The sequence below is a fragment of the Silurus meridionalis genome, chromosome 4 (genome assembly GCF_014805685.1).
Source record: "Silurus meridionalis isolate SWU-2019-XX chromosome 4, ASM1480568v1, whole genome shotgun sequence".
NCBI lineage: Eukaryota > Metazoa > Chordata > Actinopteri > Siluriformes > Siluridae > Silurus > Silurus meridionalis.
Window position 1 is genome coordinate 9,139,069 of NC_060887.1, and position 72,089 is coordinate 9,211,157.

The 72,089-nt window shown below is 40.6% G+C and overlaps 3 protein-coding genes across 4 annotated transcripts; all 3 read right to left on the bottom strand.

The window, feature by feature from the left end:
* Positions 1-5,018: 5,018 nt before the first annotated feature.
* Positions 5,019-27,166, bottom strand: znf1035 (zinc finger protein 1035). 2 transcript variants are annotated; one of them, XM_046847133.1, is made up of 4 exons: positions 26,394-27,166; positions 25,480-25,562; positions 13,733-13,787; positions 5,019-13,646 (listed from the first exon to the last, which is right to left on the bottom strand). In XM_046847133.1, exon 4 carries the CDS (start codon positions 13,553-13,555, stop codon positions 5,798-5,800), a length of 7,758 nt encoding a protein of 2,585 aa, XP_046703089.1. In that variant the 5' UTR covers positions 13,556-13,646; positions 13,733-13,787; positions 25,480-25,562; positions 26,394-27,166; the 3' UTR covers positions 5,019-5,797. The 2 variants fall into 2 exon arrangements, with proteins under 2 accessions (XP_046703089.1, XP_046703090.1); XM_046847134.1 differs by lacking the exon at positions 26,394-27,166 and adding an exon at positions 26,226-26,374.
* Positions 27,167-28,231: 1,065 nt separating this feature from the next.
* Positions 28,232-43,433, bottom strand: si:dkeyp-84f3.5 (uncharacterized protein LOC334144 homolog). The gene is made up of 3 exons (XM_046847139.1): positions 43,197-43,433; positions 41,623-41,696; positions 28,232-31,383 (listed from the first exon to the last, which is right to left on the bottom strand). Exon 3 carries the CDS (start codon positions 30,996-30,998, stop codon positions 29,187-29,189), a length of 1,812 nt encoding a protein of 603 aa, XP_046703095.1. The 5' UTR covers positions 30,999-31,383; positions 41,623-41,696; positions 43,197-43,433; the 3' UTR covers positions 28,232-29,186.
* Positions 43,434-58,682: 15,249 nt separating this feature from the next.
* Positions 58,683-62,612, bottom strand: fpr1 (formyl peptide receptor 1). The gene is made up of 2 exons (XM_046847491.1): positions 62,446-62,612; positions 58,683-61,100 (listed from the first exon to the last, which is right to left on the bottom strand). Exon 2 carries the CDS (start codon positions 61,089-61,091, stop codon positions 59,940-59,942), a length of 1,152 nt encoding a protein of 383 aa, XP_046703447.1. The 5' UTR covers positions 61,092-61,100; positions 62,446-62,612; the 3' UTR covers positions 58,683-59,939.
* Positions 62,613-72,089: the final 9,477 nt, after the last annotated feature.

Below are 72,089 nucleotides of genomic sequence, written 5' to 3' on the forward strand. Positions count from 1 at the left end.
TACTGAATGAAACATGTATAGGGAGCCCACAACCGATGGCCACATCACCAACTTGGAAGAGTACACAACATCAGCGACCAGCTACATCAGCAAGTGCATTGATAATGTCACTTTGCGCAGACTTTCCTGGGCCATTAGAGAGATAAAAAACGTGCTAATGCCCAAAGTATCCACAAACACTTCATGGACAGGAGCAACACACAGCACATGTGGCAGGGCATCCAAGCCATCACCACCTACAGGACATCATCACCTTACCTATGATAGTGATGGCTCCCTTCCAGATGTGCTGATTAGCTTCTACACTTGATTTGATGGTGGGACCAGTTGAACAGTTCTAGAAGATCTGAAGGCGTGTAGTGCAGTGCAAAGAGTAATAAGAGCTTTGAAACATGAGTAACTATTCCATTTTTAGCTTTCTAGACAAGCATTAGTGTTTTGAATCTTTGAATGCGTTCAACTACTGGAAGCCAGTGAAGGAAGTGCAGCTGTGGGGTGGTGTGACAGAATTTAAGCAGGTTAAAAACTGTATTTTGGATCATTTGTACAGGACAAATTGCATTCAGAGGAAGACCTACCAGCAGAAAATTCCAGTAGTCCAGTCTCAAAAAGATAAGAGACTGAACAAACATCTGAGCAGCCTTTGTGGATAGCCAAATTATTCTGATGTTATACAGAAGAAAGCGACATAAGCATGTCACATTAGCAACATCCAGGTTAAGGACAGTTGATTGTCCATAGATATCCCAAGCTTGCAAGTTGTGACTTAAGGGGAGATCAGTGAGGTGTGTATATCGTATATCTGGATATCGTAAGATCCTGAGCAGGGGATGAATCACATGTGATGACCAGCAGTTCAACAATGTCTCTCACACACACAAACACACACACCAAACATTAACGATCAAATTCTGTTTGCACAAAATTACTGCTAGAACTTCAAGTTTACATATACTGTACTGTGTTTTCTGTCTGTGTATTATGTTGACTTTTTTTTCTTTTACACATGTACTTTATTTATTTAGTTTTGTATAGTTCCATGTTCTGTTTGTTAATTTATGTTGTTTTATGTAGCACCTGGTCCTGAGGGACCGTTGTTTAATTTCCCCCTTGTACTACACGCTATATGTTTGGAAGACATTAAAAGCATACTTGACTTCACTTGATCAGCAAGGCAGAGAGTGAGAGAGGACTCAGGAGGTTGTGTTAGGAAGGGCATCCAGTGTAAAACATGTGCTAAATCAAATATGCGGATCACGAATCAGAAATTCATACCAGATTGGTCGAGGCCCAGGTTACCAACCTACCAAGCAGCGATTTAGAGGATGAAGAGTGGAAAGTCGGTTGGACCAGATGACATACCGGTAGAAGCATGTTTAGGAGAGATGGCAGTTTTTAACAAGATTGTTTAACAAGATTTTGGAAGGTGAGAGGATGCCTTAGGAATCCTCTCTTGATGGAGAAGTATAGAAAAGGTCATAAGGAGTTGCATTGTGTTTGTGGATTTAAATCTAGTTTGTGGTTTTTATCTAAACCCTTTCCTGTTTGCAGTGGTGATGGACAGGTTAAAGGACGAGGTCAGACAGAAGTCTCCGTAGACTATGATGTTTGCGGGTGATATTGTGATTAGTGGTGAGAGTATGGAGCAGGTTGAGAAAAGCCTGGATAGGTGGAGGTACGTGCTGGAGAGAAGGGGAATGAAAGTTAGTAGGAGTAAGACAGAGTATGTGTGTGTGAATGAGAGGGAGAATGTAATGAAGAGAGAGTGTTAGAGAAGTGAAGAAAAGAGTGCAGGCAGGGTGGACTGGGTGGAGAAGGGTGGCAGGAGTGATTTGTGATAGAATATCTGCAAGAGTGAAAGGGAAAGTTTATAGGACTGGTGAGACCTGCTATGTTGTATGGTTTAGAGACAGTGGCACCAACTAAAAGACAGGAGGTGGAGCTGGATGTGGCAGAGCTGAAGATGTTGAGATTTTCATTGGGAGTGACGAGAATGGACAAGATTAGAAAATGAGTTTATTAGGAGGGACAGCGCATGTAGGACTTTTTGGGGACAAAGTAAGAGAGGCCTGAGTGAGATGGTTTGGACATGTGCAGAGGAGGAACATGGGGTATATCGGTAGGAGAATGCTGACGATGGAGCCACCAGGAAGGAGGAAAAGATGTAGGCCAAAAAGAAGGTTCATGGATGTGGTGAAGGAAGACATGCAGGTAGTTGTTTTGAAAGAGGCAGGTGTAGAGGACAGAATAGTATGGAGACGGATAATCTGCTGTGGCGACCCCTAATGTGAGAAGCCAAAAGAAGAAGAGGATTACCCTTTTGACCAGACTTAAGATTAAACTATCTTATCCCTAGTTAAAGTATTTGATGGCAATACATTTATCCCAATGTCCTCTTCAGTCCATATTCAAAATTAAGATAAGTAGCTCAAGCACCTGTTGTTTGCATTTTAAGAAATTCCTAAGTTTGCAACCTAGTGAACCATTGTTCATTTATTAATTGATAGACTTCTAAACACTTTTGTATGTCATTCTGGATATGGGTGTCTGTTAAATGTCGTAAATGTAAATTTATGCTTTTTTGATCTTATAGCAAAGCTCTACACATTTGAGCAATTAATACTAGGTAAAAATTTGCAACAAGCAAAAAGAAGGTCAAGCCCAGTATGTCAGGGTTAATTTAGCTCCAGGAATATGCACTGCGAGGTAAATTTGCTTTTCTACTCACACCAAGCTTCTAATTTCTTTCCAATTGGCAAGGCGCCCTTTGACAAGGTGCTATTTTACACGACAGGTCACACAACACTTGTATATAAGGTAAAGACAGTGGATAGTGACTGAGAGAAGCAGATTAACCACCTATGAAGTTGGAATTACACAGTCACCCCTATTGTTCCCACAAGTGCAAGAAACTCTGGCACAGTTTGGTAGTCTTGGTTTCTGGTTTTGTTCAGTTCTGTGTGGATTTTAGAAGTCAACGTGGTGTTTAAATTCTATGCATATCCAATTAATTAACCATTGACAAACTCCTTGATCGGTTAAGAGCAGCTATTATTCAAATATGGAATTGAAAATAAGATGCCCTCAACTGAATCTTCTGAGGGTTATTGCAACTTGCAATCTTTCCTGTTGTTTAGAGCTTGAACTGCATTTCGGTAACTCTTAGACAGAATCCTCCATTCACATGCTGCTTTTACCGCATATTTAGAGGCACTGTCCTGAGATTATTGAGAATATCCAAAGAAATATTCTCTCGGCAAGTGGTATCTAGGCTTCCATGGGCAGGTGTATCTGCAAACTTTTTGGAAAGCAGCAATTGTGGCCTGCCAATAACCCAATGCTAAAAGAGAAGGCGAGAGTTTTTGGAGGCCAATATTGGAGTGGAGAACAGAGTCCCTTTGGAGTTGTCCAAAGACTGCCCACTGTCCTCATTTCTCTCCAAGCCAAAGACAGTGTTGCTATGATAGAAGGTGTAAGAACATATAGTGCATTGCAGCCTGCTCATGCTGACCCCCTCTTGGTTCTGCCAAAAGTGCCTTTTTTCTTTAGATGAGCATCAGAATTGACCCATGTAGCAATAGCAAAATAGCCTAGTCAGATGAATCACATTCTTTTACATCATGTGGACAGCTATGTGTGTTACTATAAGAAAGGATTGTACCAGGATGCACCAAGAGAAAAAGGTAAGCAGAAGCAGTGTAATTCTCTGAACACAATATTGTTGGAAAACACAGTACACCCATTCATGACAGCAGTATCCCTTATTGGCAGTGGCATCTATCAGCAGGGAAAAGTGCTCTACCACACTGTAAATAATTGTTCATTGTCTTGCTCAAATATGTAAGGCCTTCCCTGAAAAACATTTTCTGGATGGAAGCATTTGTTGCTCTTAAACCTGTATATACCGTTCAGCTTTAATGGGGCCTTTCTAAATGTGCAAGCTACCCATTCCACAAGCACTAATGCACTTCCAGATGTGGCGTATTGAACTAAATGGGCAGAGGGCCCGAAGATCACGGGCATCCAGTATTGATTTTCGCTTTGATTAGTGAAGCTCTGCCCATCTTTACTTCTGAGAGACTCGGCCTCTTTAAGGTGCACAATAGCCAATCATCTTGCTGACCTGTTGTAAACTAACATTAGTTGCAAAAACTTTTTAATTTTAGTAACACTTTCCAGACTTTTGATGCCCTGTCCCAAGTTTGAGACTTGCTGCAACCATCAAATAAAAAATTACATATTTTTTTCTTAAAATGGTACATTAAGTTAAAATATTTGATGTTTTCCATTTTATTGTGAATACAAAATGGGTTTGCAAATCATTGCATTGTTTTATGTACATTTTACATTCTCCCCTTTTTATTTTATTTGGGGTTATAGACCAAAAGGACATTTATCTTTGTCATTAATTTTCCTAGTAAACCCTTTTTTTAAGGGTAGAAGACTTTTACCATGTTGTGTCAAATTGGCATAGATTTATAGCTTCTGCTGCTAAGATATTAAAAGCTAATATCATTACACATAACAGGCTACATTTAATAACCATTTGACAATGATTAGTGTGTTAAATTATATTTAACTACCTAGACGTGTATTTATATGGGTGATTATACTAGCTACATGCCAGAACCGAGTTATAGCTAGTAGAGCACTATGAAGTACACATTTTAGCTACTACTCTGTATTTCTAGAACTAACACAATGAACAGGTGCTATACGACCACAAAAGAAAGACAATAGATTCAAGCAGCTTATCACTATAATGAAAATGCAGGGGTATGTTATGACAGCTTTTATTGCCAAGCATTGTATCAGTTTGATTGATAGCACCTTATTCAAGTGGCTTTACCTCCCTAGTCAACATTTAGTCTGTTGCTTGGCTTGGCTGCCTATTTGATACTATAAAATAACTGTATCCTGATTTTTTTTTTTTTTTTTTTTTAGAAGCAATCCATGACTTTTAAATTCAAACATCCCCCCCTCAGTGAATGTGACAGATGTAGACCACCAAAGGCAGCTATATTCAAATGGCTTTATTGTTCATGTTGGAAAATTGAACACACCATAACGGTCTTTAAAAAATGTTTTAAAAAAAGTTACGTACGAATACACAGGTGTATATATAGATATATACAGTCACTTGCAAAGTTAGGTTATTACACCTAATCATTGAGTGCTTGGTAGGTGGTCAACCACCCCTTATGAAAGAAAATGAAACAAATTAGCAACAAAACAGAATAAAATATTCCAGAATATTTTAGAAGAAACCAGTAAATATCAAAAATCACATTTTAACAAAGATATACATAACTTGAACAACCCTAACAATCGTGTATTAGACATGTAAATCCAAGGACATGAGAAATTTGACATTTTAAAAAAGTAAATATTGAGTCTGCAAATGACAGTTAACTATTTAAGTGTCTACTTAATTAAAATAAAATAATTAAAGCCAATTATGTGTGTGGTGATATGTAAATTGTTCTGGGCATGCACATTTTTACCAAACAAGTTTTAGTTTTTCAATCATATCTTACATTTATCTGAAGTTTTCTATAAACACTAGAAATTCAGTACATAGTCCTCTGAAATGCAGTAGTAAAAACAATAATCTCTCTTATCTATGTACACATCAGAGAGCAATGAAATGAGAAACCTAGGAAAACAAGCATACAACTAAAAAAAATGGAAAAGTGTGAACCCACAACGTGAGTCAAGAAACTATACAATTTAACGTTTCCAGAAAATTGAATGACCAAGAACCACCTGCATTGCAGGAAATACTCTACAATATACTCTACTCCATAACTGGGCTTTGAAAGAGAATGTCCGATGGTGACTGGGATTGGTAGGAATCGGACGACGTCCCATGAGTTTGCTGATGTTCTTCTAAAAGATGTGGAAAGGCGAATGCCTTATCGCACTCTGTACACTCGTAGACAACTTGTCCTACGTGGGTTTCCTGGTGCTGTCTGAGCTGAGAAAGCAGGCTAAACGATTTATAGCACATATCACATCTGTGATCACCACTTACTTCACTAAAGGTTTGCAATTCAGGATGTTTCTGTTCATGCTTCGAGAGATCATATGGGGTTTTAAACGATTGGCTACAAACTGAGCAATGGTATTTAGGAAGGGCCATGTGGCTCTTACGGTGAGACAAAAGTAATTGTTCCGTTTTGAAAGAACTGGAGCACAGGTCACATTGATACACGTGATCGTTGTGTACTCGCTGATGCTGTGCAAGATATCGCTTTTGGGCAAAGCTCTTTCCACAAATCGAACACTTGAACGGACGACCAATTGCATGCAACTTTTGGTGCTCCTGTAAACTTAGGTTGGAGGGAAACCGCTTGTTACAGGTAGTGCAGTTATAGAAGTCTTCTCCAACATCAACCTCCTCCTCCTCCTCCGCGTTAATATTAGCGAGTACGTCAGAAGAATTCTCCAAACGTCTCCTCTTAGAACGATGCTCTTGGTGAACGCAGTAATGTTGGCGAAAGGCTTCGCTTCCAAGGAAGCTTTTTCCACATTCAGTACACTCGTAGTGTGTAGCTGCGGACAAATGGCACTGTTGATGTTTCTCAAGTTGTTGCTTGGTTGAGAATGTCTCGTTACAAGCAATGCACACATAAGCGTGAACAGAAAGGTGGTTTGCCAGCTCTAACACTTCAGAGAAACTCTCAGGGCAAATAGGGCATCTGTAAATTTTGTCCTGATTTGAATCATCAGTGTTCAATTTCTTTACTTTATCAGTCGGCGTTTTGGAGGAGTTTTCACCACCGTGTGTTTGCAAATGGGTCAAGAAATGATGGCGGTGTCTAAAGCTCATGTGACAACTATTACACTGAAAGGACCGTGATCCAGATAACTGATGAGTAAGCTGATGTTTTTTAAGGTGAGAACCATGCAGGAAATGCTGATTACAGTCTTTACAGGAGTACGGGCGCTCTTTCGCTGGATTGCAGCCATGCTCCGAGAGCTGCTCAGGATCTGGAAAGCGCACTTGACAAATTTCACAGCGATACCTGTATTGCTGAGCGGTACTTAAGGAAGGGCTGACCGAGACTGGTGGGGATGAGGCCTGCTTTGCCGGTGGAATTAAAGGAGGGAGCTCGTCCTCTCCCTCAGTGTGGATTTTCCGGTGCTCTGCTCGGCTTGACTTGCAGGAAAAGTTTTCGTGGCAGAGATCACATGGGAAATTTTCCTCCCGATGGGTGGTCATATGTTCTCTCAGTTTTGAAGACCGCGTGAAACTCAACTGACATTTTGTACAGCGATGGGGATGTTTTCCGACATGAGTGTGCTTATGCTTACGCAATGCAAAGAGAGAAACAAAACCTTTACCACACATTTGACACTGAAATTCAGACTTATGACTACGCTGATGCTGCTGCAGATTTACAAGCTGTATAAAGCATTTGCCACATTCTTCACATTCATAGGGCTTTTCACCAAGATGGCATCTTTGATGGTCCTCGAGATTTTCTGATGTCAGGAATGTTTTACCACAGACATGACAAGGAAAATAAGGGGCATCGCCATCATCCTCATCGTCATCATCCTCACCGTGATCGTCCTCACCGCGATCGTCCTCACCGACTGCTTTATCATCTGCATTACTTCTGCTGGATTCATTGTTGCTCAACTGATGTTCAGTAGGAGCACTCTTAAGGTCATCAAGACTTTTTGCACTCCCATTGTGCTTTGCCCTAATGTGCTTCATATACGACCTTCTTATAGTGTAAATCTTATTGCAGGGTTGGCAAGTATATACTTTAGGAGACACCTGATCAGTTTTCAGACAAGGCACAATTGTTTTGCGCGGTTCAACAGAGGAATGAGACAACCTTTGGTGAGCATTCAAGGATTTGGGAGTCCAAAACCTTAACTCGCATATTTTACAAACAAATGGCCGATTAGGGTCATGACATGATCTGTGTATGTCCAAATCAGAGAGACAGCGGAAGCTTTTAAAGCATTCAGGGCAGGTGTTCCTAACAGCTTCCTGGTGATGGGTTTTTAAATGCATTTTCAGCATGTATGATTGTTTAAAACTCCTACTACAAATGTAACAGCGGTGGCTTTTAAATGATATGCGCTCCTGGTCTTCACGTCCATGAGCCTCAAGGTGACTTATAAGCATGAGCCCATCTGTAAAACTTTCTTCACATTCAGAGCACTGATATTTGTGAACTACAGGTCCTTTATCCTGGTCTTTGCATGAAAACTTTGTCTGTAGTACACCAGTTCCTGTTGCGTTGGAGTCTTTATTACGAAAGACTAGGATGTCGTCATTTGTACTTTCTGATGGAATGGCTCCTTTCTGGTTAGGTTCCTTTGTAGTGACTTCCAAACCCTTACACCTTCTTGTGTGCTTTTGTTGACCAGCTTTGTTCCAGAATCCCTTGTTGCATTTTTTGCAATAAAGAGTATACGATGCTGTATGAGTGCGCAAATGCATTGCAAGCCCGCTGTTGGTTATAAATCTAGTGTTGCACTGCTCACACTTAAAAGGTTTCGGCCTTTCGACATTTTTGTGCTCATTGTTCGCATTTTTTTGATGACTGCTCTCATCATACTGGTCATCCACTGGTTCCTCCTTAATTTGCATATTATTCAACGATTCATACTTGGGGGTATTTGACTGCTGTTGCCGAACAGATCTGTGATTTGTTAAAACATGCTGCTGAAGCTGGGAGAACAACAAAAAGCGATTATCGCAGTGGACACAGGAAAATGCCTTGACCTTTGAAGAACTGGAAATACTGTCTGCAGGTCCAGGGCAGTCAGTGGATTTTAAGCTGATGATACAGTTGTTTTGATGAACTTCAAGAGCTTCCTGAGTGAACAACCCACCACATCTGTCACAAAGCACTTTGGGACCTCTTTTCCCACTGCATTTTGTTAAGTGCCGTTTTAAGTAGTCTTTTCTGATGAAACCCTCATCGCATTTGCCACACACAAATGGCCTTTCCCCTGTATGAAGACGAGTATGCAGTGTTAATTCCGATGGGTTTTTAAAGCGGCGGGGACAATACTCACAAGAGAACTTCCACTTATTAGAGTAGTTCCCCTCGTTATATTGCAATAGTTTGGAGGATTCTCCACAAGCCTGTACTGAAGTTTTAAACTCTGTTGGCATTTGCATTTCCTCCAGGCACACTGTAGAGGGCATCTTGCAGCTTCCCCTGAGATGGTGTCTCTTCAGACTGTCCCTAGTGGTATAGCTGTTCCCGCATGCTTTACAGGAAAATGGTTTAACAGTAGAGGGTGGCATGGAAATGGGACTTGACAAGTTGCTTGTGGCAGAAAACGTCTCAGAAAGAGTATTACGGTCAAGCGAATCACATTGTGGCTGTGGGTGGTCTTTGGAGCCAACTTGGTCAAGAGCAATCCGCTTAAGCTGCACCTCAAGTTGCTTTTTGCCTCTACATCGTGCCTGGTGACGTTTCAGATGATCGTGTCGAGAAAAACAACTTGGACATGTTTTGCAACTATACGGCTTAACGTCTGTGTGGGTAAGAATGTGTCGTCTGAGATTTCTAGGTTTTGTAAAGGTTTTTGTGCAAAAACTGCACTTTAACTGATCACCATTTTCTCCGATGATTACTGTGTGTTTCTTGTTACTAGCTGCACTGTTTGGTATTGTTTGGGCTCCTTCAGATTCATTTGGTTGATTTGTTTCATGTTGCCTCAGCACACCATGACATTCGGCTTCGTGCTGCTGACATGTGCTCCGATTAGCATATTTCTGACCGCAATTCTTACAAGCAAACTGTTTTTTCACCAAGTGAGTAGAAATGTGTCTTAATAAGTAAGATCTGTACTGGAAGCGCATGGAACAATGTGGGCATCGTTCCTTAAGACTGTCCTTGACATTTGACCCAGTTTCCTTTAATATTCGGCATGCTCTGTTAGCAACAACTACATTGGTACCTTTGCATTCATCCTTACATGCATTCCCAGATTCTTCACTTTTTGATGGCTCCCCATAGGACTCCTCCTTGGTATTGCAGACATTGCGATGTTCAGAGATTTTACTCCTTTTGTAACATTTTCCGCACTTTTTACACTTTTCAAGGCTGTTAGCCAAATGAGCCTTGACATGCAATTTCAAATAACTTGACTTGGAAAATGTGCGTGGGCAGTACGAGCACTCAATTTGGCGAACTCTTCTGGGATTTGATGCAGCTTTTACTTCACATTTCCCGCGTGTTTCAGCTAAGGTTGGTGTCTGAGCAAGTTCCACTTCCTCTAATCCTTTGCATTTCTCTTGGTGAAGCTTAAGGCGTTCCTTCCGGTGAAAAGTAATTCCACAGATATTGCAGGCAAACGGTCTTTCACCGGTATGTAGCCGAATATGTCGAATCAAACCAATTCGGGTCGTGAAACTATGCCTACAAACTGGACATTTTGAATCCGTCGGTTTCGGAATGTGAATTAAACAGTGCTGGCTCATTGTTTTGGAATCAACAAATGTCTTTCTGCATATGCCACAACAAAAAGACCCATTAAATGTCACTTTTTTATCAGCAGCCTCTTTGAGTGGAATATCAGCAGGCGGAGCAGGTGATATTGGCAAAGGTTCTTTCTTTGCATGAGTTGCAACATGTCGGAGAAAGTACACAGGAAACCTGAACTGCATTGGGCAATCAGGGCATTGAAGGATACCCTTCTTTGTGTGAGACTGTCTGTGTTTCAACAAATCTCCAATGGTGGGCACAATTTTTTTGCAGACAGAACACTGTACTCTTCGCCTGTGAATATTTCTGTGAGATATCAAGTGTCCACGCCTTGCAAAGATTTTTCCACATTCCAAACAAACAAAGGGTTTCGCCCCCCCATGTTGCTGCAGATGTTTGCTCAACAAGTCATCTGAACTGAAACATTTATCACAAAAATGGCAAAGGAATGAGTCACTAGTAACCATATCAGGTGACTTTTGGCTTAAAGGTTCTTGGCTTTGGGGTTTTTTATTATTAGAGACTGTTACTTCATCAGCAGCAGTTTTTTCAGACTTGACCCCTTGTACTGAAGAACGCTCAAAAAATGAATGTTTCCTCATGTGTCGATAGACTCCGGATTTATGCAAATACGAAGCTGGACATATTTTACACTTGTAACATGACTTCTCAGTTGGCAGCACTGGCTTTTCCTCTTTTTTTACTTTGATATTTTGCATGACCAGTGTGTCTTTGATTGTATTTCTCTGCAATTTATATTGCTCAAAGCAAGTGTTTTTAATGTGTCTGTTCAAAGTACAAGCCATTCCAAATGTTTCACTGCATAATGGGCATTTATGCCTGTTTCCCACTTTTCCTTTCTGCATTTGCAAGTATGCTTTTAAACACCGTTCCCGCATGTGACGTGTGCGGTTGTAGGAATATTTAAAAGTCTGCGGACAAGTGGGGCAAGGATACCTGCTGAAAAGTTTATATTCAAAAGATGGTTTGGAAAGGTGTTGCTTGGTGATATTTCCAGAACATAGCTCTTTATGTTTTTCAAGATTCCAGGAATATTTAAAAGCCTGATTGCATTGGTTACACTTAAAAGGCTTTGCATCCGTGTGCGATCTGAGGTGTAGTTTAAGTTGTGCTCGGAGTTTAAACCCTTTTCCACAAACAGGGCAGTTTACATTTTGGGGACACTGTGTTGTCTCTTTTATATCCACGAGTTTCACAAAACAATTGTGAAGCTTGTGAGAACCATCACCTCCAAGGGTAGTGGGTGGCTTTGCTGGATTTGGCTCTCTTTCTGAATACGTTTTGCTCTGTTCATCGGGTTCTAGTACCAAAGGATTGCATCTGACTCTTCCCCTGTGAGAAATAAGTTTTTTATAAGTAGGAAAGTATAAGCCACAACAATTACACCTATAGTCTGTTACGCTTGTATGCCTTTCCTCATGATTCTGAAGGAAGAAGATTTTAATGAATGGTTTTAGGCAGTACCTACATAGGTATTTTGTATTCTCTTCAGTCGTTTGCTTATTAGTTGACAAAATTACACCAGCCAGCAGCATGTCTTTTGGCCCAATTTGCTCACATGAATGTCCAGTTGCCAATGTTTCATTACAGAAATAGGCTTCACAGGTTAGGCAGTACTGAAAGCTATGCTTAGAATGTTTGCAATGGTGGTGCTCAATAAGATCATCTAAACTCTGTGTGCTCTTTAGGCATATAGAACAACCATATAGGTTTCCATCTTCAGCATAACTTTTAGTTGTGTTCAAAAGCACAACGGGCTGCAAATTTTTCATCAACTTCTTGGATGACAACAAGGAAGGACTGGTTTTAATTCCGTTGTCATATGTACCTTCAGTTGATGCTAATCCGTCAAAGACTTGCTCTTCTAGAGAGTCATTTTGCTGTCCCGGTTCCGGAGACACCAAAGTGCTCCTGTCAATACTTGTTCCGCAAGGTTCCTGCAGACAATTATCTGTTGCGGCTTTTAACTGATCTGTGGGTAGAGATTCAAGTGCAGGAGTAGCAAGAACAGCAGGTTGTGAATGATCAACATTACAGTTCTGGGAAGTCATACTGGCGGACGTTGAATTGTTTGCAGCATCTTGGTGTAATTTTGTGTGGTCCAGGCTGTTCAAACATGACTGCAAGAACTCAAAACTGCTGTGTTCGACCGATTGACTCGTCTCATCATTTTTTGGCTCATTATCAGGAGCAGCATTTTCAACGTCATGCTTAAATCCATATTCTGAAGATTTACTTTCGGTGTCACAAGCATCGTTTTTCGCTTCTACGTGAGGTTCATTTTGTACATCAACATTTCCAGTGCTATTGACATTCTTCTCATTGTCTTTTATACCCTGCTTTGGGCCCTTTAAATCCAAGTCCCAAACTGAATTTGGAGTTATTGCGTTGTCTTTGCCACTCTCGCTTTTTTCAGTAACTCTACAGTCTGTATTTTGGATAAGGATTCCTTCTTTCACTTGCTCCTCAGATTTCAAAGGGCATCCACCATCACCTTCCGCAGTAGTAAGAGTTAAAGACCTTTCCTTAACATTTTCACCATCTTTCACATTAAAACCACCACCATGCTCGTCACCCTCTGTATTAGATGCTCGACAGACATAATCTTCCTCCTGCGTGGCTTGATTGTATGATGTAGATGTATTAGGTTTTCCAGCATCTTCTTCCAATTTAGTTTCATCCCTAGAACTCGCGTTATCCTGGCACTCGGATGACTGCTCAGGGCCTTTCTCCAAGAGGTCAGAAGTTTGTCCAAAATCTGTTTCAGAACAGCTGCTAACATCCGAGTAATCCTCAAGTCTATTCACGGTCAACAAAGCAGGATCTTGCTCTGATCCATGTAAGGGTTTATCAAACATAGGTGGATCATTTTCTGAAAAGGTAATTTGCTCTGAACACACACCCATACACTGATCTGTTACAGCGCAAATAGCGACGTGCGGCGTTTCATGAACTGTGTCTTTTGTGTCTGGCACATTTGCCACAGAGTTCACACAGTTCAATTCTGATGTAGGTACTTCTACAGAATCCATCATACTTGAACAGTCATCTTCAGTTAACTGATCCATATGTCCAAATAGCTATTTCGGCTAGTTTAAACTGAGAATCTTTGATTTCTGTACACAAGTCATTGTGTTGCATCCTCGGTTAGGTGGTTCTCTGCAAGACAATTTACAACTATTATTAATTTACATTTTTACGGCCAAAAAAAAAAAAACAAACAAAAAAACGAGCACAATACTCACTGAACTTCATCCAGAGCACATCAGTGGAAGGGTTGTAAAACACCATTAGAATGAACTGCACAAAAAGGAAAAACAAACAAACAACTAAGTATAACGGATCCAAAGATATTTAAGATAGTCGGATAACTATAGTAGCCTGTTATTACTGTTTGTTTACTTTATACCTTTTTAAAAACAAGGTTTTTTTTAGAAGTGAAAAAAAAATGTTAGGAAGCTGTGGTCACAGCGCACAGTCAGCCATGATACAGAACAACTGAAGCACCGAGGTTTAAGGGCCTTGCTCATGGGCCCATGAGTGGCAGCTTGGCAATACTGGAGCTTCAACCCCTAAACCCTACAATCAGTAACCCAGAGCCTTAACCACTGATCTACTGCTTTCCCATCAGACTTATACAGTGAACTTAGAAAACAAAGAATATAAATAAAAAAGAAAAACACACAAATGCTGGGGAAATGTTTGGTGCCACATGGGTACTGAGACATGTAACCCCTTACGTAAGGTACATCAGCTTAATTTGAAATGGGGTTTTGAAGTATGATAACAGTCAAGGGTTTGGGGACGCCTCCTAGTGGATTGTCCATTTTTATTGTTTGCAACATTGCACATTATCACCAATACTAATAACATCTAAACCATGAAAGAACATGTAAGGAATTATGTAATACATAGTACATAATCAGTTTTTCTAGTGCTACAACAACTACTGTACAAATTCCTATTAAGGCAAGTACCACTCAGTCAAGTAAAGAGAATAGAGAATCCAACATTACTTCAAGAAATGAAGGTCAATCTAAAAAATCTCAAGAAATTTAAATGCATCTCCAAGTGCAGTTGCCAAAAACCAGGAAAGGAAGGCCAAGAGCTACCTCTTCTGCAGAGGATAAGTTTATTATAATTACTAGCCTCTGAAACCACCTATTAACATAAATGATTTTCAGAGTGGCAGACATTGATCTCAAGCAGAAGAGACTTGATTGGGCCAACACAAAAAAAATGGCCATTAGATCTGTGGAAACTGTCTTTTAGTCCGAGGAGTCTAAATTTGAGATTTCTGGTTCTAACCACTATGTCCTTGTTGGACTTAAAAACTGTCCGATCACCCCCTCTAAAAGTGTGGTTCCCCCTGTGAAGCATGGAGGAGGAAGTGAGATTGTGGGGAGGTGCTTTGCTGGTGGCACTGTTGGTGATTTAATCAAATTTGAGGGGACACTTGACCATCGTGGCTACCACAGTATTTGCGACATACCTTCCCCGAACACACCTAGGTTATTGCAAGTGCTCTTTGTTCAAGGATGAGATTGAGTGCTGTATCAAACAACCTGGCCTCCACAATAACCCATCCTAATCCAGTTAGTTTGGGATGAGCTGGGGCCTGAGCATGAAGGAAAAGCAGCCAACAGCAAGTGCCTCGCAGAGTTTTTTTTTTTTTTTTTGTGACCAGGGGCCGATTGGGGAATAGTAAAAACAGAGTCTGTAGGAAATCTTCAGCTTTTAACGGCAGTAACTAGTTGAACTAAACTGATTCAAGACACATTTTTGTCTATGCATGGTTTAGCTGTAGAGTGACATTACTGGTGCTTTTGATCTATGCCATTAGATGGGATTGTCTGCTCACATATCAGTGATTCTTGCAAACACTGGCTGCAACCATACCCTGCACAACTGGAAGTTTTTCCACCTGCTTAGAACCTGACTCATTGATTAAAGCTGTCCAAAGCATGTTTGCAGGTGCAGATACAAATCCACTATGGTGATACTACCTGGCACCATTGAACAGGAGAATGCCACTGCCTGCAGTTCCACAGAGGTGGAGATGTGCTTTGGCAAACAGGTACAACATTAGGTTTTTACTAAATTTGGGCATTGGTCAGGCAGACCTTGTTCCACCGAAGCCTATTTCAAAACAAGTTCAAAGTTTGGGAAGTTAAAGGTGATTCAACGGCTAATTGAACAAGCTTGTTGATTTCTCATTCAGGAGAATGTCCATATCTGTCCACAGAAGCCACTCTTGCGTGACCAATCCAGCTGGTGCCAGCTCTAAAAGGGTGGGTCAGCTCCAAATCGGTTGGACTTAATCTCCAAGTTGGCTGCACAAACCTCCTGGGGCTTTGATTGATTTATTTAATGTCTTGTACATGACACAGATTCAGATGGTGGTGGTAGGGCACACATTTTGCTGCGATTTGTTAGTGAAGAAGAAGAGATGACGAATGTTTTGCTAATTTTACTGAAAAGAAAATGAATTGCCCACCCTCAGATTTAATAAAAACTTTTAGGCTTTTCCCGTTAGGGGTCGCCACAGCGGATTCCTGACCGCATGTTCAATTCGGCACAGGTGTTGCGCTAGATGCCCTTCCTAACGCAACCCTCCCCTTATATCCGTGCTTGGGACCAGCACTGAGTGCACTGGCTTGTGCAACCCTAAAGGCTGGGTTAGGTTCCCTGACCGAGAATTGAACCTGGGCCGCGGCGGTGAGAGTGCCGCATCCTAACCACTAGGGAACCCCCACCCTCAGATTTAATAAATGTATTAATTGTGTAACAAAATAGGAAGAATGATATTGTTACTATTAACTTATTTCTGCATAAACCACACTCCCTTTGGGAAGGTCATACCACTTGGAGGTCTCTGGACTGAGATACATTCTTGGTTCAATCCAGTCATCTCAAGGGTAGACTACTGCTACCTGTCTATGACAAGTCTCTCTCAGAGACATCTGACCTTTAGAATGCAGCTGCAAACTTTTTTTCAACCTTCTACGGTTCTCCCACTAGTACTTGCATCAGATTTAAACCACGGCTGCTTACCTACAAATCCAAAAACAGACACTAGCTCACAGCACTGCTGTCCCATGTTTTGATCCACAAAAGCTGCTTGACTGGTCCCAGTCTCTTATGGTGCAATAAAGACATGCTTCTAGACACTGTTCTGGCACATGTTCTTAAACTGGTCTGTGTCACCTTGCACTTACAGGTGTTCCACACAACATTTACCTTTTGATTGGAGTAAAGGTTTAATGCGGTGCGCAACTGGGAGGCAGTCCTTTATATAGAATGAGCTGGTACATTTCAGCTGTAAAATCTGTGCCCCAATAGCGTGAAATGTCGAAAGCGCACAGGAACCGTCAAGTAAAGACCATCCCACTAAAGTGAGGGGTCAAATAAAAAACTGGTGGAAAAAAAAAAAAAGGCATAAAGAGGCCAAGAATCACTTTGAAGGAGCTACAGAGTTTGGTGGCTGGAAATAAAGAAATTATGCATTAGACACTGTTAAGAACACTTCATAACATTGGATTTGCCCATATCAGAAAGCTGTGATGTGGTAAAGGTTTAGCAGTCAGAAGAAGCATGAGTCTGGTACAGTAAAGGCTAGAGTTGGCAGATGTGGGGATAGTTCCCATCAGCAGGGGTGAAGACTGTTGTCAGGGTGAAAGAAGAAATACAGCAAGTAAACTTGATAATGCCTGCTTCACCTGTGATTCCAAGCACAAGGCCAAAAACACTGAAATGGCTTAAGAACAAAAAGGTATGGAATACACAAGACCTCCGAAAATGTATTGTAGTGTCTGTTGGCAAGACATAAGCAGCATATCCTTATAGTCCTGCAAGTTGCAGCCTCTATGGCCCTGCGGTCCAGCATATCTCAAAGATGCGAGATCAGAATTAGATCTGGGGAATTTGAAGGCCAGGTCAGCCAATGAAATGTTTGTCATGTTCAAACCATTTTAGAACAAATGCTGGTAGAGCAATGTAGCCCCAGCACTGAAAAAAGTTAAGACTAATGATGCTAACTGGTGCTATTCTGACCAAGTGTGTTAAAACAGCTGTGATTTCATCATGGATAGCAAGTTAGAACAAAGAGCAAACATGAAATTCTGCACGAAACTGGGCAAATCTGCCACAGGGATGGTTGACATGACGATGCTGCAATGAGTCAGTGTTTTTCAGTAGCACATGTGCAAGATTGGAAGAACATCACTGGAAGACAATGAGTGATAAGGAAATCCTTCAAAGAGCTTAACCCCCCCCCAAAATGTCAAAACCATTCAGCAATTTATGTATGACGCCCATTGGAGAAGAATCCACGATTTCACTTGTGCACCCAACCTACATGCCAGATTTGGCTCCTGTGGACTTAGCCCTCTTCCCAACGATGAATATCCAGCTCAAAGGTCACTCAACAGCACTGCAAACATCCAGCGCAGAATCGCTGAAGGTAATTGTCACAATACCAAAAAAAAAAAAAAAGTCTTCAAGGAAATATTCCAGAAATGGCAGGAATACTGAGCATTGTATTGCTGTACAAGGGGACTATTACAAGTAAACGTACTTTAAGTTTTCATACTTTCTTTTAAGCAGAGCTTGTCTTTTTTTATACCACCTTTACCAATGAATAGCTTAGACAAGAAAGTATGCTGTGGTATTTCTGTGGCAGTTGCAGCTTGGTGGGGGAAAAAAAAAAACCTAAAATCACGTGTAGTATTGAGGCCCTTTGCAAAAACAATTGCACATGATTTGAAAGGCACACACCTCCTATAGAAGGCCTCACAGCTGACAATGCATATTATAAAAAAAGAGGTCAAAGGAACTGCCTGCGATGCTCCAACACAGGATTGTGGCAATGCACAGATCTGGTGAAAGGATTAAGAAAAAAAAAAATTAGTTCTGCAGCACTGAGGATTCCCAAGTAGCCTCCATAATTCTCAAATGGAAGAAGTGTGGTACAACCAGGACCCTGTCAAGAACTGGTCACCTAGGCAAACTGAGCAAACATGGAGAGAGACCTCAGCAAGAGAGGTGACCAAGAAACCAATGCTCACAGAGTTCCACAGATTCTGTCTGGAGATGGGACAACCATCACTGCTGACCTCTAAAAGATATGGGCTTTAAAGCGAAGTGGCTAGACAAATACCTAGACAAAAGCCCAAACAAACACTCAGACTGTGTGGAAGAAGTTTCTCTGGTCTGATAAACCAAGCTTGAACTGTTTGGCCAGAATTCTAACATGTTATATCTGTAGGAAATCAGGCACTGTTATGACCTGCCCAAAACAATCCCATAGTTCTACAGTGCTCAGGACCTCAGTCTGGCCGAAATGTTTAATTTGCTGCTTCACAACGACCCTATTTAAACAGGCAAGACAACACATGAGTTGCTTAGGGACACCTTAGGGAAGCCCGAGTTGAACACATCTGAAAAGACCTGAAACTGGCCATCCCCATCCAACCTGACCTAGATTAAGAAGATTTGCCATGAAGAATGGCAAAAAAAAAAAAAAAATCCCCCAAACCAGAGGTGCATAGCTTGTTTCATAATACCCAAAATGACTTGTAATTGTTGCCAAAGGTGCTTCAACTAAGTACTGAGTAAAGGGTCTGAATACTAATGTACATGTTCATTAAGGATGGCTCTGTACATTGCTGCATTCATCTTTCCCACTAGCCTGACTAGTCTCCCAGTCCCGGCTGCAAAAAAACATCCCCACAGCATGATGCTGCCACCACCATGCTTTACTGTAGGGATGGTATTGGCCAAGTGATGAATGGTGCCTGGTTTCCTTCAGACATTACATTTGGCATTCAGCCTAAAGAGTTCAATCTGTTTTTCTTATGGTCCGAGTTTGTTAGGTGCCTTTTGGTAAACTACAGACAGGCCGTCATGTGCTTTTTACTGAGGACTGGCTTCCGTCTGAAAGGTTGCCCTCTCCCCAAAGAGAAATTTTGGAGCTCTTTCAGAGTGACCATCAGGTTCTTGGACACTTCCCTGAATAAGGGCCTTCTCTCCCGATCGCTCAGTTTGCTCTAGGAAGAGTCCTAGCGGTTCCAAACTGCTTCCATTTATGAATGATGGAGGCCACGGTGCTCATTGGAACCTTCAAGTACTACAGAAATTGTTTTGTTCCCTTCACCAGATTTGTGCCTTGATACAAACCTGTCTCAGGGGTCTACAGACAATTCCTTAAACTTCATCGCTTGGTTTGTGCTCTGACATGCACTGTTAACTGTGAGACCTTCTATAGACAGATGTGTGACTTTCCAAGGATGATCAGTGGAAACAGGATGCACCAGAGCTCAATTTTGAGTGTCATGGCAAATGCTGTGAATTCTTATGAACATGTAATTTCCTTTTGCTTTTATTCTTAATAAATTTGCAAAGACTTCAAACAGACTTCTCTCCCATTGTCATTGTGGGGTATTCTTTGTAGAATTTTAAGGAAAATAATTAATTGAATCCACTTTGGAATAAAGCTGTACCATATCAAAATGTGGAAAAATAAAGCACTGAAAACTTTGAAAAATGTTCAACCAAGGATTAAAAGACAGTGGAGAAAATGTACACTTCCATGTTTGTATTTTGCTAGCAAAATTTAGGGCTCTATCCTGTATAAGTGATATTTAATTAGAGAATAAAATAAAATATTTAATTTCTTAGTGCCTTACACGAGCATGCCAATATTAATTAATCTAAAGCTAATGACGGAACAAAAAAAAAAAAAAACAATCTTTATTTGGGATTAGACAGCCATACAAATAAAGCAGCATCCTGTGGTAAGATTGCAGAAATAGTTCTGGAGTACACAAAGAGTACTAGAGAGGCCAAAAGGCACAACTTAGGAAAAAAAATGGAATGCCTGTCCATAAAGTGAAGCCCTTAAAAGAACGTGTGTTGTGGGTCAATGTAAATAAAGAACATGCAGCGAAATACTGAGGAGAGTAGCGTTAGGAAGGGTATCCAGCGTAAATTGGCCAAATCAGATATGCGAATCACAAACCAGAATTTCATACCGGATCGGTCGAGGCCCGGGTTACCAATGACCGCCACAGGTATTGTTGGCCAACAGGGTACCGTTGGAAATTGGGCACCTGTTGGCCGAAGGAGAAAAAGGAGAGGGGGAACAGAAATATAGAGACAGCAGGGAAAGGAAAAATATAGGAGAGTGGAGGTTATGGTGGGCACTTTAAATGTTGGTACTATGACTGGTAAAGGGATAGAGGTAGCTGATAAGATGAAGCAGAGAAGGGTAGACCAAGTGGAAAGGGAGTAAGGCCAGGAACATTGGAGGGGGGTTTAAACTGCTCTATCGTGGTGTAGATGGAAAGAGAAATGGTTTAGGGGTGATCCTAAAGGAAGAGTACAGAGTAAAAGTGTAATAGAGATAAAGAGAGTTTCTGATAGGGTGATTAAATTTATCATCACCCCTTCATGTTCATTAGTGGGTTGTGAGATGGAGAAGGAAAAATTCTGGAGTGAGTTAGATAAAGTGGTAGAAGGTATACCTAGGAATGGACAATTGGTGATTAGGGCAGACTTTAATGGGCATGAGGTGAAGGGAACAGAGGTAAAGGGTAGGTATGGCCTTAAGGGGAGAAATGTGGAAGGGCAGATGGTGGTAGATTTTGCTAAAAGGATGGAAATGGCAGTGGTAAATACTTATATTAGGAAGAAGAAGAAGGAGGAGCATAGAGTGACGAGAGTGGAGGAAGGTGCACACAGGTGGACCATGTTCTATGTAGGGTGGTGGCAGGGAAGAAGAAGTGGAGAAGAATGAGGACTAAAAGAAAAATAAGATGGTGGACACTGAAGGAGGAAGACTGTAGTTTAAGGTTCAGGGAAGAGGTCAGACAGGGGCTCTGTGGTGGTAAATAGAGGTGCTGGATGATTGGGCAACTGCTGCAGAAGTGATAAGAGAGACAGCTAGAAAGGTACTTGGTGTGACATCTGGAAATAGAAAGGAAGACAAAGAGACGTGGTGGTGGAATTAGGAAGTGCAGGAAAGCATAAGGAGAAAGAGGTTGGTGAAACAGAATTGGGATCGACAGAGTAATGTAATAGTAGGCAGTAGGGCTGTGCGATAAATCGATTTTATCGATTAACTCGAATGTGTAGTTTACATCGATCTGTTTTAATAAAAATCGGTTTTCTCTTTAATGTCCGCCAACGCTCCCCTCTGGGCTTCCATAGTTTCGAACGAACTTAGCCCCTCATTTTACTGTGGCGTTTTGGAGAAAAGTAAAGGCAAAAATCACTCGAAACCTCAGGTGCATTCTCAATCATGTTCCACATTTAAACACTCATAAAACATTTTTCTTTGTAGGTTTGCTCATTTTATGTTATATTACGTTCAATTTTCACAATTTACAATGGCAGGGCCGCCATCTTGTATTTTTGGCTTGTTGTTTCTGATTGCACTTTAACCCAAAGTGGGTTATAATCCCAGAAGGGTAAATAAACTTTATTTAATAAAGTTAAAAAATTTTTGTCATATGCAGATTGATTTTAAGCAGGGAAAAAAAAAAGAGATATAAATTGCAAATTGGATTTTTTGTGAAAAAATCTGGGATTTTTTTTTTTGGCAATATCGCCCAGCCCTAGTAGGCAGGAGTACAAGGACATGCAGCAGCAGATAAAGAGGGATGTGGCAAAAGCCAAGAAAAAGGCATACAGATTTGGGATTGGCAAAGAGATGAGAAAAGTAGGCAGGAATACAAGAAGATGCGGCAGAAGGTGATGAGGGATGAGAGAGAGCGAGAGAGAGAGAAGGTTGATGATGTGAAGATTGAGAAGCAGGAAGTGGTAAGGATTAGTAAAGAGGAAGTGAGAGCAGCAATTAAGAGGATGAAGAGTGGAAAGTCGGTTAAACAAAATGACATACCGGTAGAAGCAAGGCGATGTTTAGGAGAGATGGCAGTGGAGTTTTTTTAACCAGGTTGTTTACTAAAATTTTGAAAAGTGAGGGTGCCTGAGGAATGGAGGAGTGTGCTGGTACCGGTATCTAAGAACAAGGGAGATGTGAATAAAGTTGATCAGCCACACCATGGTTATGGGTTAGAGTAGTGGAAGCTAGGCTGAGAGAAGAGGTGACCATCTGTGAGCAACAGTATGGTTTCATGCTGAGGAAAAGCACTACAGACGCAATATTTGTTTAGAGACTGTTGATGGAGAAGGTCAGAAGAGTTGCACTGTGTGTTTTTAGATTTGGAGAATGTGTACAACAGGGTGCTGAGAGAGGACTTGTGGTATTGTATGAGGAAGTCAGGTGTGTCAGAAGTATGTAAAGGGAGGTGCAGGACATGTATGAGGGCAGTGTGACAGCAGTGAGGTGTGCAGTAGGAACGACAGGTTGGTTCAACGTGGAGGTGGGATTGCATCAAGGATCGGCTCTGAGCCCTTTCCTGTTTGCAGTGGTGATGGACAGCTTGACAGCGAGGTCAAACATGAGTCTTCGTGGACTATGATGTTTGAAGTGACATTGTTATTTGTTTTAAGAGATGGGAGCAGGTGGAGCAGAGCCTGGAGAGGTGGAAGTACATGCTGGAGAGAAGGGGAATGAAAGTCAGTAGGAGTAAGAAAGTACATGTGTGTAAATGAGAGGGAGAGCAGTGGAGTGCTGCGGTTGCAGGCAGGGTGTATTTGGTGGAAAAGAGTGGCAGGAGTGATTTGTGATAGAAGGGTATTTGCGGGAGTAAAAGGGAAAATGTATAAGACTATGGTAAAACCTGCTATGTTGTATGGTTTAGAGACAATGGCAATGAGTAGAGTTTTTATATTAAAAAAAAAAAATTAAAAAAAAAAAAAAAAAAAAAAAAACCAGGCGGTGGAGCTGGAGGTAGCAGAGCTGAAGATGTTGAGGTTTTCATTGGGAGTGACGATGTTGGACAGGATTGGAAACGAGTTTATTATAGGGACAGCGCATGTAGGAGATGAGATGGTTTGGACATGTGCAGAGGAGGGACATGGGGTATATTGGTCGAAGAATGCTGAGGCTAGAGCCGCCAGGAAGAAAGAAAAAAGGAAGGCCAAGAAGGAGGTTTATGGATGTGGTGAGGGAAGACATGGAGGTAGTTGGTTAGAGGACAGGGTTATGGAGATGGATAATCCGTTGTGGCAACCCCTAATGGGAGAAGCTGAAAGAACACCACTAAAATATTCGAGTCCCATTATGTGGCTTTACACATTTTATATGGTCGCTTTAGTATTTAAAGATGGAGGTGGTAGGGAGTGCTTGTTTAGAGTTAACTTGGGAGGCTATTTGGCACCTGCCAGGGCCCTGAGCATATGACAGTCTGCTTGCAATCGATCAAGTAAGCTTAAGATTGGGCCACAGAGGGAGGGCCACAATATACAACCCTCAGATCAAAACAGCACATTATATTGCCCTGCAACACATTTGGGTTCCATGCACACTGCTACCCAAACTATTTGGCCAACGCAAAATTTTAAGGGTGACCCGTACAGCTATTATAGTAGTGAGCCCAATACACTGGGGTTCCACTATCGCTTTGCACCACCTCCAAGACACAGCGGTCTTCCACTCCTCTGACCAAGGAATGGGGAACACACAGATGTTCAGCTATCAAGAGGGCTCTGTTAAAAGCACAAGTTTAAATTATGTATGGCATAAATTCTAGAGCCACCAACACAGCTGACCAATATCTAATGCCAGGACATAAATGTGTCCAGCATAGATTACATTATATGCCACATTCATCAACAAAGGTAATTGCCTGTACAGTTGACAAATGACATACAACAAAAACCATATGTTAATATGTACACAACCCCTTGGGATGCCAATTGCTTCAGCTTCTTAAAGAAACCCAGATTAAATATATTCATCTCTTTCCTATTTAACTGCTCTGGGTGACAAATACCCAACTAGTGAAAAACACCTTCTGTTCGTATGCGAATAGAGCAAAAAGCTGATTTTGTTTGTGAAATTGTTTAAACAGTTCATCACATTTTTGTTCAAACATCTTTACATAGAAGAAAAAAAGGTAAAAGGAACTGTCAAACAAAATGAATATGCATTTCTCTCTTGAACACTTAGAAGAAAAAAAAAAACAGGTGTTTTCAAATTTAACCAGGCACTGTACATACCAACAACAAGCAAAAAAGCTGGCAAAAAGCTTAAAATATTCGGGTCATGAAATTGCATATGAAGCTCAAAGATAGTTTAACCAGTCCAGAAGAAAATGTACGCATTAAAATGTAAATGCATATAGAAATTGAGGTTGAAAAACATTCAATCAAAACAAGCTACCAGACAATGTAATAAAAATACCCCCTGTTGAAGCATACATTTAAAAATAAAAAAAATAAAGATATGCCTAAAATAAAACATTCGGACTTGTTCATTTATTTTTATTTTAACGACTTTAAAATGGAAAAGCAAAGTAAAAGCCACCTGATGACACGGTCATTAATTAAACCAGATTTGAGTTTTAGAGGGTATTTATAAACCTGGTTAGGAATAGGATATAGCAAGAATTTACAGCTTTACAGATTCGTGTTTTAGTTTATATAACATTTATTTGAAAAGTTGAGTTCTTCCCTATTTATGTTTATTTCTTCAATCAAAAACTATAAATAAAATGGCATTTGCAGCAAAATGTCATCAACCAAGTCATTGTCTTTTTTCTTTGAAAGTGTAAAAAGCAAAAGACAAACACACTATTAACCATGATTTTTCAAAATGTGGTAGTGACATGTGGGTGTCTTTGACATCTATCTATCTGGCTTTTATTGTCATTTCTACTATACACAGTGGCACAAAGTAAAACCGAGACAACGTTCCTCCAGAACCCTGGTGCTACACTAGACTGACTATCTATCTATCTATCTATCTATCTATTGTAGATCAATAGACTTAGATACATGAGATGGATGTGTGGGTGTGTGTGTGTGTGTCTATAAATGGTGTTTACTTAATAGATTTAAATAAAATATTTAAATGTAAATAACATACCATGCTTTATACAGCTAGAAATTCACCATCCACTTCAGCTGGGTCAACCTGATAACTTGTGATGTGGAGTCTAGTAGTCCTCCCTGAAAATGAAACAAAAACATTACTACTTAAAAAAAAAAAATATATATATATATATATATATATATATATATATATAAAAAAATAGTGGAGGAGGCATTCATAAAGCATCATATAAAGAAATCTTAAACACTCACTCCCTTCATGTTACTGATTACACACAACCCCGATGATACTTCCAGTATCAGGTACACGTTCTCTTAGTTTAGAAAATGAAACCAATTCATAGCTTTAAATGATAAGTGCTTAGGAAGCGTTTGCCTTTAACAGCCAGCCTGCTTGGGCATCTATCGATACACTAACTCAGACGGAAGTAGCTAGCCTGGATAATCCCATGCTTGCTACCAATGAGGTAAAGTTCACTTTCAGTCAGAGCTGACTAGGTTTCAAATCAATTACTTAGAAGCTCGGAAAGTCCCTAGGATACCGAGATTTTCCTTCCCCGCATGCTACGACAACGATGATGAAGTTACAAATCAGCATAACTAACCGTATCACGAAACGAGCTAGTTTCCGAGTATGACAACTTGGTTGCTAACAAATTAGCTGCGAGTTTAGCTATGGTATCAGTCACACGACAAAATGGACCATGGGTTTGGGCTGGGGCTACGGCGCAGTCCCTGCAAACCACACAGACGCGCGCCTTAACCTGCTTCCAAACTAACCTGAGGTGCAAAATACAGTTCGATATAATCTGCTCCACTATCAGTGGCAAATGCTGGTTAAACGCAAGCTGGGTGCCTGATCTAGGAAAGCAAATTGCAGCCTCCAGTTCCTGCAAGAGTACACATTCAATGTCCGCACGTCCCTCAGCTACCGACCGACCGACCTACCGTCGTTCCGGAGGAAAGGTGTCGTTTCCTTCGCTCCTGTCCTACCAGAGCGAGCTGAAGAGTCGCCGAGCAGCACCGAAGCAAGTCCAGGTCTTCAAAAGTCAAGTCAATGGAGTTGAGCGCGAGATATTAAAATAACAGAACAATTAATCATTTTCCGCGAGTCCCGTCCGCACTACTCATCCCCAAACAATGTGCAGAAGCCCGGGATATTCGGCGACACGACCACCTAAACCAATCAGACGAAAGTAAAAGCACCTTGGTCCCGCCTTCGGTTCTACGGGGCCTCCATTTCGGCGTCCATTATGCGGAATCTGGGCTGCCTTTGCGCATGTTCTCTCAGCTCAAGCCCTGTAAGATGGCTGCCTGGTTGTTGCCAGACTTGGCCACATGACGACGGCACCGACCTCTATTTGCTCCCAAACCTTTTTATTTCGAATGGCCAGGCATTCCTACTCCATGGTGTTGCCCCTGGTCCTCCTGTAGTCCTGCCAATGTTCCTGCACTTGGTGACTCAAGCATGAACATGCCCCCAATATAATTTGGCACCTTTGTGGTGCCCTGATGTCTGCCTTGCCAAGTCGGAAGCCATGTTTGTAACTCAGTATGTTGTTGAATACATGTGAATTGGCCAAGATAATTGCACCATGCGTGTATTGTGTGCTTCGAAATGTACTGAAATATTGTTTACGAGGTGTTAAGCCCCATTCTTCTTTTGCCTAATTGATAGACCCTTAGTTGTTTTAGGTCTGGGGTGTCCAATCTTTTTTACACAAAGGGCTTGTGTGGGGGCAGGTTTTCATTCCAACCAGTCAAGGGCCACGCTGATATTCCTTGAAAATGAAAATCATTCGATTTAAACAGGTAGAATTTGGTGTGGACTTGCTTGGTTGTAATGAAAACCTGCACCCACACCAGCCCTTTGTAGAAAATATTGGACACCCCTGACTTGGGTAATAGGAGGCTGTGTCAAATGGATAACCGTCTCCTTCTGACAAGTAACAATAATATAACTTTGACACTATGGATATGCATGGTTAGAATCCTATTGTAAACAGAGGAGTGGTAACAGGACAATGGTCACAGGCAATGGTCCTTTGGACAAAGGTCTTTTGGACCTTGTGCTACACATGTGATGACTGGGCACACCCAGACCAACTGTTCAGCTATTAAGTAACGAGTTGGGCAAGTGCAATGAAGGTAGATAAACTGAACAAGGCAAGGGACCTCTACCCAGATATGTTTCTGGGATAGTGAGAGGTAGTAGATGAATTCAACTGGTGGTGAGCCGACGGGGTTGAGCAGGGCTGTTGATAAACTTCATCAGAATAATTAAGACACCAATTCTACCCAAATTAAACTATGGGTCAGGCTTTTACTGCAGCACCATCATAACGTATGCCTTGGGACCGGCATAAATGATAAGGTCACGTCAGCTCCACATCCCTTACCCCATTACCCTAAATATCCCAAGTAATGGTTACCCAGTGACCAGAAACATTGTACCACCATTCCCAATTTAATTTCACAAACGTCATTTCGTTCCTTTGATTAGTGTGTTATGTTATGTGGAAGAATGACAATAAAGCTTGAGTTGAGCTGAAACTGTGATCTCCAGAGAAATCCACAGCCTTCAATTGTCCATGACTTGTGATGGGGGCCTTTTTTTCATAATTCTTGTATACATTGAAAAAAGCAGTAATTGCATGTGCAGTATATCAGCGGCGGTGAAAATGAGTGATTCAGGTGTATCATATTAGTAGAAAACATGTAATTTATGTAACAGTTGCTTTTTTCAATTTGTCACACCAACATAATCAAATACATTCCACATAATGTCAGATAACTAATTTTATTAATACAAATACACAAGAGATCTGCAGTTGTGTTTCAGTCATTATTATAAAATAAAATAAAAAGATATCACCCACATAGCACAGAAACAAATAAAGGTGACCATTTGGGAACAGTTTTTACAATTTGCTAGAGGGAATAGAGCATAAAACAGGATACAAAATCGCTAAAATGTTGAACTGCTAAAAAAAAAAAAAGATCACCTATACTTTATTTCAGACCCTGGGATTCACTGAAAAACCTTGTCTGTGGCTTTGGACACATGTATACAGTAATATTCCCATCTGATGGGTGTCAGTTCCCAGGATTCTTGTAATGGACTGAAACTCACTGTCCCAAAATGAGCTTGTAGAAGTGCAACCAGCATGTCCAGTACTTAAGCCTAGCTTTTCATATATAGCTGTTACAGCAAGTCAGAAGAAAAGTCAGAATTGAATTGTCCTCAAAATGTCTACAAGTCTCCAAACAGCAAATGCAGTGATTATATTAGACGTTAGTCTTTTAGTACAAGTCCCTCAAGGAAGCCCCCAAACAAATCTGCACTCCATACTGCATCAGTAAGCTTAATTAGCACTGTACCCTGGGTTCCAACAACACATGATGTCAGTCTGAATTAATGAAACTCATTTGGAAAAATGGAAATACCTATTTTCTATGACCACTTTACCATCCGTTCATGGCCTACTGGAGGCAATCAGAGGAGGAACTAAACATCTCTACCAATGTTCTATGTTAGTTCACAGTATGACATTATTTAGTGGAGTAAGACAATGTACACAAATTCAGTGAACTTCGATATTAATAACTGGCAGCTTGAAGTCATTCAATATTAAATTGGTTGTCCAACCCATTGCAGATGTGGCATTGTATTAAACCAAAACATCAACATATATTAAATCAACAGTTAAAGGTGCATTATACAGACTCTCCGAATACCTTTCAACCATGAGTGTGCTGATGTTTGAGGAATAGCTGTAGATCTGTAAAAGTCTCAGTACATTCAGTGCATTCATACAATATATATTTTGATGGACTCTCTTTTGTATCAGCTTCTAACTCACTTGTTTCAACACTTAAATCGTCTTCATTTTCTAAATCCTCCATATTTTCCTCTGCAGTTGGAGATTCTTCCCCACCATGTTTCTCAGAGCCTTCTTTATCATGATTCTGAAGATGGCGCTCGAGAGCAGAGCGGAAGGTGAAGCGACATGGACAATGAGGACAGCTTAGCAATACCCGAGAGGGGTTTATTTTGTGGTAACGGCCATGTCGCTGAAATACGCTGAGTAGCCTAAAGACTCGACCACAATCTTTGCATTTGTAGGTTATTCTTGGCTTGAGTAGAGACGTCTCTTGGGTATCTGGCAAGTCTTCCTTGTCTGGAGGGTTTGATGACTGCTGGTCTTCGTTGTTCTGCGATTTATGATCACTGTCATTGCTTGCTTGTGTTTTTGGTGACATATGAGTAGAAGTTTTATCTTCATGGTCTACTTTCTCCCCATCGACCTTTAGCTTTATGTCTGAGCTATGGTACATGGCAACATGCCTTGTGACATCGCATCTTTGTGGAAAGTGTCTACCACAATAAAGGCAAGTATGAAGGGTACCCTTATGGTAACGCATATGACGAGAGAGGCTACTAGAGTGTACAAAAACTCTATGGCATTGTTTGCAAGGGAAAACTTTAGTGTGGGGATTACTTCTGGCAGCACCTCCTCTTGGTCTACCTCTCATTCGTGGCCTCAATAGATCCATTCGTTGAGTCTGGTGTTTTGGAACCATTTGACGCATTACACCACAGTAATTGGCAGGCTGCTTTCTAATCTCAGGTACTGGTTCAGAAGAGTCCTCGTCTGGATGATCTGACAGATGATGGTCTTTCAAATCTGACAAGCAATTAAAGTGTCCGCCACATAAGCCACAACGATATGATCGGTCAGAAGTATCATCCGGAGAATGGGAGGGATTTTTTTTCGGGCTACTCTCATCCTGGTCCTGCATGTTCTCTTTCTGTGTGAGATCATCAGAGGCTTTGCTGACATGAGAATGATTCAGTAGATGGCTCTGCAGGTCTGATAACCAAAAGAAACGCAAGCCACAAATCTTGCAAGGATATGATTTATCTATACCATTTTCACGGTCTTCATCGAATTTACTTGAACTCTGGGATCCAAGAGACCTATGCCATTCTTTCTGATGTAGCAACAAGGTCTCTTGTCTTAAGAATCGTTTTCCGCAATGTCCACAACTGTAAAAACGTTCATGAGCATGATTCTGAAGGTGCCCACGAAGGCTCTCTCTATCATAAAAAACCTTGCAACATAAAGTACACTTAAACCCTTGCTCAAGGGGACGATATCGCTGGTGCTCTTGCAAACTTCTTTGGTTCCTGAACACTTGGCCACATCTCTCACATCTACACTGGATATGGTCTCGTTCGACCACTCTGCTTGAAGACAAGGAATCCTGATAATGTGTTGTATTCGACAAAAACTTTGACATGGGTTTTCCAAATAAGAATGAGAAATTTGACAATGCGGATCGATCAACTACTGTGAGTGTTCCATTTTCATGAAGAGCAAATTCAATAGGTTTGTCACAGCCATTATCAGTTTCAGAAATGGAAGAAAACGGACCCATTGGCCCATGATTAGCCATGTGATTGATCAGTTTCGGGTACTGGCCAAATCCTTCCCCACACTCTGTGCAAATAAACTCATTTCCAGGGAAAAAATCGGAATGGTACGCCATGTCTGTTCAAACAAGGGTTGTTTGATATCTGATCAATGGTAACAATTCAATGGAAAAAGTGAGGAAAAAATGTAGGATTAATATAACATTTAAGTGTGCTTTAAAGATAAATTAAAAACTGTACATATGCAAATGATATGAACATCGAACATTTTCCATTTAAAATTAATTACAATGATTAAGAGATCTAAGGCAAGCTAACATTACACAGTTTTAGCAATTCCTTCCATTGTCAGTTAACATTAAGGAGGTTACTGATTCAAATCCATGATCCCCAAATTGCAGATGGAAAAGTATGAAATCGGGGATGCAGAAAAAGGATGCAAGGCATAAAATCTATTCCTTTCCTTCCCTGGCGTGTGGTCTTGAGTCAGGATAATAGAATCTAAAAAAGAAAATGGGAGAACATGAGTCAGATAGGAATGTGCAAAATGTTAGATATGTTGGATGTATACTTTTCTTGTAAGACATCAATCAGCCGAAAAGGAATTTCATTAATATCTAGTTGTCCTTTACTTCATCATTCAAAGGCTTTTGTTATTCTTAATTTACATGCTTAAACCAAAATACACTTGTCTTTAAAAGTGCAAAATTGGCTAATAATTATTTGTTTACAGCTTATGTAACTGTACAGCAGCTCGGACAGGGAAACAGACTATTCAGATCTCAATAAACGGTTTGTATATACAACGTTTACCACAATTTTTAACTGCCAAAGTTACTATATTTGGCAGAAGTGCTGTTCAGTCTCGTATAGGCTCAAAACAATGGAACAAGTCACTGACAAAGAATTCTGATGTTCAAGCATACCATGGCATCTATACCTACTTAGTTCCTAGGGGCCTCAACAAAGAAAACCAAATAATAAAAACAAAAAAGAAATGTATGTAAACAAGAGAAAGACAACTGCCTTATTTGTCACTGCTGGAAAAGGGGATCTGCCCATTCATCCACACAAGCATTAGTAAAGTCACCAGGGTGTTCAGCTTTGTGCAATCCACTCAAATTATTTTACACCAAGCTTAGCAAACTAGGTCTTCATGAACCCTCACTTATTCGTGCTAGAAATACTTTAGGGCCCTTATTTATAGTTAAGAGATAGGAGCTGGAGGTAGCAGAGCTGAAGATGTGGAGGTTTTTGTTGGGAGTGACGACATTGGACAGGATTGGAAATGTGTTTATTATAGGGACAGCGCATGTAGGACGTTTTGAAGACAAGGTGAGGGAAGTGAGATTGAGATGTGCAGAGGAGGGACATGGGGTATATCGGTAGGAGAATGCTGAGGTTGGAGCTTTCAGGAACGAGGAAAACAGGAAGGCCAAGAAGGAGGTTTATGGATGTGGTGAGGGAAGACATGCAGGTGGTTTGAAAGAGGCAGATGTAGAGGACAGAGGGGGTATGGAGACGGATGATCCGCTGTGGCGACCCCTAATGGAAGACGCCAAAAGAAGAAGAAGATACTACAATGTTACAACCTGCAAAGACATCCTAAACATCCCAGTTATGTGCATCCAACATTTTTGCCAACAATTTAAAGAAAGATCACATATAGTTGGGATACTTAATCATAGAAAACCTTTTGCCATATAGTGTACAACAGTACAATGAAGAGAAAAATCCACAGCCATTATGGCAGTGTTAAAGATTGAACTTGAAGGCAGGAAGCCCGTGTGAGTGTTGGAGCAGGGTTAAACAAATAATAAATTCATTAGCTGGCCTGATTGGGATCAAGGAAGTTTCAGCGTCCAGTATTCCAACTCCAGGTTAGGTTTTGCATGCCAAATCTAACCGTCTGGTCTAAAATTTGTTAGCAAAAATGAATGTATGGACTAGCCACCTAAGTGGTTAATCATTAAACCTGGACACATTACACCATCGAAAATAAAATAAGTGTATTACTTTTCTGAGCTGTATGTACTCATTATAACACTCATCATAACAGTAAAAATCACATTCTGAAGGATTATTAAAATTTAATTAGTAAAATACCTGATTGGGTAATGTGATCAGCCCCAGATCAGAGTTGTGCAACCAATCAACTTTTAGTCACCTTTTCTAAAGATATTTAAGTGTGTGTGTGTGTGTGTGTGTGTGTGTGTGTGTGTGTTCCATTGAATATTTAATTTTCAAAATATATGATCTACTTAACTATGGAAGCCTGTTTCTGCCACTGAATAAAAAATAAATAAAAAACGTCTCACGTCTAACTTTTTTCCCCCTCACAATTGCGTGATACGAACTCGCAATTCGGATTTTTTTTCTCAGAATTTTGAGATCATATATCTTGCAATTCTGACTTCTTTCTCTGAATTCCGTCATTTATTTCTTGCCATTGCAAGTTTATAACTTATTTGCAAAACACTTTCTGGCAAAACACATTTTGTATTATAACATACAGTGGGTATGGAAATTATTCAGACCCCCTTAAATTTTCACTCTTTGTTATTTTGCAGCCATTTGCTAAAATCATTTAAGTTCATTTATTTTCCTTATTAATGTACACATAGCACCCATATTGACAGAAAAACACAGAATTGTTGACATTTTTGCAGATTTATTAAAAAGAAAAACTAAATTGTGGCAAGGCACAGATCTGGCCATGGTTACAAAAAACTTCTGCTGCTCTTAAGGTTCCTAAGAGCACAGTGGCCTCCATAATCCTTAAATGGAAGACGTTTGTGACGACCAGAACCCTTCCCAGAGCTGGCCGTCCGGCCAAACTGAGCTATCAGGGGAGAAGAGCCTTGGTGAGAGAGGTAAAGAAGAACCCAAAGATCACTGTGGCTGAGCTCCAGAGATGGAGTCAGGAGGTGGGAGAAAGTTGTCGAAAGTCAACCATCACTGCAGCCCTCCACCAGTCGGGGCTTTATGGCAGAGTAGCCCGACGGAAGCCTCTCCTCAGTGCAAGACACATGAAAGCCCGCATGGAGTTTGCTAAAAAACACCTGAAGGACTCCAAGATGCTGAGAAATAAGATTCTCTGGTCTAATGAGACCAAGATAGAACTTTTTGGCGTTAATTTTAAGCGGTATGTGTGGAGAAAACCAGGCACTGCTCATCACCTGTCCAATACAGTCCCAACAGTGAAGCATGGTGGTGGCAGCATCATGCTGTGGGGTTGTTTTTTAGCTGCAGGGACAGGACTACTGGTTGCAATCGAGGGAAAGATGAATGCAGCCAAGTACAGGGATATCCTGGATGAAAACCTCAAGAGTGCACTGGACCTCAGACTGGGCAGAAGGTTTACCTTTCAACAAGACAATGACCCTAAGCACACAGCTAAAATAACGAAGGAGTGGCTTCACAACAACTCCGTGACTGTTCTTGAATGGCCCAGCCAGATCCCTGACTTAAACCCAATTGAGCCTCTCTAGAGAGACCTAAAAATGGCGGTCCACCAACGTTAACCATCTAACCTGACAGAACTGAAGAGGATCTGCAAGGTGGAATGGCAGAGGATCCCCAAATTCAAGTGTGAAAACTTGTTGCATCTTTCCCAAAATGGCTGTATTAGATCAAAAGGGTGCTTCTACTAAATACTGAGCAAAGGGTCTGATTACTTAAGACCAATGTGATATTTCAGTTTTTCTTTTTTAATATATCTGCAACAATGTCAACAATTCTGTGTTTTTTTGTCAATATGGGGTGCTATGTGTACATTAATGAGGAAGAAAAATGAACTTAAATGATTTTAGCAAATGGCTGCAATATAACAGAGTGAAAAATTTAAGGGGTTCTGAATACTTTCCATACCCACTGTATGCAAATCGTAAAGGATTACCATGCCAAAGAGTTCTGCTTCTTCTTTTGGCTTCTCCCTTCAGTGGTCGCCACAGTGGGTCATCCGTCTTCATACCCCCCTGTCCTCTACATCTGCTTCTTTCAACCCAGCTACCTGCATTTCTTCCCTCACCACATCCATGAACCTCCTACTTGGTCTTCCTCTTTTTCTCCTTCCTGATGGCTTCACCCTCAGCATTCTTCTACAGATATACCCCATGTCCCTCCTCTACACATGTCCAAACCATTTCAATCTCGCCTCCCTCACCTTGTCTCCAAAAGGTCCTACATGCACTGTCCCTCTAATGAATTTCTCTTTCGTGATCCGCATATTTGATTTGGCCCATGTTTTTATGCTGGATGCCCTTCCTAACGCAACCCACGCAGTTTTACTTATTTCAGCAACAATTTTACCAAATGTCTTTAGTCATTCACTCCCTTAATATGGGGAATTCTCAGGATTTTCTTCTTTTAAAATAAATTCTTGAATCTGGACATAAAAGGCTAAAGAATCCATAGCACTAGGGTTAGCGGCTAACACTAGCTCTATGGATTCTTTATCGTTTTCACGCATGCGCAAAAAAAAAAATCTTATATCCAGTACAGAGTGAGTAGCCACAGTGACACGGTGCTAACTGTAGTTTTATCTTTGTTTTTCTTTTTTAATACCCCTGGCATTGTACATGTTTTAAGCTTAATAATACTTCAAAAAAATGCAGTCAAAGTGTGAGACGGAGACTAAACAAACTTGCAGTCCAACACTTAATACGTTTCTAAGGGAACTCAGATTTTACAATGTGGTTATACGATTTTGGCATGAAGTGGTCTGTAATAAAATGTCTAGGAAAAGATCTGAATCCCCTTTTATTTTGTATTAAGAACACCAACAGGACTGTATGGGGTATGGTTCATTTAAAAAGATGAAGAGGGGTAAAAATTGATCAGAGCCATTGCACAAGTACTATGGCAAAAAAAAAAATAGAAAACATCAACCAAATACAGAACAGGTCTGTTAACACATTTGATGCAGAAAACATTGTTAACAGAAACATTGTGAATTCTGTGGAAAAATAAAAACACAAACACAGTGAGTGGCAAGTTCAAAACCCTCCACAGACAAAAGTGGTCTGTGACGAGATGAATGAATCACAATCCACTGCTTGGAGAAGATTTCGAGAGACTACACCAAAAGGAGCAAACCCCTTGTCAGCATTAAGAGCCCAAAACACACTGCCACCAAAGCAATTTCATCAGGGAAGGTATGGTAGAAGGTAGACTGGTCAAGTCAATCAAAAGACCTTAACGGAGTGAGAATGCACTTTAACTTCTGAAGAGAAAACTGAAAGAAGGAATGCCCCCAAAACAAACAACAACTAAAACAAGATAAAGTCTGGAAAAGCACTATAAAAGTATAATGCAGTCGATGTCAATGGGCTGGCAGCTTGATGTAATTATTGCAATTGAGGGCTATGCAACCAAATATTGTGTTAGTTACTTTATGACTACCTCTTCCTAAGTTTTTCGATATTATTGTAAAAATTGGGTGGTAAGCACCATCCGGGCCATTATCAGCAAGTAGAAGGAACATCACTCTACCATCAACCATGAACACCCAGGAGCTCCTTGCAAGATTTCTGAAAAGGGAGTCAGACGGTTAGTCAGAAGAATGTGCATGGAGGCTGTGAATTGCTGCACTGGAACGATGTTTAATAATTTAAAAAAAATGTGTCGTCCCCCCATTTTCCAGACATCTGAGGAGGAAAATATCAAGTTCAAATCAACTCTGAAGTTGACCAGTTAGACATCAGTAAACGATTACTGTTATTCCATATCTCACAGAGACAAGCTTGCTAATCTCAAAGATCCCTGATGCAGCTACTGAACTTGCAGGTTATTAGGTTCATGGTGCAGATTGAAAGAAAGCAATTTGCCCTATTGTCACCACATTAACATTTATAGCATTAGACACACAATCCTATACAGAGCTAAAGGTCTTTAAAGCCTTCCTTAATAAATGCATTCTAAATGCTGTTAATTAGGAAACAGTAGGAGAATATTATCAGTCTAAAGCTATGATAGAAAAGAAATAAGTTGGTAAAGTTGATAAAAGATATACATCATTAGATATAGACTGCTAGAGGCTTAGCTGTTTGACATCAAGTGGACATTTGTTACACCACCAGAACACAGAAGAGTCTTATCTTGAGAAATAGTGGGAAGACTTGATCTGTGGCTAAGGATCGGAGAGGGCATGGTGCGGTGTGGGAATGGGAAAAGAGTTGTGGTGTAGAGGGGTACATTTTAGCTTTGTTTTAAATCTGATGCAGGCAGTTACTTGTGGAGGGATAGTCGACAGTTCAAATCCCAATGACGCCACAACCATCCATGGCATAGAGCAAATGGAGTAAAATTGCCCTCGCTCTTTGTGAATGCCCTAGTTTCTCTAGGCGGATAAAGATTTCATCTGAGTGTTTTATTCATGCTTTCTTTTGATACAGCATGAGCCACAATGTGAAAAAAAAGTGTCTGTCTGAGGTGCTATAAAAATGCCTCAGCAGAATCACATGATTGTCATTAAGTAATGGAGACAGCAAGTGACTGAAACCTGGGGGTGCACTGGTGCACAAATACAACCAAAATTTTGGTGCCGTAGGTGTAGAATACCTAGTGTTAAGATGCAAGGCTGCTGTTAAATTACATACATTTTTTCCTAGCTGTTTATAATATTACGCAAGCTAATACTAATCTCTATGATTGTTGCCTTGTATCTGTCAGGACACCCTGCCACATGTCACTATGATTGTTGGCTTTTATCTTCCTGTTGTGCAAACAAATTGCCTGTGTTGGCATTTGGTCACTTTATCTGAATCCTGGTAAGGTCCACATCATATCAACAAGCAGCCGTCTTGTGGCTTGGGTGGTAACATGATTGTTTCAACTTAGTTCTTCCTGCTTGTACTTACCTGATGCTGGGAAAGGTTTATGATAACTATTGCTCTATAAAACCATATACAGTGGAACCCACTTATCTCGACCTCGGTTAACTCAACAACCCTATTAAGTCGACGTTTTTGAAGAGGAACCGCCAAATTCTCGCTTTGTCTAAGCATTTTTTATCGGTTATGTCGACTTTTTTATGTCGCCGAACCCTAATATCTCGAGCACAAGGGGGGAAAAATTTGCCATTTAACGCCAGTTATGTCGATCGGCACTGTGCAGCCGCAGAAGAACTCACGAAAGTGGCGGAAAAATCAAGCCTTACAGCTGCTACAGGTGTTGTATTATATACTGGTGAATCTCTGCTGTTAGTTAGTGCACATATGCCTTTTGTTATTAAATGTTATGCGATGAACGGGAGGCGAAAGCCGCCCTTGGTAGGACCGCGGCGCGGAACGTATGAGCAGCAAAAGCATAGAATTAACACCGGCAGGATCGGGGGGAATCCGCGATGCGCTTTGGGAAAAAAAGCGCAGCCGTTGAGAGAATGCCGGTGGGAAGGCACGTACCGGGATACGCATGAGCGATAACAACGACCGCCGTGAACCAACATATACCAACAATAACGGACGGTGAGAGTGTGGAAGTTTAAATAGGAGCTGGTGATGATGTTAAACGAGCACCATATGTGCGCGATTGAAGCCGGGAGCTTCAGAGAAAGCGGCAGAGAAAGCAACCGGCCACGCCGAAGGGGGCGCCGAAGGGGGCGTGGCAGGTGGATTCCTGACAGTACAGACATGTACTGTATGTACATTTTTATAACATGCCTTCATCAAACAAATCGCGGCAACGCTGTTGTGTAAAAAAACCCTCCAAAAACACGTGCATGCACATTCTCATTTATTAACGCACATCATGTACATAAAGAAATTTCAAGCACGTTAATATATTGCAGCCATATTGATTTTCGTTTATCTCGATCACCGGTTATCTCGATGCTTTTTGGGGACCCCCTAGGACATCGACATAATCGGGTTCCACTGTATTATTAAGACTGGGTACCTACTTATGCTATAAGTACCACTGTAAAATTCTTCTTCTAAGGAGATGTGAAAAAAAGAATGTCTGGGGTCCTCTCATCGGATCCCAACACCACAACACTGGTTAAAAAAAAACATAGCGACTTCTATCCTTTCTAAGTATGCTCAAAAGCGCAAAGCTACCCTATCTGCAGCTGGTGGCTTTCTACCCATGCAAAGAATGCTGATTTGCCATTCTGGCAGGGTTCACCAGCTGCACATCTCAGTGAGTTATCAGTACTAATCAGAAAATCATTTAAATGCAGGTTCCAGCAGATCATTTTGATTTAGAAAAATGGATCTGCACTTACCCCTAGCACCACTTGGTCACCCTCTTGTCACTCACAATGTAAATTTCCCCCTGAATTTCCTCCTAGTGTAGTTTTGTTCCCACCCACCCACTATCATATAACAGCTACAGGTCTGGAAGAATGAAGGGTTACATATGCAAACACATTTATAGCCAGCCAACCTTATATTTGCGATCTGCTGATCATGCTGGGTCTTCGTACAACGTAACACACTAAGGAAAGTGTTCTGATTCCTACAGCATGCATGATGCCCATTACTGGCTCGTGTTGCTGTGACTGATATAGGCATGTATATGCTATCATTCCATCCATGACAGCCCAACCAGTTTTGCTTTTTTGGACTCAATGGTATTGGAAAAACTCACAATCTTCTGTCCTTAGAAATAAACAGAGTAATGTATGAAAGCAGTTACTCTTTACTATGCTCTTAAAGTATCAACTTTAATATCCATTAAACAAGCAGTGGTGAACAATAGCGTTCAGGTCAACTTCAGAACAGTTTTCAATAATTACATATTTCGAGGCTAGGACATCATCTATTCTGCGATCCATCTATGATGCATGAGGACCCTTTTGCATTTGCACAGCAAATATGCCCAAATCATCCCAAAGAGTGATCAGATCTCAACGAATTTTCAAGGCATATTGGACCACGTTTAATTCTGTGCCTTCTGATCACCTCAGTATGTCAGTTTGGTTGTACATGGCAAGAGGAAACAAGTCCAAATAAACAAATCATCTTCTTTTGGTTGCTTCTGTTAATGGTCCCCATGGCGGATCATCTGTCTCCATCTACCTCTTCCAAACCAACCACCTGCATGTCCTCCCACATCACATCCAAAAACCTCCTCTTTGACCTTCCACTTTTCTTCCTGCCTTGTAGCTCCAATTCTTCTTCATTCTTCTACTGATATACACGATGTCCATCCTCTACATATGACCAAACCTTCTCGATCTCAACTCTCTCACCTTATCTCCAAAACGACCTACCTGCACTGTCCAATCCAATAAACTTAAATCTAATCCTGTCCATCGTCGTCACATATTCAGCTCTGCTACCTCCAGCTCCACCTCCTGTCTTTTTCTCAATGCCACTGTCTCTAAACCATACAACATCGCAGGTCTCATTACAGTCCTATAAACTTTCCCTTTTACTCTTGCAGATACTCTTCTATCATAAATCACTCCTGCTATCACTCTTCTCCACCCACTCCACCCTGTCTGCACTCTTTTCTTCACTTCTCTAACACACTCTCCATTACTTTGCAAAATAGAACTCGGATATTTAAAATAATCCACCCCTACTCCTTGCAACTGCACAAATCCACTGCCCTGTTTCACTGTCATCATACATGTCCTGCACCACCCTCACAACACCCCTGACTTCCTCATACAATACCACAACTTCTCTCTCGGCACACTGTTATACGCTTTCTCTAGATCCACAAACACACAACGTGACTCCTTCTGACCTTCTCTATACTTTTCCATTAACATTCTCAAAGCAAATAATGCAACGATAGTGCACTTTCTCGGCATAAACCCATACTGCTGCTCACAGATGGTCACCTCTTCTCTCAGCCTGGCTTCCACTACTCTTTTCCATAACCATGGTGTGGCTGATCAGCACACTCCTTCTCCATTTCCGCATTCTCTCACCTTTCAAAATTTTGTTAAATTTTGTGTAAATTTGTTAAAATCTCCACTGCACTGCCATCTCTCCTGCTTCATCTGGTATGTCGTCTGGGTGAACCGACTTTCCACTCTTCATCAACTTAAAAGCTGCCATCATTTCCTCTTTACTGATTTACAGGTGATTCCTGCTTCACCATTTCCACGTCATCCAACCAAGTCCAAAGAATCAAATATTATTGCTGAATAAAAGAAAACTGCAAGTTTAGATAGAGAAATTAATTATTACTTTGGTTTTTTTGCTGCAACATTTAAAGACAAGACTGTTTACTCTTATACTCATGGGGGAAAAAAAGATCACTTTCCTACTTTGGACTATACTTGGACCTACTTTGGCACATCAATTGCTCAGTGTATAAAAATTATCTAATTTGTAAATGTAAAATGTAAAAGTTGCTCTGGATAAGGGTACCTGCCAAATACCGTAAATGTAAGCGTAATCTGACAACAACGCAATGTGGACATTTTGACAGTAAGCATTTAATTACAAACTAAATCGGTTGGGCTTCTGTCCATTTTTTTTTATAGCATGTAACTTTTTCACCAATTATCTCAAAAACCTTATTTTCCTTTTTTTTTTTTTTTTTCCAATTGTCCCTGTATTATAATCAGTATTTATTCGCATGTGTTGGATAATTTCTCCATGACTCACCCTTTGAAGAAAAAGAAAAAAAAAAAAAAGATAATAGATTGCTTATATCTGGGGGGGTTTTAACCAAAGTTGAATGTAAATATTTTCGAATCAAAGTATTCCAGTAATTACCAACTTATATTCATTTACATAACTCAAATAATACATAGCATTTGGGAAATTTGTCACTTACCCCGATTCTATGACACACGTTGACCTCTACAGCCAGCTGATGCCAACATACACAATATACTCCTCCTTAGAGGTCTATAGTAAGACAAACAAAAAAAGTTTTGTTAAACTTCAGTAATTTTCCTTTTCCAGATTAGCTGAAACTTACAATGTTTTTCCCATATTATTATCAATTTATATTGTTCTTTTAGACTCTTTGTGGTGTTATGAAACATGTTGACTCAGGTGTGAAACTTTACATTTTTAAATGCGTGAAAATGATCTTATCTCAAGCGTGACATAGGTAACATGCACAATTAAAATTTCTTGATTGTTGCTTAAAATGCATTAAAATACTATTCGAATGTCGTTTTAACTTGCAGAAGCACTGCATCCCAGCTTTATAGCGGATTTTTCCGTGATGTAACAAACCCAAAACCTTCTGGTATTGATATGGTAAGGACAAACATTTCGAACACTACATAGCTACAAATATAAACACAGATAATGGCATTCCATTACACGGCTAATAAGTGCGTACGAGGACACGGTTCACTGTGAATGGACATAAGCCTTGGACTGCTTCAACAAATTGACAAATCGGTAAAATTTGTCTGCGGGGTCCTTTTCAGTCTGGTTCCTCTCGAGGTTTCTTCCTCACACCATCTCTTGTTTTTCTTTGCCACAGTCGCCACTGGCTTGCTCATCAGGTATAAACAATTATAAGCAACTAACTTATAGGTAATAAACGTCCACATTCTTTTATATAATATTATTACCGCTTTATCTGTGTAAAGCTGCTTTGGGACTAGTAACTACTTTTACTAGTGTAGAATATTTTATTACTCTTTCCATCGTTTGTACAAATATTTTGCCATTAGACTTTTCTTTCATTCATCACTCACTGTGATACTTTTAGACTAGGTACTAATCTGATATGATGTTTTTATATGTTATTCCAAACTGCTACACTCTCAACTCTTTGGAGGGTTGGAGACAAATTACTGTATCATTCTTAGAATGGGAGTGTTTCCTGGATTTTTGTTACCTGTATTGCAAAAAATAATAATAATAATTGTGATTTCTTCACAAATCAGCCTGGTCATATGAGGCTGGTTTCATTTCTGAGTGGCTTTTGACATTCTGCACTTTGGAAGACACCTTAAGAACAAATCTTGTGGTGTCTGTAATCGAGAACTAGATCATAATTCACAAATCGGACCCTAATATCGTGTGTACAGTACCACAATTCAGACCAATGCAAGATTGAATAAGGAACTGTGCAAACTTCATCATATACCTAGCTACACAGCTAAGTCCAGTGCAGTCGGCTATTGTTAGCTACACTACGCATATTATAATCAATAATAAATTAGGCCACGCGAAATACGCATGCGCACATCTGAAACCTTTAACTGAAGCGTTCAAATCTGCAAAATCATATGGTAGAGAATATGACACTGGTTTGCAGACTGGGACAATTTTCTACTGTGTTGGATGTCTACGCTGGCATGCTAGCTAAGACACTGCTCTGCGTCTATATGTATGCGTGAACGTAACACGATTTAGATGGCTTGCTTTGAAAGAAGCACTGACCGCTTTCATTCTTCGTGATTTCAACGTTTTTTTCGTCCTTATGCGCAGTGTTGATTCATCTCGCAGCATATTCGCAGCAAAACACTTGAAAAAAAAGTACACCAAAAGGCAATGCAGCGTAGCGATAACACCCAGCGCTTCTCTTTAACCGAAAGGTGTAATGAGAAAGTTGACGGTCCGGAAGTCCACGCAATACGCTTCAACTCGCATGCGCACAAAACAAGGCGCATGCGCAGTATACACGTGCGTCCACTCGGTGAGACTCGCAACAAATGGAGGGCACTAGTGATGGAAAGATCGAATCATTTTAGTGACTCGGTTCTTTGAATCTCGTTCATCAATATAAACAGATCTTTTCGTTTATTACGTTTCCTTTGATCAGAAATAATACATTTTCAACGAGCAGATCCCCCAACACTTCTACATACACATGGCATCATGGCACATACACATCTTTGACAATAGTTCCAATAGTGGAAGTATGTTAATGTAGCCAAGGAAAAATTATGATAAACAGAATGAGTAGCTCATCTCTCATTTATTCTGGTCCGTGTTAATTTTTCACGTGACTCCCATAATTATTGGAATGTCAGAACATAAAAAACTGATCTTTTGCATTGTGCATTGTCTTGTAACAATGTCAAGATTATGAACAAAACAACCTGATCTATTGCATCTATTGCATCACTTGACAAAGAACAAACGACACTGACCAGAGGACAGACCAGAGATAAACTACCCAATTGTGTTTCCTGTGTAATGCATTACATAGAGTTTATTAGGGTTACTTTAATTCAATTCAATTCAATTCAGTCTTTATTTATAACATCTAACAACTACCAGGTAGAACCTAGGTGCTGAACAAAGTGCAAAAGGCAATGTGCAGAATATTAATAAAAATTAGAGTTAGCATAAAAGTAATAAAATATAGCAATATCATAAAAGAAAGAAGTAAATTGTAAGAACTAAAACAAAATTAAATTAAAATAAGCATTAAAACTAAGTACACCCTTTACTACAGAACAAAGCCTTTTATTTAATAAGTGGGTCTTTAGTTTAGCTTTAAAAGAACAGAATTCCCTTTCAGAGGTGAGACAAACAAAAGAACAAACCACACGGACCAAAGGACTCAATGGGATGAACTACCAAATTCTGTTCTTTGTAATGCATTGCATAGGCCTTTGGGAGTCAAGTGACAAAAGAACAAACGTCTTGGACCAGAGGACTGATAAAATGAGCTAATTATTTCTGTTTCCGGTACATAAGCTACAGAGATTTTGCGTTGTTTTGCTCTATGGCATCCAGTAGAAAATGATTGACTCACTCTTTGAGATTACTCATTCTTCTACTACTCAGTCACATTAAAGACTTATCTAAAATACTGTAAACGAAACGAAACAATTAATAAAATAATGTATAGTATACTTTTAAATGTACAGGTGGAAGTGTAGGATTTTGTGTGTGTGTGTGTGTGTGTGTGTGTGTGTGTGTGTGTGTGTGTGTGTGTGTGTGAGCACTTTCTTGGTGGTACCCCAGTAGGTGAGGCAGTTTGTTAGGGGTTGAGAAGGACACTCAGAGGAGCACTCTTATATATACTTCTAATGTATTTGGTTAGCTCTTGGTCCTTTTTAACTCTGGGTTATATCATGGTATATCAGGTTTCATCTTTCATACTGGTCATACCTTTGCAGGGGGTTAACAATTAATCCTGGGTATCCATAACCTGCTGTTTCACAATGCACATTCCTGAACCCTAGGGTTACTTCCGTATTTACACATATCAACAAGAACAAAAATGCTTCTTTGTCCAGCAAGCTTGATGAGCGCTTTCTGCAACCCACATCACAACCTCCACGTCGGGGTATACCATTCTTTCCTGACCTGCACAACGAGGTGTACAGGTCCTGGGCAAAGCCATATTCAACCTACCTTTTTAGTCCCAAAGCAGTTGTACTCCAATGTTATGGGACTGAAAGAACATGGTTATGGGTCAATGCTCCAGGTTAAAGAGACGCTGGCCAGCTACAGTATCTCTTGCCAGGTGTCGCATCATCCCTTAAGACCCTTACATTGTCCACCAAACCCCCTACGTAATACATCGGCGATGGTGGGTAAGCTTACACCTCAGCGGGTCAAGTCGCTGCATGCCTACACACCATGGCGGTGCTACAGGCGTATCAGGTTGACCTGCTGCGAGAGATGGACCTGGGGGGCATGTCACTCGGCCAGGAGGTCCAGGAGTGCCAGCGTACACCAGATTTGCTCTCATGGCCACAAAAGAGACGACTATAGCTGTTGGCCGGTCTATGGCACCCCAGCCTCCCCTGAAAGGCACTTATGGCTCACCCTATCAGATCGTTCCGATAGGGACAGAGCCATGCTGCTGGACGCCCCTCTAGTGCTGAACACAGTAGTCGACTGATTCCAGGGGGCCAAGAAACAGGCAGCGGCATTTGAGCGGTTTCTTCCACGTTGCTCTAATGGGGCTGCTTGACGGGCACAGCCCCAAGCACAACCCAGCACCTCCTCTCATGAGGAGGTACATGAATGTCGCTACTCACACTCCCCCTGCGAGGTCCACGCTCAACTTTCTGGGACGAAGCTCTGAGGACTGTCATTTTCAATAAGAGCCTGACATAGGATGTTCTGGGGATCCTGCAGGAAAAGGGCGTGGTGCACATCATAACACAGTGCTCGCCTCGCCCCTGCACCCTGGGGACCTGGTTCGTCAACCCTGCCACGTTTAGTGCTTCAGGGCACAGCCAGCTCCAGCAAGCACTCTCCTCGAAAGCTGGGAAGTTCTGCCAGACGTGTCTCAGTGGGTACTGCGTACTGTATACAGAGGCTACTGGATTCAGTTAGTTTCTCGTCCGCCCTGGTTCGAGAGGGGGGTGAACAGGCTCTGGTCATGGAACAAGTAGACACTCTTCAGAGAAAGGAGGCTGCATCCTATTCTAGATCTACATCAACTATACTGCTCAATTATGAGACTCAGGTTTAAGATGCTGACCCTCAAACAGGTTGTGTCTCAGATTAGATCTGAGGACTGGTTTGTCACGATGCTGGAGAGAAGGTGTCTGTTCAGTGGATGATGCAATTAGCACCGATTGGATCCAGTTAACTGCCCTGGTGGTTTAGTGCTGAAATTCCTTCAGGAACATCCAAAGGGTTGGCTCCGTCCACCCTCAAAGTCTATGTGTCCGCCATTTTGGCATATCATAGAGTACCTGTGTGGGACTTCGCCGTTATGTTGGAGGCTCTATCCGAGCCGTCATTTGAGCCATTGGTTGAGGCATCTTGGAGGCATCTCACAGTCAAAACTGTGTTTCTTCTAGCCATTTGCTCTCTTAAGGGATTTGCAGGCCCTTTTTTTAGCCCTCTCTTTTTTGGAGTTTACTACAAGCATGGCCTGTGCCTTTCTGTACCCTAGAATGGGCCACATCCCTAAGGTGCCCTCGGTCGTTCCACGACCTATGTCCGGTGTGAGCGCTGGAATCTTGTGCTTTTTATAGCTTCCTGGTCGTGATATCACCCCGTTGTTAAAGCTGCCCTTTCCATGAGCGTCTTGTTCTCTCAGGAAACCAGGGTTACATACATAACTTAGAGTTGTTCTTCTTCCAGCAGCCACTTTCAGCAGGCACTGGAGAGCTGCTGGGCAAATGCAAATGGCTGGCTGACCTTGCAGACCAACAGAGAGGGAAACCTCTGTTGGTGCTGCTTTTGGTATCGCTGCTGCAGGATCGCCCAGTTCAGTTCAGGCTACTCCAACAACAGGAAACTGTTGGGCCTCAAGCTAAGCTTTCACTTACAGCAGCAGCAGGCAGAATGCCCCACACTTTCATTACACACTACATTACACAAAAATAACTTGGCATCATCGATCAACATAATCTTGTTTAGTGTGGGTACTAAGTGAGTAGTGAGTACTAAGACCCAGTCATTTTCAACAATGAACATTGTGTGCACTGTCTCACACACACAAACTCTCAGTTCATCCAAGTCCACAAACAAAAATATAATAATTTACAGCGTTTTTCTTTGACTATGCATGTTGCTTAGTGGGACTTCTGACATTCCTTGCCTTGAACAATCCTCTTCAAATCTGGCCTGTACTCTGTTTTTGCCACTCGAAGCAATTCTTTACATGGGTGTCAGTCAGAACAGATCGATGCTTTGATTTCATGTGTTTCATGGTAGAAAACACAGACTTGCAGACATATGTTGACCCAAACATAGACAGTATCTTAAGCGAAGCCTGTATGACATTGGGGTATTTTTTCATTGGCAGACTTCTCCAGAACTCAGTGGTCCCTTCCCTTAAAGTAGGTTTCAGTTGGTCCTCCTCACAAAGATTGATCATCTCCAACTCAACCGCAGCCTCATTTGTGACTAGCGGGGCTTTCAAACAGTCCGTCTCTGCATTAAATGGGTTGACGAGGAATGTAATCAACCCATTTCAATTGTAGATCACGGAACGGGGTCACAAAGCTTTTGTGTTTTCAACCAGTGTTGCATATCTGCCTCTTTGCTTATTCAGGGTGGTGCTGGTGACTTGCCCGCTGGCCTTTAGCAGAGTGGGAAAATGTGTTAAATCTCTCTTTTGAATATGCGCCTTGAACAGCTTCAGTTTGTTGACAAACGGAAACACACTTTGCACTAGGTCAGGCAGCATTTTTAACTTACCCTGCAGTGTCAGGTTCAGTCTGTCCAAGTGACACAGCATGTCGACCAAAAAGGCCAGATCCATAATCCACTTGAGGTCTGAGAGCTCAGGATATTCCTTGTCCTTCTCTTCCATTACCAGTTTCACGGCATCCAAAAGCTCAAAGAAGCGAGAGAGCCTTTGGACAGCCACCTCACAGTGCAGTGCAGCGGCAGGTCACCTGGAAGTCCTTGGTCCAGCTCAGCGATGAGATTCTTCAGTTGCCTATGGTTAAGCGCATGTATGCGGATGTAGTTGACGAAATTCCATCACAGGCTTCCTGACGTTGTCTAAATTCAATGATTTAGACACGAGTTGCTCCCTGTGGATGATGCAGTGGAAATCCAAAAACTCAGGAACTCTTGTATGTCACAAATTTTATCCAATGCTACACTAAAATACTCACATGCTTGAAGGTCAGAGTGCAACTGTGATTCAATAGCCATGTTAATGTCCGATATTCTGTGTTCAACAATGTGGTGGGACAGTTGTACGTCTGATATCATGCATTTTAGTTTGTTGTTATCAGGAGACAAGATTTCAACAACGTCACTGAGGCATTTTGTGCATTGCCTCAGTGACAGGGGACGCAGCATCTTGTTCCCTTGAGGAACTAGGGTTACGTACGTAACCCAGAGACGTTCCCCAATAGGTGGGAACTGACCAGACCCTGCCTAGTGTGTGTGGGCCCCACAACCAGCACGTAGGACAAAGGAGCCCGGAGTGGCTCTGAGGTTGAGGTCATAAAACCTGACGAATGTCAGCGGGGTGGACCAGCCCACAGCATCACAGATGTCCTAGAATGAGACTTCAGCGGACCAGGCCGTAGAGGCAACCACACTCTGAGTGGAGTGAGCTTTGACCCTGAGCGGAGCAGGGAGACCAAAGGACTCATAAGATAATAAGATAGCATCCACTACCCACCTGATGAGAGTCTGCCTATTGGCAGGAAATCCCTTCCTGTTAGGGCCATAGCAGACAAACAGCTGCTCCAACCTCCTCCAAAGGCTCATTTTGTGAAGATAAGTGTCCAGTGCACAGTCGGTTCTGCGTCTCCTGGTCAGGGGCTAGGAACGGAGAATGCCTGGAGCATGACAGGTCGTGAAGGAGCCGTTGGCACCTTAGGCACATATCCAGGTTTCGTGTAGAGAAATGCACTGGCCATGCTAGGGGCAAATTCCAGGCAAAACAGGGCCATGGACAGAGCCTGCAGGTCCCTGATCCTCTTCAGGTAGGAAATCAGCATAAGGAAAGCGGTCTTTACAAACAGGTACCTAAGGGCCACTTCGGCGGCGGGCTCGAATGGGGGCTCAGATAGAGCAGCCAACACAACGGCCAAGTCCCAGACAGGCACCCTGGGTCGCGTCCCGGGCCTCATCCTCCAGAGAAAACGTGTGACCAGAGGGTGCCTACCCAGCCACCTCGCGGCATACAACCTCCTCATGGAGGGAGCCCTGGAATGGAGGATGGTCTCTACCACATCGGCGAAGAGACAGCTGCTACAAACTACGGCCATAGCCTTCACAACTCCCGGAGGGGGTGAACCAGGGCTCCGCCAAACCTGAGAGAAGAGATCCCTCCTGGGAGGAATTTCCCAAGGAGGGTCCTCAAGGAGGGACACCAGGTCCACGAACCATGGTCTGCCCAGCCAACGTGGTGCTACCAGGAGGAGACGGGCCCTAAACAGCTCTCATTGATAGGAGTATCCCCTGGGATCCACAGGAGGATCCGTCACGCCAGCTTGTAAGGGGCGAGAACGGAGACCCCCCTGGTGGTTGATATAAGAGACCACCGCTGTATTGTCCATGTGGACCCAGAAACATGGCCATTATCTCCAAGCATTTTATGTGCCATGAGAGGTGCAGCCTGTTCCACAGACCTTGGGCGTGAGGGAACCCCGTGAGGGAAGCATCCGTCGTTAGCATTATGCGACAACAAGAAGTACCCAAGTTGGGGCCCTGGGACAGGAACGTCGGTTCTCTCCACACATCCAAGGCTCCAAGGGCTCGGTGCGAGACCTTGATGGTATGGTGCGGATTGCCCTTCTGGGAGAACCCTTTATCCCAGTCATGGAGAAAGCACACTCTTCCCGGCGTTTAGTCCCAGCTCCTTCATCCAGGTGAGAACGACATCTTGATGCTGGACTGCCTTAGGCTCTGATCGAGCCAATATCAACCAGTCGTTGATATAGTTTAGAATGCAAATGCCCAAAGCCGCACCGGGGTCAAACGGGAGGACCCGATATTGGTAAGCTTCGCCCCTGAAAGCAAACTACAGGAATCATCCTGAATCATCCTGAACCTGAGCCTCATGAGTGAGCAGTTTAAGGAGCGCAGATCCAGGATCGGACACAAACCGCCAACCTCATTCAGCACAACGAAGTACGGCCTGTAGCAGCCTGACTCTGACCGAGGGGGGAACCACCTTGATGGCCCCTTTCCCCAAGAGAGCACGCACCTCCTGTTCCAGGACCAGAGCCTGCATTGAAGCACATTTTGTGGCAGAGCCAACGGCCTAGTCTCCGGGTGGTGCTGGGGTGGGACGGGCACCAAAGCATAAGGTTTACACTGCCCTCCAAAATGTAAGCCGTCAGGATTTATGCACCATGGCAACCCCTTAGGTCGGCCAGTTCCTCTTTGTTCCTAGAGCGTAGCTAGGGGCCTGTAGGACCTACCTGCAAGGACTGGGTGGCAACGCTCTCCTTCTGGGCTTTGGATGCTTGTACCGCTGGAACGCTGCCGACTGCTTTTAAGACTCCTGGAACTTGCCCATGACCTTGGTACCACCTTCTCTCAGAATGAGAGGTAAGTACAATTCAAGGCTCTTCTCTGTTCTGGCACCAAGGTGGTGGAATGAACTTTCCCTAGATGTCCGTACAGCAGAGTCCCTGATTATCTTTAAGCGACAACTGAAGACCTACCTCTTCCTAAAATACATACATTAGCACTTTCCAAGTTTGTAGAATTCGAGTTATAGTTATATTGAGTTTGTAATCTTGCGTACCAGTGTAAATTTATTCACTACTAGAGATTTAAAGCACGTTTGTACGTCGCTCTGGATAAGGGCATCTGCTAAATGCCGCAAATGTAAATGTAAATGTAAATGTTACAGCGTTCACCAAACAAGCCAGGGGGAGCCATCGGGGCATTCAGCAGCACAGCTCTGGGAGATCTGACAAGATGAGCCACAGATGCCCCTCTGTGGCCATCAGGGCTGCCATGGACCAACTGACAGCCCGCGCCGTGTGCTTGGTGGCCCTAAAGGTTAGGTCAGCAGCGCGACGCAACTCCTTAATATCAACAGCCCTGGAGCTAAGTCCCTCATCCAACTCCTACTGCAGGTCAGCATGGTATGCCCTCAACACACCCATAGTGTGGAGGCAACCCGCAGACTGACCTGCCACCATGTAAGCCTTCCCCACTAAGGCTCACGTAGCGCGCAACGGCTTAGTAGGGAACACCAGAGCCTTAAGCAACGATGCTACACTAGGGGAGAGATAGCCAGCTAGCATCTCTTCCACACGTGGCACCTGTAGCCGCACTGTTTAGCCCCAACAACATTCGTGTATAGCGAGGTATGCTGGGAAAAAGTACATGCTCAGTGTTCAGGTTGGGGAAGAACAGCAGGCCCCGGCACTGAGGTTGTGACAGGGGGCACAGGAAGCGCTCATCCAGCTTACTGGGTGCGCGCTGCTTCTGCTTCTCGACCAGCCAAGCTAGCTCAAGCTAACTTGGACACAGCCCACGTCACGACATCAAGGAGCTCCTCGTACAGCACAGGCTGTGAGGAGTCCGCAGGCTTGCTGGCATCTCATACTCCTTGGAGGGAGAGATATATAACACCGCATTGCAACGAGAAAAGAAGCAGCCGCCGGGCGTGCTTGCCCAAGAGAGCAGGCGCTCAACCCGGCAGGGGAGGCCAAAGAGGACTTATCCGGCTCTATGAATTCTGCCAGATCGGCCTGCGAGCCCCACGCCCGCTGGCGCCGCTTTGCCTCAGCAAGAGCGGGATCAGAGCCACAAGGGAGAGCACTCTCCTCCTGCGTATCCTTCCCCGTAATGAAACGGGGACAAGGATGAACACACAACTGGTATTTCTGTTTGCTAGCCATACTTGCACAGAATAACACACACAAAGCGCTTACCTGAACAAGCAGAAGCTAATGTCGCTACCACCACGCAGTCATTTTGTAGCTCGCGATGTCGCCCGCCGATGATTTGCCTATTGGCCAGATTTCACAGTGGTTCAGAGCCTGGACAATGCGAGGCGTCCCCAAATCATTGCGACGCAGCTCGAGTTCCCGAATGGGGAACTGTAAGAGTGAAAGGAAAAGTTGATAGGACTGCGGTGAGACCTGCTCTGTTGTATGGTTTAAAAACAGTGGCATTGACTAAAAGAGAGGAGGAATGAGAAAAAGGTCTAGTGGTTAGGATGCGGCACTCTCACCGCTGCGGGCCGGGTTCGATCCCCGGTCAGGGAACCAACCCCAGCCATTAGGGTTGCACAAGTCAGTGCACTCTTAGTGCCGGTACCAAGCCCAGATAAATGTGGAGGGTTGCGTTAGGAAGGGCATCCAGCGTAAAAACATGTGCCAAATCAAATATGCGGATCATAAATACGGATGACCCGCTGTGGCAACCCCTAATGGGAGAAGCCGAAAGTAAGTTTATTAAGTCTCATTCACTAAGAGGCAAGTTCTTTCAATAGCTCCCTGCAATGACATGATAGGAAGGTAGTCCTGTCCTTTACAAGGGTGGGATTTTAAATGAATGAACAAGACAAATCGCTAAAGGACGTGATAATAAATTATGAAATGTGCATTTTTTTAATTACATTTTCTCACTACTAATCTGAGATGATTTTTTTTTTTAATTAAAACCAGCTTGACACTTTATTTTAATGTCAATCTTGAATGAATTTCTAACACCTATCACAATAATTTTAATTCTGAATTAATTTTTGTTTCCTGTCAGATTCATTGATTGTGATTGATTCACATTCATTCCTGAAGAATGTGGTCTCTCTTTCTCCTGCTCCAAAAACATACAAATGGGGCAAAAGACATTAAGATTCAAATTTGTCTACATATCATTTATATAGAAGCTTCTGTGAGATATGATCATACAAAAATGAAGGCATATTGTCTTTATTCAATTCTTCACATTACATTTAGACACTTTAGACAAACAGATCACTCATGAGAACAGCCAAGAATATATTGGGAAAAGATGGACTAAATGTGAAAAATGTGTTCACAATAGTAATCATGGTTTAATGAAAAGGAATTTCACCTCCTCTTCTGCCTCCTCGGAATTTATAAATTTACACTTTATTAGGTACACCTTACTAGTACCGGGTTGGACCCCATTTTGCGTTCGGAACTGCCTTAATCCTTTGTGGCATAGGTTCAACAAGGTACTGGAAACATTCCTCAGAGATTTTGGTCCATATTGACATGATAGCATCATGCAGTTGCTGCAGATTTGTCGGCTGCACATCCATGATGCGAATCTCCTGTTTCACCACATTCCAAAGGTGCTCTATTGGATTGCGATCTAGTGACTGTGGAGGCTATTTGAGTACAGTGAACTCATTGTCATGTTCAAGAAACCAGTCTGAGATGATTCGCGCTTTATGACATGGCGCATTATCCTGCTGGAAGTAGCCATCAGAAGATGGGTACACTGTGGTCATAAAGGGATGGACATGGTCAGCAACAATACTCAGGTAGGTTGTGGCGTTGACACAATGCTACTAATGGGCCCAAAGTGTACCAAGAAAATATCCCCCACACCATTACACCACCAGCAGCCTGAACCGTTGATACAAGGCAGGATGGATCCATGCTTTCATGTTGTTGACGCCAAATTCTGACCCTACCATCCGAATGTCGCAGCAGAAATCGAGACACATTAGACCAGGCAACGTTTTTCCAATCTTCTATTGTCCAATTATGGTGAGCCTGTGCGAATTGTAGCCTCAGTTTCCTGTTCTTAGCTTTCAGGAGTGGCACCCGGTGTGGTCTTCTGCTGCTGTAGCCCATCCGCCTCAAGGTTCGACGTGTTGTGCGTTCAGAGATGCTCTTCTGCATACCTCGGTTGTAACGAGTGGTTATTTGAGTTAATCTTGCCTTTCTATCAGCTCGAACCAGTCTGGCCATTCTCCTCTGACCTCTGGCATTAACAAGGCATTTGCACCCACAGAACTGCCGCTCACTGGATATTTTCTCTTTTTCGGACCATTTTCTGTAAACCCTAGAGATGGTTGTGCATGAAAATCCCAGCAGATCAGCAGTTTCTGAAATACTCAGACCAGCCCATCTGGCAAAAACAACCATACCATGTTCAAAGTCACTTAAATCACCTTTCTTCCCCATTCTGATGCTTGGTTTGAACTTCAGCAGATCATCTTGGCCATGTTTACATGCCTAAATGCATTGAGTTGCTGCCATGTGATTGGCTGATTAGAAATTTGCGTTAATGAGCAGTTGGCCAGGTGTACCTAATAAAGTGCCCGGTGAGTGTATATATCTCACCCTGAAAAATGTTCTCTCATGGTCCTAAAGCAAATAAGCCAAAAGGTGTTTCAATTCAAGTATTTAATTCTTAAACATAAATAAACCCCTTATATGATTTCTTAAGCAAATTCATGACGAGTTCTTCTCACTTTAGTAAGATTTGTGTGAAGAGTAAAGTGAAGAGTTAGTCTTCACTTTAAATATCAGGCCTGGCTTTTCAGCCTCTAGCTTTCCAATAGACTCCACAGCATTTTGGTGTTTCTCCTAAGCTTCTGAAATAGAGACCTGAACGTACAACTATGAGGGATTATTGTCTTTATTTAGTTCTACCCATTTTCTAAAACAAACTTATAATCTAAAATGAATATGTTGTGGGGAAAAAGGACAAAATGTACACAAAATTTACGTAAACAAGCTCACATGCACACACATAGAGTTCATACAAACAATCATGGTTATTATAACCTCAGCAATCATATTTATATATCATTCCTAAAGCATACTCATGGGACCAAAAATGTGTACACATTTGTATGCTTAATGTTTAGAAAAAGTCTTCATATTATTTCTAAAGGATTTTCTCACTTATATTTGCTAAATTGAAACTATCCCTGTAAACATAAAAATTAATACTCATATTTCCAAAATAAGCTGCTTTATGCAAAGTTTTTTCAACAGAGGGCAGCAAAAACAAAAGTGCAGGTGTGTATTTGAATAAACAAAATCGGGTTCATGGATGGATACTCTTATCACCAGTTTTACAAATGCTCTGCTGATTTGTAGTTTTGCTTAATTAAATGTAGACCACTTTACTTGCCCCATGAATCCCCTTGCATCTTTACTATTGCTGTGTATGTGCCCCACCAGAGGCTATAATTCCCATCCTATGACACTTATAGGCTTTTGAAAGCTTACTTCTTCCAGCTCTCTTACTTTGTCTTTCAGTTAAGTTTTAAAATCTCACAGGCTCCTGAATCATCTCCTCAGCCACATTCACAGAATCCTGTAACTCATCCAAATATTGTTGACTTTGTGTGTTTGTCGCTACTTATATTTGAGCTAAGTTTGTGCTATATTATTACTAACATTATTACAGTACCATACTTTCACCAACATTATGACAGCACTGAACATTTGCCAGCGATATATTATAGCAGCAAACTTTTGCAAATTTTGCAGCACTGTACTTTACATATATTATTACATACTGTAATTTACCAACATTGTTACTGTACTGTTCTTCAACCATAATCCCAGAGAAAACAGTTGACCTCTTTTTAAAAGTAAAATACCAGTACTATAATGAATTACATATTACATTATAAAGCTGCATTTCTACTATTAGTAATTTACTGAACAATTTTCTCTATATGGTTTACCTTTGGAGCAGAATGAATTAACCATGTCCTGGTCCTCAGTATCCTCTGTGGGTTGGACCTGCACTGTTATTGTGGCCTGGTCAACCACTGGTCCATAAAACATATTACTTTCATTATTTATATTTGACTTCCAGAAAACCATTTATTTTCCACTTCTCTCAAAAAATGTAGCTCTACAGCACAATAATTCACACTATATTATTATAATAAATACAGTTTACTGATGTTCAGTTTGTCTAATGTATAAGATGAGCTTTATATGAGGTTATGAACACAGATTTTACTACACATCCCTAAACCTAAAATCCTCCATGCACCTCAACAAAAAAAAGTAATGCTTTCACTTATCATTGTATCTTTCAAACAGCAAAATGCAGCCAAAATATTCAGACTACTGACAAATCTATGGCATAGTTTCTGGGGCAGAAGATAACTTAGCACTGCACAGTTACACCCCAACTTGGAAACAGTTGTACATACGGGTGCGTTTGGTTCCTCTGGTGTGTCTGTTACAAAAGAAGTAAACGCCTCCACATGTTAATCAAGTGGACATGGCCAAGGAATAAGAATAATATGGAGGGCTGGTCTTGATGACCTTATATATTTTTTTCCTTTTACATTTTGTTAGTGTTGACCTTTAACTGTTAAATTTTCATTCATATTCACATTTCCGTAAATATTGAAAAGTACCAAGAACAGGTTTTGTATAAAAAGGTTAGAGATTATATTTGTTTCAAGTGCTTTTTATTTACACTGAAAGGTGGAAGGAAGTAAGCTAAAGGGCCTCCGATATAAATTTTGCCTAGTGCCTCCAAATGTCTAGAACCGGCCCTGGTAATGGTAATGGGTAATGTGGTTCTTACCAATATTACCAATGTTAATGCGTTACCAATGTTAATGCTAACTTATCCATAATTATTATAAAACATGACCTATGACCCTTTGGTATTAACTTTTCAAACAACCAATCTATGAAGACACCCAATGAAGAAACACCTCTCAGTCATATGTTCCTATATTATTTTGGTTAGTGGGTCTAAACAAAAGCTTTTTAATGCTCTAAGTTGTTTAATTTATCAGGAAATGAAAGCTGAAATTCTGCAAAATATAGTAAAAATGGTAGAATTGGTCTTACTATTCCAATATTTCTGGAGGACACTATACTGTGAAGAGGATGGTTTTAGAGGCCAAAAAATCTCCAAGGATCACAGCTGGAGAATTGCAGAAGTTATTTGTGTCTTGGGGTCAGAAAGTCTCCAAGACTACAATCCAATATAACCTACAAGTTGTTTGGAAAGGTTTAATACAAATGAAAAAATCCTCATCCAAACACAAATTTAAGTTTGCTAGACACTACTGATTCTTCAACTAGGATTGGGTTTTATAGTCAGATGAAAACAAAATAGAGCTTTTTGGCAATAAACACACTAGTTTGGCACACACTGGGAGGTAGCCATATTGAAAAGTACTTAATGCCCACGTTTTACTATAGTGGTGGCTCACTAATGTATTTGTTCTGCAGAGGACATGGATATTTTGTTAGTATACATGGCATCATTGAATCTATCAAATATCACCAAATTAAAATAAATAAATCAATAAATACACCTGACTTGCACGGGTCTGTCATAAATCTTCAAATGGGTCACGCTCGGCTTTTCTCGCAGGGACAATGATCCAAAACATACATCAAAATCACCAATATTAGTGAAGGTCATTGTATAACTATTACCCAATAGCTATTCAATACTGCTAGTATAATAAAAAATCAAAATGACAAAATCGAATTACAAGTATTAACATAACTATATAATCAAAGGTTTAAATTAATGACTTTTTCTATCAAATAAATATAAAATAAAGCTAAAATAAAGCCTACACAGTAATTCAAAGATATTTACAGTGATTATTAGTTGTTACATAACAAACAATTTTCAATGATTTAACATGTTAAAAGAAAGAGGATGTTTTGGAGACAAGGTGATGGAGGTGAGATTGAGATGGTTTGGAGAGTGTGCAGAGGAGGGACATGGGGTATATCGGTAGGAGAATGCTGAGGATGGAGCCTCCAGGAAGGAGGAAAAGACGAATGCCAAGGAGGAGGTTTATGGATGTTGTGAGGGAAGACATGCAGGTAGTTGGATTGAAAGAGGCACATGTAGAGGACAGGGGGGTATGGAGACGGATGATCTGCTGTGGCGACACCTAATGGGAGAAGCCGAAAGAAGAGGAAGAAATAAAAGAAGAAGTGCTAGCTGTTAGTTTATATAATGACAGGATTGAGAGAATCTTAATAAAAACTGTTAATTAACAATAGCAATCCATTAAAAATACAAAATAACTGATAATCCTGGCCAACCAGATATTTAAAGCTAAACTGAGTGTCTGAGAGGAAGTGTTCTTTATAGGAAAATCATTGTGGAATTAACCAAAGATGTAGCCATTGTTTTATTAAACCAACTAATCAAAAAATATTGAATTCAAATCCTCATAAAATAGATAAAATCCTGAATTTCATGCTATCCTGCTTTACTTTAGGATACTCATGTGATGCATCAAGTGCCATTTTATAAGCTGCTGAATAATGAGGGTGGAGGCCATATTATGTAATTATTAATGACATTGAATGGGGACTTTCCCACATAGAAATTGAATGTCACCATCTTTGTGCTCTACCTTTCTTGGTGGGAGCATTAAAAATAAATAATAATTTAAAGCACATTGTACCTATCAAAACCCTGTGTTTATGTAGTAGCAAAATGATACACATCAGATTTATACTTAAGAAGTAAATCAATATTTTGTTTGTCGTCTTTAATGTTAGATTTTACAAACACAAAGCACATTCAGCAAAAAGATTTTTTTTATTTTTTACAAAAGTAGTGCAATATATTTTTACATGAACTCAGGACAAATAATGGATTACATTTATTACACCAAAGTATAGCAAGCAAGGCATGGATATAACATATATATATTATTATTAGTAGAAAATATACTACAATAATTAGTATCTGTAATCAAGTGCCATATTTAAAAATCTTCATTATGATGAGGACAGAAGATCAAAGAACAGAGTACAGAGAACATTCTATTTTCAGTTTATTATAACACCAACTATAATATTAAAACACACAAAAATAATATAGTTCCAGTTTACATAATTGCTGGTGATTTATTTAATAATTTCTAACCAGCACAGAACAAATAAAATGTCTTTTAACAAGTTATACTATAAAATTTACAAAAGTAGAAAGGTGTATGTTTATTTTTTCTATCAACACATTTATTTTTGACATGTAAAGTCAAAATCACTTTCTAAATCAATATCTTCAATGGAAGTTTTTCTTGTAAACTCAATTTTACAAAAAAGATTGTGGCTGAGTGGCACACTGTCATATATTATGGTGATTCTTGATTAATTACATCCCAATTACATCTGAACATTCTGATCACCATTTGTCATGTGAAACAAACCAAATACACAGCATCTATCAAACATCACGTGATAAACTGATGGTTATCAGTCCTTCGAATATTGACCACTATAATGTCTGTGACAGTATAGTTACAGACTTCTTCTTCTTAGGTGTCTTCTTAAGGGATGAACGCTAATTTTGATAATGCCCAGAGCTGATGAACAAAAGGCTAGATAGATCCTAAAGTGGAATACATAATACAGTATAGCATGAAACTCTATCATTGCCCAGGCTATTTCATCTTGTGTTAGTCCCTGACTAAAGTAAAAACATACAGTATGTGCTTAAAGTTGATGTACATCACACATACCCAATAAGACATTTTGACAAAATAAGAAAAATAAGATTTGATCTTTAGGTAATGATATAAAAAAAAAAAAAAAAAAAAAAAAATTCATGGCCTTTCTGTAGGTTTAAGATGAAAATTTCTGTAGTTTTTTGCTCCAGTAGCAGGAACAATAAGAACAATTGTCTTCCTGCAGTAGATTTTGGGCACTGCCCACAAATGCAGAAGACTGAGCTGCACTGCTGTTCAAACTTTTGTTATAGTTAGTGATGCGTAAAAGTGTTTGCAGCTTGCAGTTTTTATTTCTGACTTTTTCTCTTATAGTTGCCAGCATTGCTATGAAGTATGCCATCTCCTTGGACAAATTTTATCAGTTTTTTTTACAGCTCTACATCAGAAAAGGACTTGCTTCCTTGATCTTTGATGCGGGTGTTGAGCACAGAGTTTGTGCAGGTGTTCGTGCGTGATACCTCCTCCGTGAATGCAGTTTCCAGCACTTTCAAGATAGACTTTCGCACCTTGTCTTTGAAATCCTGACCAATGAAGACATATAACAATGGGTTCAGGCAGCTGTTGAGAAAAGCCAAACTAGTGGCTATGGGAATGCCAATCGTAGTTATATGCTCCAGCGTGGGACTGTTTTGGGGGGCCATGTGGTGTGCCATCTCGATCAGCACTAGGATGTGATACGGAGCCCAGCATAGGAAAAAAGCTGTGATCACAGCAGCAATGATCTTAAAAGGTCGCCCTGTGCGACCAGACATTGAACGGTTTCTTTTAAGGCGATGGATGATGATTGCATAGCAGGAGACGATGATTGAAAAAGGCACTACAAACCCCAGGAGAAAACGTGTGATGATCATAGCACGGTGTCGCAGGAGGCGGAGTTCCACCACTTCTTTGCTCAGATAATCATCAGAAAAGGCAAAGTTGTTAAAGCAGTTAATAATGCTTGGATTATTGTAGTCTGGACCAGTGTCTCTGAAGACAAAATAAGGAGAGCTTAGGAGTAAAGCAAATAGCCAGACACCAAGGCTCAGTCCGGATGCACAACTAACACTTCGATGGTTCTGAGCCCATATTGGACGCACAACTGATATACAACGGTCCACACTAATCACCACTAGGATGTATACACTTGCAAACATGTTGAGGAAACTGAGCGTGCTGTTGAGCTTGCACATGAACCGTCCAAATGGCCAGTGGAAGCCCATGGCTGTGTAAGCCACACTGAGAGGCAAGAAGGCAGTGAAAAGGAAGTCTGCTACTGCCAGGTTGAGAAACCAAACTGTATTCACTGTTTTCTTCATTTTGAATCCAGACACCCAGATCACAATGCCATTTCCGACCACTCCAAGCACGAACGCTAAACAGTAGACTATAAGTGACATGATGTTGAGCGATTGCCTGAGTTCTGCGTGCACATCATCGTAGTCATCGTAATATTCTTCCTCAGACCCGTTACCCATGGAGTCGTTGTAGAACGACATCTCTGTTGTGTTTGGATACATCACAAAAATGGCCGAAGACATTTGTGTAACCTAATTTGGAAAAATAACAAAAAAAAAAAAAAATTAATACTTTTAAAAATGCTATACAAAAACATTATCGTTTTGCCTAGTTTCATATGCAACTGCTTTAACTTGTTATTCTATTCTTGTCCACTTGAGGACACAAGTGTCATATTTTTGTGTAACACAAATTGACTTTGTAATCAAAACCTGAGCAATGCTGAATAGATTTTTTGTTGATATAGAGATATCAGTTATAGTTTTAAAGCTCTTTTTAAGTCATTCTACTGGAAAGTAGATTTAAATTTCATTTAAGTTCTAATTTATTAGAATAGCACTTTTAATAACATAGTCTCAAAGCAACTGTACAGAATGAAACAGATTACAAATATACATTTCAACTTTAGAAATGGATACATTAATCCCTAATGAGTGAGCCAGTGGCAACAGTGGCAACAGTAACAAGGAACAACTCCCTGACATGATTTAAGGATTGATAGAAACCAGACTCAGAAGGGAAACCGACCTCATCTGAGTGACACCAAATGTCCAGTCATTATAGTTCCACCATTGTTCAGGTTATCAACTATTCATTGATGGACTATTGAATGCAATGAACTGTATATGGCAGTTGCAGTCATTGTAGCAGTTTGTATTAGTTCATAGGATTTGTGTTTAGACATCTGTAGTAAATGTCAACAGTCTGCTACATTGACTCAGGACTACAGTTCGCTTCTGATCACTATCACTGCACCCCGCAATAGCGTATATCTGTAATAAATGGACATTCGGTGCAACCCAGATGAGGATGGGTTCCCTCTTGAGTCTGGTTCCTCTCAAGGTTTCTTCCTTATGCCATTTCAGGGAGTTTTTCCTTGCCACAGTCACTACCGGCTCACTCATCAGGGACAAACTTACACTTATAAAGAACAGACTCACTTTTCCTCACCACATTATCTGTGTAAAGCTGCTTTGAGACAATGTTAATTGTTAAATATCTATCTATCTATCTATCTATCGATCTATCTATCTATCTATCTATCTATCTATCTATCTATCTATCTATCTATCTATCGATCTATCGATCTATCTATATTAATAACAATAATAATAATAATAATAATAATAATAATAATAATAATAATAATAATAATGCAATCATTACCTTTTTTTGCAAATAATCTTTTTAACTTTATTCAAGGTTTATAATTCTGCTTAATTATATTCATAATTCTCCTTCTTTTTTACTCTACTGATTGGACATAACTCCTCGTGTGTAAATATCATCGTACAGTTCCATGTAAATAGACTTTGCAATCTTATTGAAGAACAAATAAAAATCAAATAAACACCAAGTAAAACAATGCAAACTTACCGAGACGATCAGATCGCACAAATATAAATCCTCAGAGCCGCCGCACAAGTCTTAATGACACGGACCTGAGCTCTGTGTATGTGTGTGTGTGTGTGCGCGCGCGTCCATGCGCGCGCGCGTGTTTGCGTGTGCGCGTGTGTGGGTGTGCAAACTGCGTTCATTCACACGGTTTGTATCTGCAACGACTTTTTCCCTCTTCTGTTACATTTCAAAGAGTCATTTGCTTCAACACGGTGACGTCACAACGCCTCGTATCCCACCGACCAATCCTATATGGTCGCATCTATTTATTCTTAAAAAAAAATAAAAAAATAAAAAAATAAAAAAGCGGGGGTGGTCCTATCCGCTATTTGTTGAAGATAATTACTTAAATAGAAAATAAATTATGCAATTTGAATAATCCTTCCCTGGTTAAACTTATTTCTCCTCTTATTCCAGTCTAAGCTTACTGATTCTCTACCTATACAGTTGCCCTCACTTGAATTATGCAGCACCCTTCTCATTTATTTCACTGCAAAAATAAAAAATATTCATCGATATCTGCTAGTCTGCGACCTTCCTTAAGTCTAATTTTCTTTCACTCTTACACACTGATGAGCACAGCAGATGAGATCGCTTCAGTAATTCTGAAATCTTAATCAACTGCCTGTCAGTTAGACCCTCTTCAAACTTTTAGATTAGTCAGAAGTCTGTCTGTCAGTTCTTTTAACTTTTATCACTGAGAACATGCATTCTTTTCTCACCTCTGGCATTGTTTCCAATTTCTTAATGACTGCATTCATAACTTCTATATTCAAGAAACTAGGTGCTCATGCAAATAACTTTGATTTCCAATTTGGCATTTTTAGTTAAAATTCTATAAAAGGTAGTTGCAGCTCAGGTGCCCAATCACCTATCTGTAATAACTTATAAGAAAATTTCCAAGTTGACCTTTGCTCTCACCATAGTACTGAGACTGACTCAGGACTTTTGTCTATTTTAATTCTTCTCGACTTAAACTCAGCATTTAACACTATCTCTTATAATAAATACTTCATTGGCTTGGTTTACATATTTTCTTTCAGGTCACACTCAGTTTGTTCATTTAGGCCAGTTCAAATCTAAATGTTCATGCATCACTGCAGGTGTCCTGCAGGGTTCAGTTCTAGGCCCCTTACTATTTATCATTTATTTATTGCCACTTGGAAGTATCTTTTGGAAACATAATATTCAATTGTTATGCTGATGACACCCAGTGCTATCTGTCCTAAAAACCTACTTCTGACCTTCCTCCATCTTCTCTTTCAACTGTTTGTCTGAAACTTAATTCTCAAATAATGTTCTAAAACTTAACTGTAGTAAAACTGAAATACTCCTTGTGGGGAACAAAAAATAATCGATCTGACTGGTAGTTTCTCTATGTGTACTGACAGTTCTACTTTTGCTCTTTCAACACAGGTTAAGAGCTTTTGAAGCATATATTAACAAGATCACCAAGACAGCTTTCTATCAAATCCATAAAATAAATCGCCTCCCCTCGATGAGAGCACTGCTGTTATAGTTCACACTCTTGTCACCTCACACATTTTAACTATTGCTATTGTTTTTTGGGTCTTTCCCAGAAACTTTTACATAAGTTACAGTTGGTGCAGAGCTGCATGAATACTCACTAGAACTCCTACAATGGACCACACATCTCCTGCTCTTCAACAGCTGAACTGGTTTCTTGTTAAACAGCACATTGAATTTAAAATCCTGCTATTCGTTTATAATCAAGCTCCTTCATATTTATCTGACCTACTTCTAATGTGCACACAAACACATACACACACATACACACACACATATATATATATATATATATATATATATATATATATATATATATATATATATATATATATATATATATATATATATATATATATATATATATATATGGTGAGGAGGTGATGGGTAGCTATGGCGTTAAGGAAAGGAATGTGGAAGGGCAGATGGTGGTAGATTTTGCTAAAACGATGGAAATGACAGTCGTAAACACTTATTTGAAGATGAAGGAGGAGCAGAGGGTGGCGTATAAGAGTGGAGAAAGGTGCACCTAGGTGGACTACATTCTATGCAGGAGATGCAACCTGAATAAGATTAAAGACTGTAAGGTGTTGGCAGGGGACAGTGTAGCTAGACAGCATCGGATTGTGGTCTGTAGGATGGCTTTAAAGGTAAAGAACAAGAGGAGGATTGTGCATAGATGGTGAAAACTAAAGGAGGAAGACTGTGATGTGACATTCAGGGAAGAGGTCAGACAGGGGCTCGGTTTTGGTGATGAGGTACTGGATGACTGGGCAACTACTGCAGAAGTGATAAGGGAGACAGCTAGAAAGGTACTTGGTGTGACATCTGGAAATAGAAAGGAAGACAAAAAGACATGGTGGTGGAATGAGGAAGTGCAGGAGAGCGTTAGGAGAAAGAGGTTGGCGAAACAGAATTGGGTTTGGCAGACAGATAAGTAAAAGTAGACAGGAGTACAAGAAGATGTGGCAGCAGGTGAAGAGGGATGTGGCAACAGCCAAGGAAAATGCATAAAAGGAGCTGTTTGAGAAGTTGGACACTAAGAAAGGAGAAAAGGATTTAAACCAATTGGCCAGGCAAAGAAACCAAGCTGGGAAGGATGTGCTGCAGATTAGAGCAAAAAAAGAATGCAGATGAAAGTGTGGTGACTAGTGGGGAGAGTGTGTTGAGAAGATGGATGGAGTATTTTGAGCAGCTGATGAATGAGGAAAATGAGAGAGAGAGAGAGAGAGAGAGAGAGAGAGAGAGAGAGAGAGAGAAGGTTGGATGATGTGGAGATGGTGAAGCAGGACGTGGAGAGGATTAGTAAAGAGGAAGTGAGAGAAGCAATTAAGAGGATAAACTGTGGAAAGTTGGTTGGACCAGATGACGTACCAGTAGAAGCATGCAGATGTTTAGATGAGAGGGCAGTGGAGTTTTTAACAAGATTTTTTTAACAAAATTCTGGAAGGTGGGAGGATGCCTGAGGATTGGAGAAGGTGTGGGCTGGTACCAAATTTATAAAAATAAGGCACATGTGCAGACCTGCAGTAACTACAGGGGAATAAAGTTGACAGAAATCTTCATGGACTATTATGTTTTTGGATCATATTGTGATTTGTCACGATAGTAGGGAGCAGGTTAAGAAGTCAGTAGAAGGTGGAGAAGTTTAAGTACCTGGGGTCAACAGTGCAAAGTAATGGAGACTGTGTTAGAGAAGTAAAAAAAACAGATGCAGGCAGGGTGGAGTGGGTGGAGAAAAGTGATAGCAGGAGTGATTTGTGATAGAAAAGTATCTGTGAGAGTGAAAGGGAAAGTTTATAGGACTGTGGTGAGACCTGCATTGTTGTATGGTTTTTGGGACAGTGGCCAAAAAGACAGGATGTGGAGCTGGAGGTGGCAGAGCTGAAGATGCTGAGATTTTCATTGGGAGTGACGATGATGGACAGGATTAGAAACAAGTTTATTAAAGAAAAAGCGCATGCAGGGCATTTTGTAGACAAAATGTGAGAGGCACGATTTAGATGGTTTGGACATGTACAGAGGAGAGACATGGGGTATATCTCTTAGAGAATGCCGAGGATGGAGCCGCCAGGAAGGAGGAAAAGAGGAAGGCCAAGAAGGAGGTTTATGGATGTGGTGAGGGAAGTAACATGGAGATGGAGACGGATGATCAATCTCAATTCGGGAACAAACGGAAGAAGAAGATACATATATATAGACATATATACACACACACACACACACACACACACACACACACACACACACACACACATATTTTTATATATATATATATATATATATATATATATATATATATATATATATATATATATATATATATATGTGTGTGCTGCATTTATGTAAATTTTTACATGTTAAAATTCATTTTAATGGCACAAATTTTATTAACACACTATTGATGCAGCATGCATTTATGTTGAGGGGAAATTAAAACCTTTAACGCAACACACTTTTATTCACAACATCCTTGCTTTACTCAAGTACTCAAATATTTGTTTTACTGATGCGGAAGTCTCAAATAAAGCACCAAAATCCACCAATGTGCACATCCTGCAAATACAACTGTCCGTATTTAAGCATAGCAAAGTTTAATTTGGTGTCCTGATGATTTATGTAATTTACCATAATAACAAGAATATTTTGTCTCCAATGTTGAGTCTTGTTTCACTAATAATAAACATGCATTTTAATTAAAGCATCAATGTTTGTTCATGCCCATGTCGATTAGAGTATAAAAAAATGTAAAAGCATTAATTTACGGTACTAAATATTTATAATTTAGTTGCAATTAATCAAAAAAGTAATAATTAATTTAATATATATATTTACAAGGTGGTATCAAAAGGTTTTCTAGACTACCTCCGTTTACAGAAAAGTACTACGTTTGCACACTATCAGTCCCTTTGTACAGCAATACAGTGCTCCCAGCCATGTCCACCTTCTGCGATTCTTGTCTCTGCAATGATGTCAAAATGATAACCTTTGAGCTGGATCTTCATGTTTGTGAAGAGGGTGAAGTCCAACCAAGTATAAATGATTTCGGTATATTTTGGGGTTTTGAGCTTGTTGAAAGTCTTCTTGATCTTGTCATCTTCTTGATGTTCTTTCGCTCTTGAAGTGCGCATGCCACTCAGAACTCCTCGAAAGACTCATTGCAGCATCCCAAAATGTCAAACGTATGCTATGTAAAACATTTCTGTGCCTATTTCATGCAGAATTTCTTTTTTGTTCTAACTTGCTGTCCATCATGAAATAAAGTATATTTATAACACACATATATATACATGTTGTCTTTTGAAATAAAAATTGCCTTTCTTACTCTTGCCTTACTTTAACAACAAGGACATTTTCTTTTGAAAGCCGGAACCACCTCCTCCACAAGAGACCAGGTCTCCACCCTTTCTTTAAGACAGCTACCCTATACACCCTTTTCCAGAAGAGGACCATGGCCTTGAATATGAGGTGCTGATATTCATCCCAGCCACTTCCTTCTTAGTTAACTGTTCAAGTGTATGTCAGAGGGCTTCTCTACATGATGCCAAGAAAACAACTGCCAATTATCCTCGGTAAATAATACGTTTGTTGCGTCTAATTCACCATACTGATCACCTCTTAATCTGCGGTCGAGTTAAACATGCTCCTGAGGAACCAGTGACCTCTTTTCCTGCCCCTCTCCTTTCCTTGGATCTGCCCCATCCTATCTTGAACCAGTAGGGGAGATAAGACACAACCTTGACAGAGTTCAACATCACCATAATGTTTTAGACTTAACACAAAGAATTAGGATTAAACCCTCAATGCCCTTGTGCAGAAACTGGCATGCAAACCAAGATACCGCTCACTTCTGCAGAATTTGCTACATCAAATGTTGAGGCAAAAAATCTCTTTAAAAGGCTGGTAGCAGTTTATTTTGTGCAATAGTAGCACATAATTTAATAATTATCTATCTCTATATGTAAAGTTATAAAACTTGATAAAAACATCTACATATAATTTAATAGATGTAAGTTAAATTTTACCGTATACTCCTGCTTATTAAGGAACGAAAAACATTAAATACATGTAAAATTCATGATTGCATCATTTAACCATAACCACAAATGGGTTGTTTTATGCGTCCATTACAGATCTTTTACTTCCCCATCTCAAATATTTTCAGGATGGCTTCAAATAACATGAATCATGCAGATCTTGGTTAAATTAAAATAGATCTTGATTTACACAAGATTTGAACTACTTTTAAATTTACTTGGTTATATTTACAATTGTACATCGTATAAATATATACATTTCAAACAATTTTTTAGAATGATGAGTGCATAAATATGCCTAAATTACTCCTAATTATTTATTGCCATTTATGAAGGAGCACAAAGCCAAAATAAAAACACTTTTTTCAGTGTGAACATTAGAGGTACTGAATGGCAGGTGAAAAACAAAATCTTTTGGTTGCTCTGCTGTAATCAATAAAATACATGTACCTAAGAATGATAGGCTACCCAGCTCAAATACAGTATAGAGAATAAAAGCAACATGTTTCTCATGATACTTCTGAAAACCTTCATGATCACTTCTGATGTGAGTATTTTGAATCCCTAACCTTTTGTTTATTATCTACCTTTTTCTTATCTACTTTTTCTCTGTCTTATCACAGACTTAGGACAGATATCAAAAAGTACTAAGTAGACACCCCAGTTCATAACTCCATTTGGAAAAAAGCAAAATGCAGAAGAAGGTTAATGGATCACAAACAGTTGTAGGAATGCTGTGGTATCTGGCACCAAGATGTTAGCAGCAGGTCCTTTACGTTGGGAGGTGGAGCCTTCATGGTTTGGGCCTTTCGGAGATCTGGGGAATTTGGAAGCAAAGTCAACACATTGATCTGTTTTTTCCATTTTCAAACAATTCCTTAACAATTACGAAAGTGTGATGCTGAGCACTCTCTTTACGAAATACCATTGCTATGAAAGGGTTTACTGGGTCTCCCTGAGCATCACACTGCATTACACATACAGTATCTCACAAAACTCAATACTTGGATATATTTTAGGGTAGTCAAATAGCAGTATAGATTTACTGTCCTCTGAAAATAAACTCAACATACAGCCATTATTGTCAAAATAGCTGCCAACAAAAGTGAGTACACCCTAAGGGATTAGCAGTGAACAGCTGTACATCACTTAACCATGGTAAGCCACACGTCCTATTCATCATGGTGTTTTTGTCTGCTTGACAGGACTATACAAATTAGTTTATCTTGTATTAAAGCAGTTAAAATTTGGTCCTTTGAGTACAATTTTCTTATACTGACCACTGGTTGTTCAGCATGACACTTCATGGCAAAGAACTCTGAGGATTTAAGGATTAGAATTGTTGCTCTCCACAAAGATGGTCAATGGTATAAGAAGATCGGTAACACCCTGTAACTGAGTTACAGTACAGTGGGCAGGTTTTCCAAGACGGGGTTCACTAGGAAGAGGGTTCACAAGGGCCAATAAAAGAACTTGAGTCCTCGTTTTGTGCTTCGGGTGCAGAAGCTGGCTCTAAAAACAGACGAATACTGCCAGAATTGCTTTAGAGTTTGCAGGAGCTGAAGGTCAAGAAACAGGTTCGGACACAGTTTTGACATGAGATTGTACTCAATTTTTTTGCCAGTTATTATCTATACTGCTATACAAACTGCACATTGAGTACTTATCCAAGTTTCCTTCCTTGAGAAGGGGACAATACTGTAGTTGCTGAAATGTGATGTGGGGTGTACTCACTTTTGTGAGATTACTGTCTGGGTGTTTGAGTAAGTGCATAAATAAACTTTAGGTAGTCCAGAATTCAGCAGCAAGAGTCCTTACTAGATGTAGAAAATATGACCACATGACCCCTATTTTAATCAGTCTACACTGCTCCGCATTAAATATTGCATTGATTCATATAAAGCACTGAATGGTTGCAGTATCTAAGTGAACTGTACCATTATGATCCCCCATGCCTACTTAGATCAAAAGGTGCAGGCTATTTGTTGGCACCTCAAATAATGAAAACTACAGCAGGGGTCAGATCTTTCTCTCCTAAAGCCCCACAGTATTGCAACAGCCTTCCAATTATTGTTCGGGACTCAGACACAGTCTCAGTGTTCAAGTCGAGGCAGAAAATGTTATTTATTTATTTATATTATTTATTTAGTCAAGCCTTTTATCTGTAGTTTTTTTAGGTAAAGGAGCAGATCTGGAGGGATCATGGATATAGAGTGTTCAGTGAACTGGGATATTTGTATGCTGTCGTCCTCTTACTCCCACGTGTTCACTCATGTTTGTTGATGGTGGTGTGGTGGCGTCTCTTATCCCAGAGAGAGAGCGATCCCTCTTGTCTGTGTTATCTTCTGCCTCTCCATTTTAGTTATGCTGCCATAGCGAGTCTTGCCAGAGTCCCCAGCTGTACAGTATCCTTAACTTTTATACAACAATAAGGATACTTAATAATCCATATATTTTCCTCTGTCACCATCTTCTCTTCTCTCTCTCTCTCTCTCTCTCTCTCTCTCTCTCTCTCTCTCTCTCTCTCTCTCTCTCTCTCTCTCTCTCTCTCGGATGAGATAAACATGCTCCTGAGGTACCAGTGACCACTGTTCCTGTCCCTCTCCTCAGATCTACCCTCTTTGTTCCTGGCCTGCCTCTACATGGTGTTTTCTTTGATTGGAGGCCACTCTGTGCAGCTGGGGATTGTTTTACATCAACGACCTGGAAATCCATAAAAACTGAGAAGTACCCCAGGTGCTTTGAGGGTGGCTTTGGACAGTACTTAATGTTGACAGTCTGCTTCAATGACTCAGGACTACAGTTTTTATTTGATTACCATCAATGCACACCAAAGCCAAAACAACAAGATGGAGATGGGTTCCCTCTTGAGTCTCAAGGTTTCTTCCTTATGCCATCTCAGAGAGTTTTTCCTTGCTGCATTCACCACCAGCTTGCTCATTAGGGCAAATAGATGACACATTTTAATTTATAAAGAACAAGAATCTCATTCATTATTTCTTACCACATTATTTGTTTAAAACTGCTTTGAGACAAAAAAAAGCTATACAAATAAAAATGAATTGAATTGAAATTTTCCTGCTTGCCTGATTTCATCTGCCTCATAGAAAACCACATAGAGACTCACCCCGGATGTGGTTGTGTGCAGCAAGCTGAACAGAAAGGAAAGCTGATTCAGGGGGAATTGGGAAGAATGCTGGAGTACCAGAGAAGTCACAGATTTCTGCCAAAACAGATGCTCATGTTCAAAAAGGACTTTACAGTTCTGTGTTTTAGCTCTAGGTTAAAATGTTCACATTTTTCTAAATAAAACAAATTAAAAAAAAGTATAACAGAAAAAGTAGCAAAAGTGGTAGCAAAATTTGCTAAGAGGCAAAATAAACCTTATAGTGAAACAGTTGTGGATGACAAATGTGCTATGCTAAGAAGTAGTGTATCATTAGACCACAATTTTGGCAAGCATGCAGTAAGCTAGAAGTTTGGTGCATATAATGTGAATTATTCAGCTAGCATGATCATATTTGTCATTTCTCTCAAATTGTTTTGACAGCTTTGACAGTAATTTTCTGCAGCTTATTAGTGATTATCTTTTATATTTTAATCAGTCTTTAAGTTTTTTAGAGTTGAAAGCATCAAAGGCAGGTATGATATTATAATAGTGTTTTTTAATTGCATCAGTTACAGCTAGTATAAGGTAATAATCATTTAATGGTTGTTGCTATATGTTTTTACCATGTTGCTTTTTGCCATTGTAATTAGCATTATTAATAAGCAGGTAATAAAGTGAGTGTTTGATTATGAATATTATTTGGTTAGAAGATCAGCACTGGCATAGAATTTGCTCAGGACTTACAATAATATCTAACCAGTATAAAAATGATTCATTTAAGAAATTCATACACTGTCCCTGTTGAACCAGTTGGACACTTCTTTAGATTTTTTCCAAAAGACAATCACAATTATTTTTACAATCACAAGAGCAAGATACCATGCTCTTATATTCTCTGTAATATTAACAGATAGTCTTAAAGATAGTGTAGATGAGGATTATTGGACACT

What these genes read in the sequence shown, in the direction of transcription:
- znf1035 (XM_046847133.1), bottom strand. Translation starts at nt 13,555, where the DNA reads ATGGATCAGTTAACTGAAGATGACTGTTCAAGTATGATGGATTCTGTA.
- si:dkeyp-84f3.5 (XM_046847139.1), bottom strand. Translation starts at nt 30,998, where the DNA reads ATGGCGTACCATTCCGATTTTTTCCCTGGAAATGAGTTTATTTGCACA.
- fpr1 (XM_046847491.1), bottom strand. Translation starts at nt 61,091, where the DNA reads ATGTCTTCGGCCATTTTTGTGATGTATCCAAACACAACAGAGATGTCG.